This window comes from Dipodomys spectabilis, unplaced genomic scaffold (genome assembly GCF_019054845.1).
Source record: "Dipodomys spectabilis isolate Male_0828 unplaced genomic scaffold, ASM1905484v1 ptg000069l, whole genome shotgun sequence".
In the NCBI taxonomy this organism is placed as follows: domain Eukaryota; kingdom Metazoa; phylum Chordata; class Mammalia; order Rodentia; family Heteromyidae; genus Dipodomys; species Dipodomys spectabilis.
The window spans coordinates 8,617,763-8,689,052 of record NW_024870746.1 but is presented as its reverse complement, the minus strand read 5'-3'; the positions used below and the strand labels follow the sequence as shown (position 1 = coordinate 8,689,052).

Here is a 71,290-nt window from a genome sequence, read left to right as displayed (position 1 = left end):
TGCTAGAACTTAACCGGCTTATGGACTGGACTTGCAAGATGTTTGAGTACCTAACTTTGTTTTCATTCCTACAGATGGTGTGGAAGGTCGGGAGTGTATCAGGGATGGAAGCATTTCTCTCAGCTTTGGTTGTTTGCTCAGCCAAGGAGGTGGGGCAAAGGAGGCAGTGTTGTCTCTGCCCCACCCACCTAGCCGCACAGGCTGCTCAGAAGGCAGTTACTTGCCAGTGCAGACTTGCCTTCCCTCCTAGTCTTCTTCCTTGATTGCTGTCATCCAGGAATGCTTTTAGTGGTGACACAGAGAGATTTAGGAGATTAGAGACCAAAAACAAAGCAGAATTTATGGCAGGTGTGGCCCTCCCATCTCTGCCTGAATTCCCATTACATCTCTCACCAGCTTCCCGGACATATAATAGGGTCATTGTGAAATGGGTATGGTGAGTCACCCAGGTCTTCCTGGGGTGCAGTGGAGCTGGACCGGCTTCTTCCCTTTATCCCTGGAACGGGGCTAGTGATAACTGGGGGTAGAATAGCCAGCTTCAGGATCCTTTATAATTTTCATGATTATTTTATCAATAGAATCTCTTCGTTTTTTTTTTTTTTCATGTATATATATTTGCTTTTATTTTATGCATTAGATTTCTTATTTGGACTTTTAGTTATATTCATGGTAAGTCTTTTCTAATCTTTTTCTTCCTTTTTAAAAAAAAAAATCTTTTTCTTTCTTAAGGGTATGTGAAGTCTGTGGTTCGTTGTAGGTATACTTCATCCCTTATGCTGGGTAATGTTGGTCTCTGAGCCTCCTTCAGTGGGTCTTCTCACCTGTGGAAATTCTCTAACTGGCAGGAGGCATCTTCATGAGGTTGTTTTGCATTGTTTTGCATTATGCTACTTACTGCTCTAAAGGTGTTCTTAGTGGATTTCTTGGTCTGGGGATTTGGTAGGGATCAGTAGATATTTCTTTCTCCCTCCCAGGACTAATTTTGAGTCCTGTTTCTAGATGGTGGACTGAGTTTTCCAGGTTCCATCACTGACAGGGAAATCCTTTAGCAGAGATCTTCTTACAAGCTATGGCCCAGTGCTGGAGCATTGTGGCTTTTTTTTTCTGTCCTGGTGTTTGAACTCTGGGCCTCGGTTCTATCCCTAGGCTCCTTTTGCTCAAGGCTAGCACTATACCACTTGAAGCACTGTGTCACTTCTGGCTTTTTCTGTGATTAGTTGGAGGTAAGAGTCTCACTGTCTTTCCTGCCTGGGCTGACTTTGAACCACAATCCTCAGATCTCAGCATCCTGAGTAGGCGTGAGCCATCAGTGCCCAGTCAAGTTTATTATTTTATTTTAGCTCCTTTTACCTGATAAAGTGTTTTCATTTGGGGGGGGGTCTATTTTATGCAGTATTATCTGTAGTAGGAAAAGGGCTTTCTGACTCTGTTCCATCCTCAATGTTGACAGAAATCATACCATTATTGCCTAGATCTTCATCAAAAGGATAAATCTTTGTTTGACTTGTTCTTAAAAAAATCACATATTGGATTAGCAATTATTTCTTGGATGTCACACCAAAAGCACAGGTGATTAAAGAAAAAATAAACTGGTCTTCATCAAAGTTAAAAGCTTTTATGTTTCAAATGATAATATAAATAATTGAAAAAGTAACCCATAAAATGGACAAAATAGTTACAAGTCATATCTGTGATAAAGGCTTAAAACCTTGGGTGTATAAAAAACTCTTATAGTTCAATAAACAACAGAGACAAAAGCTGAATAAAAATTGGGTAATATATGGGGGCTGGGAAATTGGCTCAATGGTAGGGTGCTTGCCTCGCATGCATGAGGTCCTGGGTTTGATTCCTCAGCACCACATTAGCAGAAAAGGCCGGAAGTGGTGTTGTGGCTCAAGTGGTAGAACACTAGCATTGAGCTGAAGACCTGAGGGACAGCGCCCAGGCCCAGAGTTCAGGCCCCACGACCGACATAAATAAATAAATAAATAAACAATTGGGTAATGTGGGGCTGGAGATTTAACTTAGTGGTAAATCTATTACCTAATGTGTCTGGGTCCTGGGGTGCATACTCAACACTTGAAAAACAATGGATAAAGTCTTGAATCTATAGTTTTTCCTAAGAAACTATACAAGTGACCAATAAATACAAGAAATGATCCTTAAGAGCTTTAACCATCAGGAACATGCAAATCAAAACCACAATGAGCTATCCCTGCCTCCATTAAGATGACTTGTGCTTTTGTTTTGTTTTGCCTGTCTTGGGGCTTGAACTGTCCCTGAGCATTTTTTGCTCAAACCACTTGAACCACATCTCCACTTTTCTATCTTTGATGGTTAATTGTAGATAAGAGTCTTTGAGACTTAGCTTCCTGAGTAGCTATTAACAGGCGTGAGCCACCAGTGCTTTTAAAAATACAAGTAGTGGGGCTGGGAAGGTGGCTCAGTGGTAGAGCACTTGCCTTGCATGCCTGAGGCCCTGGGTTCGATTCCTCAGCACCACATAAGCAAAAAGAAAAAAGCCAGAAGTGGCTCTGTGGCTCAAGTGGTAGAGTGCTAGCCTTGAGCTGAAGAGATGAGGGACAGCGCCCAGGCCCAGAGTTCAGGACCCATGACGGGACCCTCCCCCCCCCAAAAAAATACAAGTAGTGTCAAGGATGGGAGGAATTGGAGCCTGATGCACTGCTGGTAATGTAAAATGGTATAGGCCCTGTGAAAAACAATATGCCTTCTTCAAAACTTGAAAACAGAATTGTGTGTGGTTTAGCAATTCCACTTTTGGGTTATACTCTTGAAGAAACTGAAAACAGGGATTGAGCAAATTTTTTTTATTTTTGGGTCTGGTCGTGGGGCCTGAACTCTGGGCCTGGCGCTGTCCCTCAGCTCTTCAGCTCAAGGCTAGCACTCTACCACTTGAGCCACAGAGCCACTTTCTGGCTTTTTTCTTTCTGCTTATGTGGTGCTGTGGACAAGCGCTCTACCATTGAGCCACCTTCCCAGCCCCAGTGTTGTAATTCATAATAACTAAAAAGTGGAGGCCATCCAAATGTTCAAGAATGTCAGATGAATGCATACAATGTGGTAGCTGCATACCATGTGTTCCAAAATCCATAGGTTAAAATGAATACCAGTGTAACAGTGTTGGGAGCTTGGGCCTAATGGGAGGTATTCAGGTCATGAGGATTTTGCCTTTATGAGTTAATGCCACTCTAAAAAAGTCTGTAGGTGATTTCCCTTCTTCTGTTCCCTACCATCTGAGAAACAATACACCTCAGCTTCAGAGAATGCAAGAATTCTAGGGACCATCTTGGGAAAAGATGACAGGTTCCTTTCTAGGCACTGAACCTGCTGGCACTTTGATCCTGGACTTCCTAGCCTCTACAACAGCAAGAAAGAAACTGCTGATCATTGTAAATTGCTCAGTCTAGGGTATTTTTAAAATATCTATACAAATGGACTTAGATGTAATGGAATATCATTCTACTTTAAAAAGGAAATCCGGGGCTGGGAAGGTGGCTCAGTGGTAGAGAGGTTGCCTTGTATGCATGAGGCCCTGGGTTCAATTCCTCAGCACCACATAAACAGAAAAAGCCAGAAGTGGTGCTATGGCTCAAGGGGTAAAGCGCTAGCCTTGAGCTGAAGAGCTGAGGGACAGCGCCCAAGCCCAGAGTTCAGGCCCCAATGACCGGCAAAAAAAAAAAAAAAAAAAAAGGAAATCCTGTTGCACACTATAACATGTTCACTCATCCAGGACTATGCTAAGTGAAATATGTAACAAAAGGAAAAACACTGATTCTACTTCTATTTAGATGAGTTATGAGTTATGTAGAACTATCAGTTTTGTAAAGGCAGAATGTAGGATGTTTTTCATAGGACAGGAAATGAGAGAATGGAAACTAACTTCCTTCTTTCCTTCCTATCTTCCTTCTCGCCTTCCTTCTTTTTTTTTTTTTTTTGGTACCAGTCCTGGGGCTTGAACTCAGAGCCTGGGTACTGTCCCTGAGCTTTTATGGAAAAGGCTAGATAGAGCTCTACCACTTGGGCCACAGCTCCATATCCACCTTTTTAGTGATTAATTGGAGATAAGATTCTCATGGACTTTCCTGCCTGGGTTGACTTCCATCTTTGATCCTCCGATCTCAGCTTCCTGAGTATCGAGGATTACAGGTGTGAGCCACTGGGCCCAGCTTAACTCTTACTTAGTCATGATTATGCACACAACCAAGCGTCATTTTTACTGTTTACTTGGCTACTTCTGGTAATGGCTTCCTTTGATCTAATTTACATCCCTCCTATATTCCACCCTTCCTTGCACAAATTTACTTACTCTCCAGTGTGTATGTTTAAAAGTATTATTTTATTACTGCCACCAGGAGTGGGCTGCACCGTGTGGCAGGTGTATGAGGCTCAGGGTAAATGTGGATTGGGAGAGGGAGATGACAAATGAATGGCTGGAGGGGAAGACCAAGGTTTGAGGCCAGGCGCATGGAGGCTCAGATACGCTTCTGAGGATGGGAACTGAGGAAGCTGTCATGGCAAGCTATGGCTAAGCCACCAATAAGATTAAGAAATTCTTGGAAATCTAGCTGACCATCAGAGTTGAGGTCCAGCTTCTTCATCATGCGGTCAAGGACGCCAGGGTCCTTCTGGTTCTGCAAAGATAATAATGAGAATGCTTATGTCACATTTTTCTAAACTGTTTTCCAGTATGCTGCCATATGGAGTATAAAGTATAAAGAAGGGAGATACCAATATTCCCATTTTTTTTACACACAGAAACAGACTCTTAGTTCATAGAAACATGATTGACCATTCCCCATTTCATGCAATTTACACACTGTGATCTTTAAACCATACGGTATTTCTAAGTTTTTTTTGGGGGGAGAGGTTGGTGGTGGGGCTTGAACTCTGGGCCTGGGCGCAGTCCCTGAGCTCTACAGCTCAAGGCTAGCGCTCTACCACTTGAGCCACTTCCAGTTTTCTGGTGGTTAATTGGAGATAAGAGTCTCATGGACTTTCCTGCCCAGGCTGGCTTTAAATCACTCAGATCTCAGCCTGCTGAGTAGTGAGGATTACAGGCATGAGCCACCAGTGCCTTGCTCTAAGACAAAGTTCTTTAATAGTCATTCAGAGCACCTCTGAGGCTCCTGGGGCTTTGCCTGGGCTGCTATACGGATCACCTGGTTTGGAGTGAATGAGGAGGCAGAAGTGTGGGAATTAAGCTGCTGACCCTTTATTCCTGGCCATGTTTCATATGGGGGATAGTGGACTGTCAAGGCTGGGACTAGTACCTTTGTGAAGGAAGCCAGTTCTGAATGCATGAACGTTAGGAACTCCGTCCTGGACAGAGTTGAGTTCTTCCCATCCTTTCCAGCATACTTCTGGAAAACAGCAATCAGGGACTCGATGCATCTCTCAGTCTCTGTAGGTTGAGACATTTTTTTTTCCTTTGAAGAAAAACAGTGCAGGGTTCAGACAAGGGAAGGATAACAAGGGCTAAATGCTGGAGGGCATGCCTTTTGAGTTGGAGCATTCATAAGAGACTGGGTCATTTTTCAGGGTGTTAATGGGTCCAAGACTGCCACGGTAAAATGAAGTGAGGGCACATAGACAGCACTGAGTGCTTGAAAGCAATAGATTGCCTGGATGAGGGTAATGATTACTGATGCTTTTAGAACGTGCGGGTAAATATAAATGTAGCTATACATATCCACACATCTACATACATACCAAGCATTAGCTGGAGATTAATTTGTCTCCAACTTTCTATGAATGTGTAGGATATTCTGTGATGCATGAAAATGCCAGTTCTTTTGAAAATAATACTAAACTGATATTCATATTCTTTCTAGAATAAAACTAGAAGCACAGCTGTAATTGTTTATGGGATGGAAGATGAGAACATTTTAGACATTCAAAGCAGATTTCAGCCAACCATGGTTGCATATGCCTATGATCCCAGCACTCAGGCGGCTGAGACAGGAGGATCTCAAATTCCTCCACTCCAGCTTGGGATACATAGGGAGTCTGGGTTTCCTAGTGAGACCTTATTGCAAAAGAACAGAAAGAATGAAAGTATGCTGCATGTTTGAGGCTTAAGAATCATTCATTTTACACATGCAGAAAGTGGAGCATGAGGAGAGATGTAGCATGGTAGAGCTACCTCTAGAATCTGGGCCTCCAGGCCTTTGCTCTTTCCACTTCCAAATGCCCCTGGATTCCCACTTGTGGGTGGCAGAGCCACAGGTACGGTTGCAACAGAATTGTGAAGTAGTTTCAGATCTTGTGCTGGGCTGATTTTTTTTTTTTTTTTTTTTGGGTCTGGTCGTGGGGCCTGGGCCTGGGCGCTGTCCCTCAGCTCTTCAGCTCAAGGCTAGCGCCCTACCACTAGAGTCACAGCACCATTTCCTGCTTTTTCTACTTATGTGGTGCTGAGGAATCAAACTCAGGTTCTCATGCATGCAAGACAAGCACTCTACCACTGAGCCACCTTCCCATGGGCTGCTTTTCTCCTAGCAAATTCCTTAAGAAAATTCTACTGGGCAGAGTGTGTGTGTGTGTGTGTGGGGGGGGGGGGGGGTGGAGGGGGTCCTGCCAGACAGGACCCAGGGCGGAAGTGAGGAGCCATTGGGAAGTGAGGAACCATTGCGCCCCCTCTGGTGGACAAGAGCAGCAAATGCAGGATTTCTGGGAACCTGCTGGGCCACACCCTTCCTCTAGAAGTTTTATCTTTTGACATTAACAATGATGTTTGGATGAAGACATAGGCAACCTAGCATTTAGGCTTTAATTTCTCCTTAGGATATACTTCCTGGATCCTCATTCGGGAGGTTTACACGTGCTAAGAACTGCCCTGTGCCCTCCGCTACACAGTGGCCTTTATAAGCAATTTATCAGCCTACTAAGCTTCATCTACTCATTGTATCCTGGAGCATTTAGAGCCCTTGTGCCTTCTGGAGTGGATCACTTTCTAACAGTCACAAGATTGGAGCATTTTTTTTCCCCCAAAGGGAATTTTTACTTAAGCAAACAAAAAGTGTTGGTAGGCAGGACTGGGAGAAAAAACAACAAAACACCACAGCCTAGAAACCAATGTGTTTGCACAACATGCCCTTCTTATCAGAACTAAAATCTCACTGTCTTAATAGTATGTCAGATGAAGGGAGGAAGGCTGGCTGTGGGGAGTACACCAGACTGGGGAGAAGGTTCCAGGCTAGTTCCAGCTTTGTGACCTTTTTCTTATACCTACAGCCTCTTCCCCTACCCCATTCCCCCCCCCCCCAAACCAGATAGACTTGATTTTTAAAGGTGCCATTTTGCTATATGGTTTTTGACTTTCAACATTAATATTGACTATAACCTAAATCATTTTTATTTCTTTTTCTCTTGAAAATGGTTGCTGTTAAGACACAAGGAGAAAATTTAAATTTCTGGCCTTGAAGGCCATTCTCCAAAGCAAAAGAAAGACAACGATCAAATTAATGAAATGAAACTGTGTAATTTGTAGAGCTTAAGGGAACTCTGGAGCCAGTTTCTGAGGAGGCCCAGAGATTGGGAGGTTTTGCCCATGGTGGACCAGTGGCAGAAGAAAAGGGGGCCAGAGTTTGCCACATCTCATTGCACCCTTGGAGTTTTACATGGTAGGAATGAAACAATATGATAAACTAATACCATGAAAGAATCTGAAAAAGTGCAAGCACACACCAACATCTGAGCAAAGCAATATATACTTACAACTCTCTATAGACATATATAGGTATATATACACACAGTATATACATGAAAATTAAGCTACAAAAAGAAAGCCCATCTATTGACAGTTCCTATCCTTAACTAGCACTTTCCTTTCCCCAGGAATTCATAGTCTCCTCCATCAGCCTCAGTCATTCCATGTCTTCACCATAGACTGGTGCTAGGGCTGCCTGCTCACCATTCCCACCACAAGACACGACAGAGATTTCCATTTTGCTTGGATAGAAGAGGGTAAGAAGGAGGGGATATAGATGAACACATTAAAGCAGGAATTGGCAAGTGTTTTATATTTTTTTTAAAAAGGACAGCTGTAAATATTTCAGACCTTTGTGGTTCATATGGTCTCTGTCAATCTGCTGTAGCCAGGCAGCAAGAAAGAGCAGATCATGCGTAGGCCAATGGGTGTGGCTGTGCCTGTAAAACTCTATGTATGGTTTGACTTTCATGAAAGTTTCATCTGCCACGAAGTATCATTCTTCAGCCATTAGAGTATGTAAAGTGCATTCTTAGCTTTTGGACTGTACAGAAACCTCATCTGGCAAAAGGGTCCAAGCGTGCTGATCCCTCCCTCCCGGCCCCGCCTTTCTCTGAGGTAGATCTAGGGGCGAATTAACAGGAAAGAGTTCAACATGGGGAGTGGCAGGAGCAGGGAAGCGAAAGGGTGGGGTGGGAGGCGAAAAAGAAGGAATAAAAGGAAGGGGGGGCAGGAGGGGGGGCCCAGGGGGGGAGGACTGGGCTGGGCGCGCCCCTCCCACATACTTGCTGGAGGAGGCGCAGGCTAGGCTTTCCTTTCCGGCCTGGCCTTTTGCCGGTTGCTCACCAAAACTTCGGTTTTCCCCCAGAACTTTAAGTTCTCCCAAGTTCCCTTTCCACTTTCCAGAAATACCTCTTGGCCGCCTCCCATAATCCAACTCCCGACCTCCCCCCCCCCCCCGGCTTCCTAGGCCCTGGGTCGGGGGTCGGGGGGGGGGTGAGGGTAGAGGGGCGGTGGCTCAGAAGGGGGGGGGCGGTCAACGAGGTCCCCGCCGCTCGCTCCTCTCCCGGGCCCAGGCGGGGAGTCCGTCGGGCCCCACCCGGCCGGGGCGCCCCGCTCGGGCCGGCCCCGCCCGCCCGCCCTGCCCCGGCCTCAGGCCTCCCCTTCGCAGGGCAGACCGCGAGGACCTCGGGTTACCACCCCCGAGGCTCGTTCTACTGCTGTGATTTCAGGGCTCGCCCTTCCAACCCCGGCCGTCTAATTACCTCCCGCAATTAGACGTTCCTGATCTGTCTTCTGCCACGTCTGCACTCACATCGAAGATAAAGCCGGGGGCGCGGCTAGATCGCTCCCCACCCTCCCACCCCCTGTTCCTTTGCATTGAAGAGGAAGAGAGCGAGTTAAAAGCGAGGCTTACCAAGTTGGAGTAGAGCGAGGTCCGGACGGCTGCGGCGGCGGCGGCTGGGAGCGGCGGAGTGCGGAGCTCCGGGCGGGCGGGTGGGGTCCCGCGGTCCACGCCGGCCGCCACGCCCCCCGGCCGCCCCGCCCCGCCCCGCCGGCCCGGGCTGCTCAGGCCTGACTCGGACCGCCCCCGTCCCGCCCGCCCCGGGCCTCCCCCCCCACCCCTGCCCCGCTGAAAGCGCGGCTGTGCCCCAAAACCAACACACACTCACACCCGTCGTCCTCTCCCAGACCCAACGAACCTCGCTTACTTCCTTATTCGCTCACCTAGAAGATGGTTGGCTTTTCAGACTGGAACGGTTCATAGGCATCTCAGGGAAGTCTGACCTTGTCGGTGCATCTTTTGCACGATTGAATTCACTATGCAGTTTAGATAAGTAGAAGGTTCCATACACACACACACACACACATACACACACATCTATATACCTCAGGAGTGTTATGACTGAGTGACTAGAGATATTCCCAGGGAGTCAGGACTATCTATGTATTTGGTCACACTGAAAATACCAAACAAGTGGAGATTATTGCCAAGTAAATGAGCAAGGGATTATTGGTGATTATAGCCAAGGTACTATTGCCAACCCTTCTTTCAAACTTTTTTTTTTTCTATTTTATTGGTCAGTTGTGGGGCTTGCGCATTCCCTGAGCTCTTTTGCTCAAGGCTACTGTTCTACCACATTGAGACACAGCTCCACTTCCCATTTTCTAGTGCTCAACTGGAGCAAAGAGTCTCACAAATTTTTCTGCCCAAGTTTTGTACCACGGTCTTCAGATCTCAGCTTCCTGAGTAGCTAGGATTACAGGTGTGAGCCACTAGCTCGGGGTTTCTTGACAGCAGTTAAAAGGAAAAACCCACCAAACTGAACTATTGCAATTAAAAAATTGCCCTGGGCAGTTGCCTGTGTGCAGTTGCAATAGAGTTTGGGGTTGTATTAAGAAGCAGAAACTTTTGGTTCTAACCCTAGGTCTATAACGTCATTGGGCAAGGCCTCCAGTCCCACCCCTCTGTGCTTCCATTTCCTTATCTATAAGCAGGTCATGTTGCCTTTTCTAGTTCTTAAGATTGTTATGAGGGGCTGGGAAGGTGGCTCAGTGGTAGAGTGCTTGCCTTGCATGCATGAAGCCCTGGGTTCAATTCCTCAGTACCACATAAGCAGAAAAAGCCGGAAGTGGTGCTGTGGCTCAAGTGGTAGAACCCAAGCCTTGAGCTGAAGAGCTGAGGGACAGCGCCCAGGCCCAGAGGTCAGGTCCCACGACCAGCCCACCCCCCCCCCCCCAAAAAAGGTTGTTATGAATGTCACATAAAATGATAGCTTTGGGGTTTCAAAAGCTGCAGAAGAGATGTGAACCAAAGATAATGGGCTGCTGAGCATTGGTACTGTACCTCTGTAACTCATTGTGCATAGAAGGCCAAATTTTTCTCTCTGCTTTCATCTGCTCCAGATCCACAATATCTGTTGCTTGCTTAGAAACCCATGAGATAGCCCCAATTGTGATTCAGACTCAGGAATTCAAGAAGCAATTCATTTTTCTACTTGTTTATATCCCAGCTTCTCCATTTTGGCCAGTGATGTGTCTGTTCTTCCATTTTCCCTACTTAGGAATGTTAGAACCATACCTGTCACTGAGACGCGTTTCTTACTGGAAATCTTATCATATTCCAAGTGATATTAGTTTTATTTGCTTTTTTTCTGTGTTCTTCCCTTTTCTTCCCTCTTTCCTTCCTCTTTCTTTGGTGTCTTCTCCTTCCTTTCTCTCTCTTCCTTTCTCCTTCTACCCTCCCTCTTTTTTCTTTCCCTCTCTTTTTCTTGAATCCATCCCTCATTATTCTATTCCCACTTGTACTGTTCTACTTTAGATCTTATTTCCTCTTCCTCCCAATTTTGTAAGTGCACCCTTGCCCTCCAGTCTGTTCTGTTGACTGTTGAAGACGTATTTATTTTCCTAACGTGCAGCTGTGATTATTGTCTACCTTAAAGAACTGCAAAAGAAACAAATAAAATGGCTCCCTTTATACCTTTATGATGTCAAATCCAAATTTGTTAGAATCTGTGTCACTTAATGACTTTAGTTAGTGCATGAATTAAATTTTATTTGATGAGTATTTCAAAACCCACTATGTGCCAATTGTAGTGCTTGGTGCTTTAGATACAAAGACAAATACAATATATTGCTTAACTTTAAGCCTGTGAGTGGACCAGTCCTATGTTGGTGGTAGTAGGGGTGGTACCCCAAAGTTATGTGAGAAATTTTCTGCATAAAAGATATTGTTCCCCTTAGGGAATGAGCTTAGCTTTTGTCTGATTATCAGGAAAATCTATGATAAAAATATTAAAGAACTGTTAGGTTAAGTGCTTCATACCTTAATCCTGGCATCTTCCACAATATAGTCCTTTTTAAGTGAAGCCATTTACAGCCTCTGCTGAAGGACCAATTAGCTAAGGCTTTTGTTTATTTTTTAAGCTCCTAATTCATTTATTGACATTCAGAGTTCAAACATTAAAACACCATTCCCTAGTAAGAGGAATTAATTAATAAAATTAATTACAACAAATTAAGTGCCCATACACCCGGTATGTGATGCTTCATTGAAACACAGATTATACACTCACAGAAGCCTATCAATTACACCTAATTAAGCTTATTAATTATTCAGGGACCTTAGAACTCAACACCCCCAGTTTCACATTATGAACTGCAGGTTTGAGATACATTTATAATCTTTGAAAAAGGATTATCTTTCAGTGTTTACTGATGACTGAAAAAATTGATTTATTATCCCACAACAAATATTATTGAAGACTCAAATTCTTCCTACTATATACTATACTACTATTCCTACTATATACTATACTACTATATATAACCTATACTACTATTTCAAACTATTCCCAATGCATCCATACTTCACTGGCAAGGCTAGGTTTTCTCCTTCATGAAACACTGCTCATAGGCATCCAAATGGCTAAGTTTGGATTAGGTGGCAGGAATAATGCCATGAAAAGAGATAAGTCAAATAATCATAAATTGTTTAGAATTGGTTGAGGGATCACATAGGGCTGTGGTGGCCACTCTCCAGGGTAAAGCGAAAGGAGTTCATTACTATGTGATCAATCAAAGGAGGGAGAGAGAGTTCAGGAAAGACAAAGAGATTAAGCAAAGGGGATAAACAATGAGGCAAGCTGAAGGGGTAACGCAAGCAAGGAGGTATGGGTGAGTAAGTGCTGGTAAATTGATAGCAAGAGAAAAATGAGGTATAGATGAGTGAAAGGGCTATTCGGGAAGTAAAGGTGGGAATTCCCATAGTTCAGGAATTCCCATAGTTCTTACGTGCAATATGATCTGTGTTAGAAGATTGGGTTTCTAAATGGGCATGAAAGAATGTAAGAAATGTAAGGACAGAGTTGTGACCAAGGTACAATGACAATGCTAGGAAAGAAATGAGGGGTTAACTCTAGGAGAGCAGAGAAAGTGTCATGTGAGGCTTGAGATGGGTATTGAAGGATGGCTAATAAATCACCAGGGGGACAGGAGCCATAGTGAAGCCAAGGGAAGAACAGTGCAGTGTATATAGCATGCCTCAGATCTGGATCTAGATCTATATCACTCTCTTTATGTAAATATATCTACATATATGTATAAAACATGTTCACACATATATATGAAGAAGGAGAGTAGAGTGGCAGAGAGGATCTGGGACTGAGAGATTTTAACAGTACAGGAGAAGCTCAGCACATTTACTGTCTGCAGAGAAATTATTAAGATGAGAAGTCAAATGCAAGGCATTAAAGGATATAAAGGATAAATGGTCATAGTGGCTGAATCACTTTTTCCTCCACAGAGAGACAGAGCAGGAGAGACAAGACTGTATAGATCTGGAAGGGCTGCTGAAGAGTGTTCTTCTTCACACTTCTGCTGGGGCCAGGAACTGTGAGCACCTGCCCTGAGTAGGGCAGAGTGGGCAGAGGTGGCAGAGGCATTGAGCAGGAACCTGCTGAGGATATGTTGTCTTTGAGGCAATGGGAAGGGGAGCTGACCCAGAATGGCTGAGTGTTGTAAATACTTAGGAAGCTGTAATTTTGTAGTCTTCGTGACTATGTATGTGGTTCTATGGATTTTTTTCTAGGTAGGTTTACAAGTCTAGCTATCAGATCAAAGAAATAAGCTAAAGGCTAGGGGTATAAAGAAGGGTGTAAACAAAGGATTGGGGGGGGGGTGAAGAAATTGAGTGGGTGAATGAGAAGGGAGTTCACCTTAGAGGCATGGAGGGCAGGACATAGAAGGAAGGAACAGGACCTGAAATGTGAGGTGAGTAGGCAGGAAGTCTTCATCAAATCAAAGAAAGTGGAATAAGGGACGGATGGAGAGAGTTGACTTTAGTATAGTGTAATTTTTCAGTGTGGTTATGATTTTGTAGGTCTATCCTTTATAAATACTACTAAATTCCAAGTATTGCTATTGGGATTAAGCTGACTCAGGTTAAGTGGTGGACATAGAAGAGATTATGCAGCTGTGAAGGCTGGTCAATGGGCAGCTCATCCAAACAGGTGTTGAACTGTGAATGTCAGAAGGGACCTGGTACGTGACACCGATAGGCAGGTACAAAGCGTGTCAAAACCTCACATCTCATTTTCTTTCATGTCGTTTTTCTTTAATCAAATGGTACCACTGATTATCACAGAAGAACTCTGTACTTTCCTTATCTCTGCCATTGCTCAAGTTTTCTCTTTTGGAGTCTTTAATTTCAGTTCCCTCTGATGAAATTCAGTGGCTTCTTCAGTGAAGCTTATCCTTTATGAAGCGTTGCTCATCTTCCCCTCTCCTTTGTACTACCAGTCTATTTTGAAAACAAACTTTTGGGGGAAACATTTAGAATATGTTTTTTCATAAGCTTACATTGATTTTTTTTTTTTTTTTTTTGGTCCGATCGTGGGGCCTGAACTCTGGGCCTGGGCGCTGTCCCTCAGCCCTTCAGCCCAAGGCTAGCACTCTACCACTTGAGCCACAGTACCACTTCCGGCTTTTTTTTTTTCTGCTTATGTGGTGCTGAGGAATTGAACCCAGGGCCTCATGCATGCAAGGCAAGCACTCTACCACTGAGCCACCTTCCCAGCCCTTACATTGACATTATGGATCTGTCTTGCTCACCTTTGTGTTATTTATAGCAGTCTGCACATAGGAAAATCCATCGGATGTTTATGGGATTGAATGAAACAGCAAGCTTTCAGAGTGGGGTTGATTTTGGAGATGGTGTCTAGCAGACTTTTCTGTCAGGGCAGGGTTTCAAATCAAGATCCCTTAGATTTCAGCCTTCTGAGCAGCTAGGATTATAAGCATGTGTCACTGGTGCTTGAAGTTTGATTCTTAATGAGAACTGTAAGGAGAGAATCTGAAGTTTTCTTTATTATCTAAGGCCACATTTGTAAGAATAAGGGATGATCTCCCGCTCCCTGAGGTCGCTCTGATGTAAATGGGAGTGCTGGGCAAGGAATTGAAAGACCTGAGTTTGAATTCTGGTTCTTTCCCTGACTAGATAAGCAGTTCTGTAATTCTGACTTTGAGTTTTCTCACGACTAAAATCAGGATAATAATTAAGAAGATAAAAAGTATAAAAGGACTGTTTAAATGGTATGGTGTTATGCAAATGTTAATTACCATTCACAATATTGTTGTGTAGATGAAAGTGTGCGTTGTAAACTGTACTTTGCAGTCTTGGAGTATTATTATTATTGTCCTACAAGCCCTCTCCTCCCCTCAGTTCCTACAGCCTCTGTCCAAATTGCTAGCACCCAACTACTCTCTCATTTGTCCTGTTGCCAGGGCATCTTCCAAGCTTCAGCAGAGTCTGTCTCTATTTACATTTACTTTTATATTTTCTAGCCCTTTCTTATGTGGATGGTCAGAAGCCACTAAAGTATTCCTGGAGAATTGATTTGAGGTCTTCAACTGTTAGGCAGAATTGAGTCATTTTTTAAAAAAAAAAAATTTCACAATAGCCCACAGGAAATTACAAGGTCTCACAGGAAAATTGTCTCATGTTAAATTTCTGCTTGGAGGAGGTTACACTGTGTCAGACATATGTTCAATCCATTGTAATCTGAATGAATCATCAGCATATCCTCAATGGTCCATCTTGCTTTTTTGGGGGGGGTCTAAATTCTTCACTTTAGAATTCAAAGTCTTTCTTTGTGGCTTACCCCTTCCTTCCTTCTTCCCTCCCTCCTTCCTTTCTTTTTTATTTCTTTCATTTCAGGTCATTCACTGTGAACTCAAGTTAAACCGAATTTTTCACTACTACCTATAGGCGGAGATGTCGGTTTTCCACTGATTGTTATTGGTTGGTAGGCATTTGGTTTGTTAAAATATTTGAATACTTCTCAAACAGTTGCAGTAAAGGCCTTTGAGCTTCTGAATCCTTATCCCTTCCACTCCCTCTCCTGGGCCATTCCATTTCCAGAGTTAAGTAACTTAAAGGTTGATGCATAGTTTGATAGCTCCAGCCCTGTGGCCTGGCGATTGCTCTGGTTGGTCAGTCCTAGGCTTTCTAGTCTATAAGAATCCCTAAGTTTTCCCCCAATTACTGATTTTTGTTCTTGTGATTTTTTCCTTCCATCTGGAATGTTCTCCCCATCTTCTCAGGTCAAAATTTTACCTGCTATATAGTTCAGATCTTAAATGTCCCCCAAAGGTCTGTGTGGTAAAGCCTTGGTCTCTTGTTTGGTGCTATTGGGCAGTGGTAGAAAAATTTAAGAGGCAAGACCTAGTGGGAGGTTTTAAGTCATTGGGAACATGTTGTTGAAGGGGATTGTGGATCCCAGTCTTTTTCCTCTTTCTTCTCTTTCTTAGTTTTTGCTTACTGGACATGATTGAGTGTCTCTGCTCTATCATGCTCTCTCTGCCACTATGCAGAGGTAATTGACCATGGTCTGAAAGCTCCAAAGCTGTTAAACAAAATAATCCTTCCGTCTTTGTAAGTTGATCATCTCAGTTATTTGTTATAGTAATGCAGAGCTTACTAACACATTACCTATATGAACACTCAACTCAAAAAGTACATTTTCCATGAAGCATTCACTTATTTCTTTCAACCAAGAATACCTGACTCTTCTTTGATATACCACTGCATTCTTTGTATGGCATGTGATTCAGTGTATATTGAATTACAGCTAATTATATGCCATTTCTCCCCTGGTTTGGCTCTTTGAGGACAGGCTCTAGCAATGTCCATAATACTTTGTGTTGGTGGCAAAATTCTTCTGTTTACTCATACTTTTTTTTTTTTTTTTTTTTTAGGATAAAGAGGTGATTGGTTAGTATTAGGTATGAGGACTTTTTGGTGACAAATGAAGAATGAGGGGCTGGGAAGGTGGCTCAGTGGTAGAGCGCTTGCCTTGCATGCCTGAGGCCCTGGGTTCGATTCCTCAGCACCACATAAGAAAAAAGAAAAAAGCCAGAAGTAGCACTGTGGCTCAAGTGGTAGAGCACTAGCCTTGAGCTGAAGAGCTGAGGGACAGTGCCCAGGCCCAGAGTTCAGGCCCCATGACTGGACCCCAAAAAAACAAAAACAAAACAAAACAAATGAAGAATGAAAGGTTCTTGAGATCTCTTTGATAATTTAGCATTTTTGTGCAACAGGACTTCCTCTGGTTTTTGCCTTTTCCTGACTTCTACCCCAACCCCGCTGTTAGATGGCTTAGGGATGGGCAGGTTAGCTAAGCAATGTTTTCAGTCTTTAGAAGAACTTGTGTAAGTTATAGTGCTTTGGGGGTGAACATAATAGAAACTTGACTCAAGTTGGCTTAAAACTTATTGAATTATTATTTATATATCCAAAAAAGGAAGTCCCAAAGCAAAGCAGGTGCAAAAGCTCTTCGATTCAGCAGTTTGGTGATGCCATCAGAGATGAGACTTCAATGTATTCTTACCCTTGTAATCATGGGACAGACACTAGCAGCAGGTGACACACAAGGTGCATACATTTCTTTGTTCAGACCCAATTGAAAGAGACTTCCCCAGAATCCCTGAGCAAGTATTCTCTTGAGTCTCTCTGCTCAAAATGGCTTAGAGCTGTCAATCACTAACCAGTATCAAGACAAAGGAACAGAATTACCTAAATTAGCTGAGACAAGTATTTTTTTGGTAGAATGCATATTGGGGAGCTGTGGTAGATTGTATTTTCCAAACATGGCCACAACATATCTGTTTCCCACATGTTATTTTATAATATGACCTTCATATTCTTTTTTACCAAGACCTGGGATCTATATTTCATCCCCTTGAATCTGGGCGGACTTGTGGCGATTTGGAAGTGAAGCTACATGATTAAAATGAAAATGAATATTAAAAGATGATGTGGCTTCTTCCTGGTTCTTTCTCAGGATACCCACTCATGGAACCTGCACTATGGAGTGAGGAAGCCATAGTGCGTATGGAGAGTACCAGGAGCTAGCATCAGATTGCTAGCCCTGTGAGCGAAGGGTCTGAAAAGCGGATGAGACCCAGTCTCATTGACCCCGGTGCTACCATGTGAAGCTGAGGACAACTATTTCATTAGCTACAGTTTAGGGTAATTTGTTATTCAGCAGTAGATTGCTATAATTGGAGACCACTGTAGGAATATTAGTGTTACTTCATCATTATCTCTTGTGTCTTATTCCTTTTGGATTAGATGGTGAGAGCAGGTCACGGGCAAGAGGCTTGAGGAAAGATTAAAAGCCAGAAGAAATCTGATTATTTAGCTCAAGTTGTTCACTGAGTTTGGAAATTCTTTATGGGGCTTTGGGGTTCAAGATTTATAATAATGATGTTACTCTGCATAATGTCTTTGCTTAGAAGTTGCAGTAGAAGCCACCTGATTGTAATTAGGCATTTGAGGTCCAAGGAAAACAGTCATGATTAATATGTACTTCTTTTTAACTTTCAAGTGTGGGCACTCTGAAGGAAGAAAACCTTGCTAAGACATTTCTCTCTCTCAGAAGAGTTCACTATCTGTTTACTTAACCTAAGATTCTGCTGTAGCTGTCAAAAATTTGCAGTTGATAGAAGTAAACATTCCTCAAAGGGATTTACTTATTTATTTTAGCTGGAGAACAACTGTGTTTGCACTTTAGAACAAATAGCTTGTGTTCTTATTAATGTAACCATAGAGTATAAGTAATAAAACAATACTATATGGTTTGATTTTGATAGGGACATAGGAATTGGGAAGAAATTCCTTAACTAAGTGTGGCTAAAGGAACTATTGCTATCTTGAACTTCTTGTTTTTCCATTCTGGGTTTGCTTTGTTTCTCTAAATTTTTATATTCTCTGTCTCTGCTCCCTGCCTTGCAGTTCCTCTATTTTATAATCCAGATTGGTCCTTTCCTTATATTCAAAACTCTCTTTTTGGTAAAGCAGTTTTTACAGAGACATCTCAGGGTCTCCCTAAAATTCTTAAAGTTCAAATCCTACAAGTCCTCTTGTTACCAGCTAACTTCCAGTTGCAGATTTGAATATTTTTGAAGCAGGAGATTTATCCCCTATGTCAAATATGTTTTGGCTGTGGTGGCCTATTCCTGAAAATGGTTCTTTCTCGGCACAGCCTTTGCCCTGCAACCTACCTATTGAACATCCAGGCCATTGTTATGAAGAAAACAACTTTCAGATTCAACATTATCCAAGAATCTTCATCCTTTGCTTATCAAGTGTGGAGGAACTTTAGTTGCATCAAAATTATAAGACCAGATATCACTATGGCTTTGCTTGATCCTATGTTTTTTTTATTATTGTTGTTTAAATTATTTCAAGGTTTTTTTCTATGTATCTCACCAAGACAATAAGTATGTGTTGGGTGAATTAATGATTTTATACGGGTTGGAATATTGTCTCCATTTGAGATACAGAAGATGAAGTCAGGTGGGTTGCAGGACTTGTGAGAATCAAAGGCAGGCCCAGAACTGGACCGCCTCGCTTTAGGAAAATACTTACTCATCTTAAGACAGTGGAGCAACCCTTCCTTTCTAGAGGCTTTCCTACACAGCTTCTGTGTTCCTCTCTCCATCTTGTCAAGCTGACTACTGACCTGGTATGTGAGGTTACCTTTCCAGTCCCTTCCTATATATTTTTATATTATGATGGGAACTACCAAGAACCTCAGCTACTCTATGACCTAGCCAGCTGCATGCCTTTCCAGGCAAGCTTGAGCCCAAGCTGCAACCTTGAGTTATTTCCACGCACTGATCAAATAAATATGTCCCTATGGATATCCCAGACACTGAAAGAACTGGCCCAGGCCCTAAGCCAAATCTTTAAACTTTATTCTTGACATCTGTATTCCTGTATGTCTAGAGAGAGCAACTTTATTGTTGATTGCCTTCTCTCTCCTTCCCTCCCTTCCTTCTTTCTCTCTTTCCTTTTTTCTTTTTCCCTTTCTTTCTCTCTTTCCTTTTTTTCTTTCTCTCTCTCTTTCTCTCTTTCTTTCTTGCAGGTCATGGGCCTGAACTCTGGGCCTGGGCACTGTCCCTCAGCTCTTCAGCTCAAGGCTAGTGCTCTACCATTGAGCCACAGCGCCACTTCCAGCTTTTTCTGTTTATGTGGTGCTGAGGAATCAAACCCAGGGCCTCATGCATGCAAGGCAAGCACTCTACCACTGAGCCACCTTCCCAGCCCCTCTCCTTTTTCTTGAGACAGGGTTTTTCAATGTTTCCCAGGATTTCCCTGGGCTTGAGAAGTCCTTCTGCCCCTGCTTCTCAAGTAGCTGGGACTACAATTGTGTGTCAGCATGCCCTGGAAGTAGTGCGTACTTTCTTTCTCTCTTTCTTTCTTTCTTTCTTTCTTTCTTTCTTTCTTTCTTTCTTTCTTTCTTTCTTTCTTTCTTTCTTTCTTTCTTTCTTTCTTCCTTCCTTCTTTCCTTCCTTCCTTCCTTTCTTCCTTCCTTCCTTCCTTCCTTTCTTTCTTTTCTTTCATGTCAATTCTCAAATGGTCAATCTTAGGAAGGTTTAGGGTATTGTCTTGTGGGAAATGCCCTGCCAACCCTTTTGGGGCAGCTTTGGCATTGGGATAGGCCAAAGGGAAACACCACAGTGTTCACAGATGCCTTGGCAATTTCTAGCACATCTTTCTCTCTCTATCCTCTGTAACCAGTATCTTGGGCTCTTTCGGTGCTTGACAGAGCCAGTGAGAGGCCATTGGTTTGGACTAGGTTAGGCATCAAGCACAAACAGATCAAATCACATACCGACTGTATGTAGTCAGTTGTAGGAGGGCCTGTTACCAATTAACTAGTGAAGCCCTAACCAATCAAATTGGCTCTGCACTGAACTTCTATTTCTTATAAGTGGTATCAGAGTATGTTATGGTTGGATCTGTGAAACTGCCTTGTAGGTGGGAGGACTTTTTAAAATTTTTGTTTTATTTGTTTATAATTCTCAAACTACTTGATTTTCAGATAGAACTTCATACTGTACACACACATTTGCCATTTGCTTTGTTTTTAATGAATAATTATTTTGGATATCACTTTCATATCAATGCAGCTTCCTACTGTATTCTTCTTAATGACTACATAGTATTCTTTTATACAGATATTGTAAGCCCAATAAGCTCCCTTCTGATGGCTTAGCATGCTCCTTCCACTTTCTAGAGCTTAGCATGCTCCTTTCCCAGGCAACACTAGGCCCATTTAGCAAAGGCAGTAAATAATTAGCCTCCGACCCCCCGTTACCTTGAAATGGCACTCCTCTGGGGTACCACCGTCATATAAGGCAGCAAGAGCCCCTTAGAGTGACCTTCAGGTCTGAGCAGCTGCAGCCACTTATCTACTATTTGGGTAGCAGCCATCAATCCTAGTCTGCCATGATGAAGCCCTTGGTCCACACGTTTACACCAGGGTCTCCACCTCCTAGCCCCTTCTAATCAATAGCCAGCACTACTTCTCAATTCTTCTCTCTTGTGAGAAGGGGTCTTGCTGGTCCCTTTACTTGCAATAAACCTTTTCTTTGTTCTTTGTACCTGGATGTCTGCATGGTTTTCTGGAAAAGTCTAATATACTCTAACAGATAGAATAGCCTATGTCTTTTAATAGGTTTTTATTGAAAGAGAACTAGGTGTTTTTATTTTATTCCCTTAAGAAATGTTCCAGAAATCCTGTGTATGCACAAGAGTATTTGAGGAAAAACTGGTAACTGTATTAATAGTTTCCAGGATATGAGTATTGACAGCCATTGCCAAATAATTCCTCAAGGGTTTTTGCTTTTTGAGAAAGAAAACAAGTTTTTCCTTAGGCTTGTAAGTGTTAAAAATGCCTGGGGATATTGGTGTGTCTGGTAGAAAAGAAGGAAACAATTCAAAAGACACTTGGGAAGGCAAGACAGTTTACTTCTGCGGAAGGGTGCACCACCAACCAAAATCTGGCAAGTAAGCACAGGGAGCAGGCTGTCTGCTTCCCTTTTATCCCCAACCTAGCAGGCCCCGGCTCCTCTACTCACCAACTTCAGGTCCTGGAGACTGGCTCGAGATTGGCTAGAATCGAAGAGGAGGAGAGGAACTAACACTTACATATTGACAGGCAAGCTTCCCCTAGCAAGTGGGGCTTAACAAGAATCCAGAAGAGCTTGGAACTGAAAATAGTTAAGATGGCGACACCCTTTGATAGAAAAGACTGTTTTCATTAGGTAAGTCACATGTGTTCACTTGAGACAGTGAACATGGAAGGACAGGGCTCCATGCTGTGCTGCTTGCTGCTATCTTGTGTTTCAGCCCCAGTGAGACACTTCTTGGGGGAGAGGGGGCAATCCTTCCCTGGAGTGCTGCTTTGGTACTTGCTGCCTCCTTCATCTCCCCCTCCTCATTTCTGGATTGGTCCCCTGAAGATCCTTGGGCTCCACTCAGCACCCTTAGCCCTTGGTAGTATCCTGCTGTTTTTAGTCACCCCTTGATACAGAGCCAAAACAAAACAGCAAACCACAACAGGAAAAAACCAGTCAGCCCATGAACAGGAATTACCTGTTTCTCAATCTGTTACTTTTCGGTTATTTTTTTTAAAGTTGCATTTCAATATTTATTAACACATAGTCCTAGCCAGCGCCTCACTCAGTGTATTCTTGTGGTTTGTTGGGCGTCATCTCCAGGAAATGAGAAAAGAAAATGCCCTCCTGAGCAAGGTGGTTTGAATTTTAAAAGGCAAACAAGACACAGAAGAAAGCAGATGAAAGAGTGTTTGCATCACAGTATTTGCATGGGAAGATGATTTATTCAGGAAATATCCATTGTGTGCTTACTGGGTTCCAATTCAGTGGGCCAAGGAACAAAATGTGTGCATGTGGTTGCTGAGGCCTGGGCTTCCAGTAAATGTATCAGGACTGGTTAGGACTTCTGACCTTACCCCAACTCCCAACTTTATTCTCCTCAGAGAAAGGTCTGCTGCTATGTGCCTCCTGGGAGCCACTGTCAGCAGGGAGATCTAGTTGTGAGCAGGAAGCTGCAGGGGTTTTGATGACATAGCAGGAAAAAAATGTACTTGTTCCTGTAGGGTTTGGGGCCTGCAGCAGAGCTGGGGCTCAGGGCCACTCCCAGGAAATGACTCAGGGACCCACTGAGGGTGCTCAGGGGCTCAGTCTCCTGATGGGGGAGGAGTGTGTGGGTGGGTACTGGGATGTGGCTTGCAGGCCACGGTACTGTAGGCTGGTCTGTCCTGAGATTGACTTTTACAGCCTGATCTCTGACAGATATTTGGAGGCTATAAAAATGCCAAGAAACCCCCATTCCAGAAACTGGTGGAGTTATGATCCCCACATTCATGGCTTTTGATTCTAGAAGCTGTTGCATGGTCTCATCTGCAGAGCAGAAATGAGGAACTAAGCTTCCCTGCCCTGGCTGGGCAAGGGGGGGCATGTCTTATACCACATAGAGTTTCTGGTTTTCTTCACAAATGAGGAACTTGGCAAGTTACAGGAATCTTGAGAGGTCTTAATCCTCAATATACAAGTACTATTTAGCCTTCCTCCCAACCCTCCCCCTCTTCCTCCTCCTCCTCCTCCTTTTCTCTCTCTTTCTCATAATTTCTATGAATAATTCTAAAAGAACAATAAAAAGTAACAACTTAAAAATTTTTGATGGTGGTGGGACTTGAATTCAGGGCCTGGACATTGTTTCTGAGCTCTTTTGCTTAAGGCTAACACTACTATTTTGAGCCACAGCTCCACTTTTCATTTTCTGGTGGTTAATTGGAAGTAAGAGTCTCATGGACTTTCTTGCCTGGGCTGGCTTTGAACCTTGATCTTTAGATCTCAGCCTCCTGAGTTGCTAGGATTACAGGCACGTGCCACTACCACCTGGCAAAAATGACTTTTAAGTTATGGCTTACAACTATAAACCTAGCCACTTTAGGAGGCTGAGATTGGAAGATGGAGTTTCAAAGTCAGCCCATGCAGGAAAGTCTATGATATCCTTATCTTCTGTTAACCAGCAAAAAGCCAGAAGTGAAGTTGTGACTCAAGCGGTAGAGTGCTAGCCTTGAACAAAAACACAAAAGGAACTCAGGCCAAGATTCAAGCTCTAGTGCCTGTACAAAAAGAAAAAAGAAAAAGCTAGGGCATGTCTCCAGTCTATCTAGCAAATGTATGTCTGAGTTCAAATCCCAGTACTTGTCCCATCCACCTTGACCAGCAAGGAAGACACGACCCGGGATTCTTCTCAAAGCAGTTTATTCAGGAACCTTGATTATTAGCTTCTTCTTTGCCCCGCACCCGCACTCCAGTTATAAGCCTCCTGGATGGCCAATCCCAAGGTGCCACGTGGCATATACCAATAGGGTCGCAAACACGGAAGCAAGCCAGCAGCCAAGCCATAGCCATATAAGGAGTTGTTTTTCACAGAGAGCACTTGCCATCGGGAAGGCGGAAGGCGGAAGCCAGCGCCATCTTTGGCTTGGCCGTGCCATGCGGCCGCGCCATCTTTGGTCGGCTCCTGCAGCTCTCCACAGCTCCCCCTTTTTGTTTTATTAAGCGACAGGTAAGAGTAGAGGTTGGGCCTCTGTCTAAAACATTAATGAGAGGACCTTGCACTGGTCTTCGCCTGAGGGGCGCCTTCCCCAGTGATGACCAGGCCCGTCCGATGCCTTTTTTGCAGAGGTGGGACCTTGGGCATCAACCCACTTGCAACCCAACATGCTCTTCTTGGGCTCACGCCAGGAAGTGATTCCCATGTGCAGTGCGTTTGTCCAAGTGCAGTGCGTTTGCCTTACACCCTGTGCTATTCCGTTAACGTGGCAAGCCACGCGTGGGGGGACTGTCCTGCCTCAATGGCAGTGAAGGCCTGGACCACCATAGCCATACTCCTGCGCTGCGAGCTCCTAATCTGGCATATGCACCACAGGCACAGCAAGGTCACCAATGTCAGGATACCGATAAGGGAGCCTATTCCCGCCCACTCCTTTAACTGATCCACAGCTGTCAAAATCCAGGAGGAAACATCTTGTAATAGGGCATCATCCATCTGGGTGGAGTTTACCACGACAATGGCCGATCGTAGCTGCAACATCAATTGGTCGAATTCTCCCGTCCAGTTGCCTAAAAGATAACTTGACAGTTGTTTAGACAAATTTGCTGCCTGAGTATAGTTATAGTACTGAATAGCAGTAATACAAAGCCCTTCATATTTTTGAATACATCCCAGCTGAGCCAACTGCCACATGATATCAACCTGTTCCTGCACAAGATCAATCCTTTGATTTAACAGCATCAGTCCTCCTTTTAATTGTGCAAAGGCCACTTGTTGTAAATCCAGAGCTCTGGCTGTAGTAGCCGACAGGTTATTTAAAGTCTGAGCCGTCTGCACAGTATGTGACATCGCGACAGCGGCAGCCGTCGCACCTGCAGCAGCCACAGCTATAGCAGTTACAATGGCCACAGTGATGCCAAAATCTCTCTTATGTCTAAACAAGGTTACAGCTTGAGAAGCATCTACTGGCACAGGCACCCAACGCGGAATGCGTGTAACTATGGCTAACGGATACTGAGAACTCCAGCAGGTAGCATAATAGCAGGTTTCATTAGTGCAAGCACACACATCATCTGAGCATATAGAGATGTTGTTAATTACCAAAAACACAAAAGGGGAAACCTTGTTTTATAAGAGGCATGGCCATGTCAGGGTCCCCAAAAATTCTGCCTGCTGCTTCCACCATTCTGGCCACAAAATCTGAAAAAGGCTCAGTAGCCCCCTGCAGGATCTTGGTGAGATTGCCACTAACTTCCCCTTTATTTGGTAGTGATTTCCACGTCCTAATGCAAACATCATTTATCTGTTGATACACTTCAGGGGGATATCCTGTCTGAGCATTAGCAAAGCGACCTTGTCCTAAGAGCATATCTCTGTCCCAAGCCGGGTTTCCGTTTACTTGATTGATGGCTGCCTGTTCACTACAAAATTCCAGCATAAATGCCCTCCAATCCAAGTACTGGCCTGGACTCAAACATGCCCGTGCTAGGCTTGCCCAATCAGAGGGAGTCATGCAGTTATAGCCTCCACTTGAGCTACGGTAAAAGAGGCTGTAATCCCATACGTCCGAACAGACTCAACCAGGGACTTAATTGCTTTAAATTCTAGAGGCTCATGAAATCTCTGTTGATTACCGTCTTGAAAAACTGGGAAGGCGAGTTCTGCTCGGGCAGTCCGCCAAGTATCCGGGCAAAACGTATGCCCATTGGCTCCATGTTGATATGGAGGAGGACCTAAGGGGACTTGACCGGAAGTTCCTTTTACGTCATCTAAAGGGGCCTGACCAAAAGTTCTTTCCACATCCTCATTAAGCACAGGTTGGCTTAGCTTATGTTTTCCCTTTTTTATACGGCTCCTTTTCATCTGTTGAATAAGTGCTCTCACTTCTTCCTCCTCTAGCTCGCTGGAACTTCCTCTTTCCGATTTCAGCTCAGACAGATCTGGGTATAGTTGTCCCCTTTTGCCCTGTCTACTGTCTCCCTTTTCACTGATCGCCTTCTCTGACCTCTCCTCCTGTAACTGCTCCAGTGCTGACTGTCCATTTTCTATAACCTCACAGCAGCGCTGGTCCTCCAGGCAGCCCCTTATCAGTTTCCAAATGGTGCAGACTCCTGCCTTTAATGTGCCCTGTTCATAGGCAAAGTCCAAATCCCTCCCTAATTTTTCCCACGAGGCTACTGTAAGGCTCCCGGACACTATGAACCAAGGAGCTACAATGTTGCATTCTTCAAGGAAACTCTGTAAAACACCCTTCTTAAACTTTAGTCCTTTTGAGCGTAGGAGCTCATTCAGGGCCAGAAAAATTGGATGAGACGTCGCGGCGCCCATCTCAGTTATAAAAATTTTATCTTCTTTTTTCCTCCCTTTTTTATTTTTTATATTTATTCTTACTTTCACTTTAGGCCTTTATTTTTTCCCGGGTTTCTGCTCTCTCTTTATCTACAGAGAAGAGCCCCGTATTATGCCCGCTTTAATCGCGGATTCCCACTTACCTGGGAACTTACCGGTGCACCACCCTGACTGCCAGGAGTTCTGGATCCCTTGTGGAGTTAGTTCCCCGTACGGGCCACCACTTGTCACATCCACCTCGACCAGCAAGGAAGACATGACCCGGGATTCTTCTCAAAGCAGTTTATTCAGGAACCTTGATTATTAGCTTCTTCTTTGCCCCGTACCCGCACTCCAGTTATAAGCCTCCTGGGTGGCCAATCCCAAGGTGCCACGTGGCATATACCAATAGGGTCGCAAACACGGAAGCAAGCCAGCAGCCAAGCCATAGCCATATAAGGAGTTGTTTTTCACAGAGAGCACTCGCCATCGGGAAGGCGGAAGGCGGAAGCCAGCGCCATCTTTGGCTTGGCCGTGCCATGCGGCCGCGCCATCTTTGGTCGGCTCCCGCAGCTCTCCACAAGTACTATTTTCCCTTCCCAAAAGAGAGCACACAATTGATTGTTACCAAATAAATGTATATGTAACAGGTGGAGGACATGGCTCAAGTGATAAGAGTACTTGTTTATCAAGTACAAGATCCTTAATTCAAACCCCTTGCATTCTGTCATTGCCAGCAGTGAGAAAGGTTCAAGTCTCCAGTTGGTATGTTCCTGACAGTATAATATTCACCATTTCCCAGTCCAGTTTGAAGAGAATAAATCAACCCTGCGTAAGGAAGAAATGCAGTGGAATAAAAACAGAGATAGCAAAACAAAACTGGTACCATTGGAAGGGAGGAAAGGAAGGAAGGGATATAGTTGAATCTGCTGTGCTCAAAGCTTGTCTGATACAAAATATTTGGTCATGAATTCATCATTTGCTCACCATATTTCTTGCCAAGCTAATCTGGAGACAATTCCAGGATTCCTTAAAAACCCTGATTTTAGGATCAAAAACCCCAGAGAGATGAATCTAGTCTCATGGAATTTGCTGTCCCTGCTGGCTTCAAATGTTGGTCTTCAGAGCTCAGCCTCTTGAGTAGCCGGGATTACAGGAACCTCAGCATCTTGTGTACAAAAGCATTTTTTCCTCTATTACTAAATAGCAGAAAGAAATGTCTGGAGTCAGAGGACATATTGGGGGAGGGGGGAACTTAAGCCAAAAGCCCTGATCTCAAATCTCTAGAACCCTCCTCCCCCTGTAAGACCCAAATCAAAGACCCAATGAAGAGGGACTGGCCAAATTTCATCTCATTTCAGGAAGAGGATGGGATTGGTCAGATTTCATTTTAGAGAAGAGGAAGTTGAGTGTTTCAACTCCTTTTTCACCAAGCTCATAAAAGCCATAGAAACTTCTGGGTGACCTGGACCCTGGGGTGCCTCTCAGGCCCAGGTGTGGGGGTAGGGGACCCTGTACTCGGCCTTGTTTTTTTTTTGTCAAGGTCATGTACAGAGGGGTTACAGTTACATAAGTAAGGTAGTAAGTAGATTTCTTGTCAAACTTGTTACCCCTTCCCTCATTTTTCTTCAACTTTCCCTCCCCTTCCCTTCCCTAATTCAAATAAATGTATATACAATACCAGGGTACCAGAATCAAAGGGGATATAGCTAAAAGTGAACATTACTGTGTAAACTTGTTTAACCACTCTGGAAAGCAGCATGGAGGTTCCTCAAACAGCCAGGTGCCAGTGGCTCATGCCTGTAATCCTAGCTATTCAAGAGTCTAAGATTTGACGATCATGTTTCAAAGCCAAGTTGGACAGGAAAGTCTGTGAGACTCTTATTCCCAATACACCACTCAGGAAACCATAAGTGGCACTGTGGTTCAAGTGGTAGAGTGCTTGCCTTGAGCTGAATAGCTGAGGGACAGTGCCCAGGCCCAGAGTTCAAGTCCCATGACAAAAAAAAAAAAGACTACACATAGAGCTTCCTATGACCCCAGCAATCCCACTTCTGGGCATTTACCCAAACGATCATAAACAAGGTCATACTAAAGCTACCAGCACAACTATGTTTATCACAGCATTATTCACCATAGCTAAGATATGGAGCCAACCCAGATGCCCATCAGTAGATGAATGGATCAAGAAAATGTGATATATGTATACAATGGAATTCTATGCTTCCATCGGAAAGAATGACACCACCCCATTTGTAAGGAAATGAAAAGACCTGGAAAAAATCATATCAAGTGAAGTAAGCCAGACCCAAAGAAACATAGGTCCCATGGTTTCCCTTATTTGAAATAAGTAGTACATGTCTAGGAGAATCTTAGCATATGAGCAGAAAAGCTCAATAGCTATGTAGATATGACCATATAAGATGATGCTAAGCAAAATGAACTCTAAGACACGGACACAAGAGGTTTTTCTTTGTTGTTGTTTTTAATGTACTATGTGATTTTTTGTTTCGGCTTTGTTTTTTATTTTTAATTTCTCAATGGACATCTCACAACCCAAGCTTCACAATGGCATGAGAGGGGTGAGGAGAGGCTAGCTCAAGTTTACAACTCAGCATCAAGTCACCCTGCTTCTAGCAGCTTTTTCTACTCCCATCTAACACCTATTTATTATTAATAAGCATCACAACACCAGGAAAGAAACTTGCACAAACAATTGAGCAACTTAATCACCCCCTCTTCCCCCTCCCCAATCTCTTTCCCTGCTTGCTCCCTTTCTCTCCCTCTGTATTTGGTCCGATACATTTTTACAAACAGAAAAAGAAGCCACAGTAGCAGTTCTTTTGTTGGTAGTGGGAAATGCCTCCACCCAACCAAGAGTAAGTGTCTACCAGGACCAGTAAATATTTAAACCTCTTTACTGGGAGTATGTGAGTAAAAGGGACCTGCCGGTCTGCAGTGGGGAGGAAAGCTCTGGCCTGGTGAGTGGGGAAGGAAGGAGGTTTTAGATGGAATTAGCGTGAGATCTTTGACACACAAAGCAAGATTTAGTTCCTGCAACACTGTATTATCCATAGGGCTCAGATGGACCTGAGTTTTTAGGAAGGAAGTTAAAGAATGTAGGTTAGGCTGAAATAGGCAGTGTAAATATTTGGGGATAGAGGATGAGGATTGAGAGAACTAGGTGATCCTGCAGATACCACCAATTATTCTCCTTAGTTCCCTGTTGGGAAAGGAGATCCTCCTCTTCCTCCCAGGTATAGGAGGGCCCAAGGGGAGGGGGGTATTGGACTAGAAAGAGTTATTGGGGTATAGAGAGTCCCTGGACTGCCTTCTTAGCTATTTACAGGCTTGATGATTGGCTTAAGAAATGTGGAGGCCACCCTGCTCCCTTTGCAGCGGATTATAGTCACTTCAGATGGCCTTGTACTCTTAATTAGAGAGGAACATGCATGTTTCCTGTGTAGCTCAAGAAAAGAACTGAAGATGTAGTTCTTCACATTTAACTCAGGCAGGGCTAGGGAAGAAAATGAGGTTCTTTCTCCGTTCCCTCCTGCCAAATGGAGTCTGCTTATAACATTGCACTCATTTACCACAAGGTGGCAGAGAAACCCTATCTATGAAGACACACAGGTGTCCCAGGCCCACCAAGTGCCCAGAGCAGGTCCTCTCTGGATGATGATTAGTCAGCAGCTGAATGGCTGTGGGCTGGCTCAGTTTGGTAGAGACTCCAGAAAGAGGCTGGAAGGGGAGTGGGGGTTGTGCAGCATGAAGAAATAGGGAGAGAAGTCAGGACTCATTTGTTAAAGTAACAGTGGTTCTTGAATATATATGTATAAATATATGTATATATACATATATAACATGTATATGTGTATACACACATATATAAGTATATATGTATATATGCATGCACATATACATATATGTATATATACATATTTATAAACTGGATTGATCTGTATATGTATTTATATATTGATATATATTTATATATGGGATTGATCTGTGTTTTACAGGAATTTTTTTTTTTTTATGTCCTGAAGCTTGAACTCGGGCTTGAGTGTTGCCTGAGGTCCTTTTGCTCAAGGCTAGCACTCTGCTACTTGAGCCACTACTACTCCAGCCAGTACTACTTCTGGATTTTTCTGTGATTAATTGAAGATAGGAGTCTCATGGACTTTCCTGCCTGGGCTGGCTTTGAATCCCAGTCCTTAGATCTCAGCCTCCTGAGTAGCTAAGATCACAGGCATGAGCCACTGGTGCTCTCCCTGAGTTTGGGATATTTATATTAGGGTTCTGATGTCTTTGAAAAGAAACTATTTTTATATTCTCTGATCTAAATAGCATAGAAGTGATTCATTCTATGAATGTTTGAAAATATTCACTGTGAAACACACTTGCATAATGCTTTTGGAATGATAGCTATTTGGTGACCTTCTTGATTTTATTAATGGCTATAGTCCTATCTTCTTTAGCATCAGTTTTTCTAGAAAAATCACCTTTTAAAAAGTTATTATAGGGCTGGGAAGGTGGCTTAGTGGTAGAGCGCTTGCCTTGCATGCCTGAGGCACTGGGTTCGATTCCTCAGCACCACATAAGCAAAAAGAAAAAAGCCGAAAGTGGTGCTGTGGCTCAAGTGATAGAGTGCTAGCCTTGAGCTGAAGAGCTGAGGGACAGCGCCCAGGCCCCAGAGTTCAGGCCCCACGACCAGACCCCCCCCCAAAAAAAAAGTTATTATAATTGTATTCTCCTATATTTGTATTTATGGTCTGTCTGTCTGTCTAGTATTTTTCTTGCTTATTTTAATTATTTACCAAATGTTTAAGTTCTTTTTTTTTTTTTTTTTTTTTTTACTAAATTTCATTACTATTCATTTTTCTAGACCATAAATGTCTACTTTGAAATATATATTTCTCTTTCCTGATTTTCCTTTTTATTGTTGTTGTTGTTGGTATGGGGCTTAAATTCAGGGTCTGGGCGCTGTCCCTGAGCTCTTTTGCTCAAGGCTAGTGCTCTACCACTTTGAGCCACAGCACCACTTCCAGTTTTCTGGTGGCTAATTGGTGATAAGAGTTTCACAGACTTTCCTGCTTCAGCTGATTTGGAATTGCAATCTGCAGATCTCAGCCTCCTGAATAGCTACGATTGCAGGTGGTGACTTTCTTTTAAAAACTGCTAATACATAAGACAACACAGATTTAATATATACATCTCAATGAGTTTGGATATTTTCACAAACTGTGATGCCATTGTCATAAATAAGACATTAAACATATCAGCTACTTCCAAAATTTTGTGTGTTCTTCTGCGATTCAGTTTTGCTATTAACACTTAACATGAGATCTATCATTTTAGTACATTTTGAAGTATACAATACCATATTGATAACTATAGGTATGACATTGTTTCTAGATCTCTATAACTTATTCATCTTCTTATTAATGTATTTTAATTATACAGAGGGATTTGATTGCTATTTCTATATATGAATTTATTGTACTTTGACCAGATTAACCCCTTATATCATGTTCTTTTTCCCCCTTCCCTATTTTAAACAATTTCTAATGTGTTTTATTCGCTGTCTTCATACACAGACATAATGTAATAATATTGTTCAACCCACATCATTTTCTTTTCCTCTCTCCCTCCTGTTTGCCCCCTACAAATAGTCCTACTCATAAGTGTCATATATGTATGTGTGTATGTCTAGATTTTGTATATGGCAGAAAACATATGATATTTGAACTTGGAGGAGGAGGAAGAAGCGGTGGGAAGAAATGAAAAAGAGAAAGAGTAGGGAGAGGAGGAGGGAAGAAGGGAGGGAGGAACAGAGGTAGACATAAAGAAAAGGACTATGAGAAGCAGGTTAAAATGCTGAAAGGAGAGGAATACAGAAAGAAAATCGATAGTAGCAATAAGAGAATGGGAAAGCGACTGCGAGAGAAACAGCAAGAGGATACTAGGTATTAGATATTCAAACTTAAAAGAGCAAGTCAGCAGTCCACAGCGTCACCAACAGCTACCGCCCGTGACTGTATGAAAAAACCCAGAAGCAGCAGGTCTTGTTGCCAGAGACTGATTTACCTAAAAGGTGGGGAGATGTTTATACAAGGATAATTCCTTTCAAAGGAACATTTTTCAAAGCAAAAACTATAATTGTATTACTGCCATTCATTAGCTCCAACAATTCAGTCATAACCACAGAGGCCCTTCCCTTTCGACACCCATCTCTGTGGTCACACAGTAAGCACCCAATATCCCTTCTCTTCCTTCAGTAGCAAGAATATTTGAGCCCATGCCTGGAACCCTCTCATTATGGGCAGGAAAAAGTTCTCTACACAAACTCAGAAATAATGAAATATTATTGGGTCAATACCTCCTTTTGTTTTTGTATTCTTTTGAGTAAATAACATACTTTGTGAATTCTTTTAAATTGCCTGGTACAATGGAGATATTCAGAGGAGAAACTACATAAAATAAACATCAAAATGTTCATGACAAACATCATGGGAAAACTCAAGACATTACCTTGATTATTTTGTTTAACATCATGATTTCTACTTTTGGCCATTTCCCTCTAAATTATGTAATTTCATTCATCTTGATTGCTGAGTAGTACACTATTGTATATCAAAAGACCACATTTTCTTTATCCATTCATTTGTTGGTAGGAACTTAGGCTGAGTCCATATTTTGGCTATTGTAAATTGTGCTGCTGTAAACATGGTATGTGGATGTCCTGACTGCAGGATTATTGACTTAGATTCCTTCAGATATATTCCCAGGAGTGGTATAGGGATCAGATAGTAGTTCTATTTTTAGTGTTTTAAGGAACCTTCATACTAGTTTCCATAGTGGCTGCACTACTTTACATTTACACTTTTACAAAGGGTCGATTTTCCCCACATTTTCACTGGTATTTGTTAGTTTGTCTTGATGATAGCCACTGAGGGAGATGGAATCTCAATTATGTTTTGATTTTCATTTCTTTAGTGGATAAAGATGTTGAACATTTGTTCATGTATTTCTTAATCATTTGTATATCTTCTGGAAACCGTTCAATTCTTTTGTCCACTTATCAATTGGGTTGTTTATTTTTGGAACTCTATTTTTTTTAACTCTTTGATGGATTACTGGCAATTTTTTTTCTCATTCTATAGGCTTTCTTTTGATTCTAGTGATTATTTTCTTTGTTGTACCAAAGCTAGAGGACTCTTTTTTAAAATATGTTTTTTATTGTAAAAATACTGTACAGAGGAGAGGACTCTTAATTGAAGTTTTATCTGTGTTATTGAGCTTTTCTTTTTTCTTTTTTTTTTGGTCCAGTCGTGGGCCTGAACTCTGGGCCTGGACGCTGTCCCTCAGCTCTTCAGCTCAAGGCTAGTGCTCTACCACTTGAGCCAAAGCGCCACTTTCGGCTTTTTTCTTTTTGCTTATGTGGTGCTGAGGAATCGAACCCAGGGCCTCATGCATGCAAGGCATGCGCTCTACCACTAAGCCACCTTCCCAGCCCCATTATTGAGCTTTTCATTTTCAGGATTTCAATATGATTTTTTTCCAGGATCTTTATTGAATTCTTTTTTTCATATCCTACTATGTTTCTTCATTTCATTTGAATTTCCTAAATTCATTCACATGTTTATTTATGCCTCTTTGAATTCACTCAGTTTCTTATACACGTTCATTTTATTTTATTTATTCTTGGTACTGGGGATTGAACTCAGGGCATGTCTATTTCTTTTAGTTTACACAAAATGGGGAGTTTTGTTGAGCATATGACTTTAACATGTAACTGAAACATAGATAAATATGGTTCCTCTTCTGGCTGCCTCAAGACTGAAACTCAAACAAGGATAGAAAATTAGCGTAGTGAGAAGTGAAGGGATTTAGATGTCATGTACAAGTTTCCATAAACACCATTCTCCATAGGAGGGCCCAGGATTGTCATCTTTGATGTGTTTGTTCTTTTGATGCTGTCCTGGAAACTGGACTTTATACATTAAGAAACAGAATAAATGTCTGACATGATTTATGTGAAAATCAAGGCACTGGATAAAAGAGCCACATTTCTGCACGGAGATGGGCTATAAGGGTGATTTTCTCTCATTAGTAGAGTCCTTGATTTCCTGCATTCAATGAGTAATCAGCATCAGAAATGACTTAAAGCAGTGTGGGTTTTTTTGTGTGTAGATCAGCAGGGCATGTAGAACAGGTATTAGATGTAATTATGAGGTGGTTCTGATTGGCTTTGGGAAACTGGCCTCCACCTACTCTCTTTGAAGGCTTTGTTAGGGGGCACTATTCAGGCCACTGGTATCTTCTGTAGGGCTGTCAGCATCCTGGGCAGCATCCTGGTACAGCCAGTGACTCAGCTCGATGCCTCTAGAGGAAGTTGGTTTGGAAAAAAAAGGTGGATTTGTAGGGCTACTTCCTTTACACTACTCCTGGGCTTTTGGGTTGTGTTTGATTTAAACATGTGGATCCAGAAACTGAATGCCCTCCCACCCTCCAAAGATGGAACAATGAAGTAATAGACTGAGGTATTTTGTGCCCAGATACCAAACTAAAGATCTAGAAGAAGCTGGCGCTGGGAATTCAGGAAGACTGGACTCATCTTTGCTCTGCGGCTCAAGAGGAATGTGCATGTCACTTCTCTTCTCTGGACCATCCTCACCCAGTCTTCCTGAAGACTGTGAACTGAAATTCAGGAATCTTTTTTTTTGCCGGTCTTGGGGCTTGAACGCTGTCCCTGAGTTCTTCAGTTCAAGGCAAGAGCTCTACTACTTGAGCCATAACACCACTTCTGGTTTCCTGATAGTTTATTGGAGATAAGAATCTCATGGACTTTCCTGGCCGGACTGGCTTTGAACCTTGATCCTCAGATCTTAGCCTCCTGAGTACCTAGGAGTACAGGCGTGAGCCATGAGCTCCCGGCTTGAAATTCAGGAATCTTAAGATAGGGATTTCTAACTTATTTTCAGGGATAGTTTGTAAACTTGAGATTTTGTGTAACATTTATAACAGATACACAAAAATGAAGCACAAAGAGGTTAAAGGACTTGCCTATGGATATACTCTATCTAGTCAGTAGACGTGGTACTGAGTCTACTCTGAACACAGTATGACTCTGAGTTTGTGGTCTTAATCACTACTCCATTCTGCCATTATTTCTCATTTTCTCTCTGCCTAGATACTCGTCTTCTGATACTTTGAGGAGTAATTATGAATGGCTATTCATCATTGTCAAACTAGGAGTAGGAGGAATAAGTAGGTAGTAGTAATATACCTTGAATTGGTATAGACATGCCTTCAAGTGCTCTCTGATTCCTTGATCTCCAAGGGTTGATCTTTTCAACCTTGCTATTCTGGGATTTAGTAATCATCATGGCAACATGCCATTTTCTCAGAAAGGTCTTTTGTGAACCTTATTTTTTGTCTTCTTATTTCTTTTGCTGTGCTTTTCAAAGATTGAAATAATATTTTGTTTTTGTTTTGTGTGTGTGTGTGTGTGTGTGTGTGTGCGTGCGCGTGCTATTTTGTCAGTTGTGAGGCTTGAACTTTGGGCCTGGGCGCTGTCCCTCAGCTCTTCAGCTCAAGGCTAGCGCTTTATCACTTGAGCTACAGCGCCACTTCCCGTTTTCTGGTGGTTTATTGGAGATAAGAGTCTCAGAGACTTTCCTGCCCCTTCTGGCTTTGATCTGAGATCCTCAGATCTCAGCCTTCTGAGTAGCTCGGATTACGGGCGTGAGCCACTGGCACCTGGCTTGTGCTGTCATAACTATATAAGTTCATAACTATATAACTTGTATATGTAGTTCAATAGATGATCAGTTGTTTAATGAATAAGCAAATAAGTTCCTCCCATGTTTGATACCACTCTAAGTCCAATGTCAAATAGATAACACATGTATATTGAACACTGACTTATGCCTGGCAGTTTGCTGGATAATTACATATTCCCTTGGTTCTTTTTAAATTAAACTTTTTTTTTTTGGATAGTACTAGGGTTTGAACTCAGTGCCTCATAATTGCTTGACTGGCCCTCTACCACTGGAGCCATACCTACAGCCTTGCTTTTTTTCTGGCTATTTTGGAGATGTAGTCTAGCAAACTTTTCTGCCCAGGCTAGCCTTGAACTGCAACCCTCAGCCTCTTAAGTAGTTAAAATTACGGGTATGAGCCACCAGCACTTGGCTTAAACAAACTTTCTTACTGATATATAATAAATTGTAATTGTACAACTTAAAAATTGTAATAAAGTGGTCAGTTCTATGAAATCACCACTCAAGTCAAGAAATTGAGTATTAACTGGTACCCCAGTATCCGCTGTATTCCATCCATGTTCTCTTCTCCAGTGATAGCCATCATCACGACTTCTGATTACACACATCAGTTTTTCTCTTTTTGAGTATTTTGTAAATGCAATCATTTACTATAAAGGCTTTTGATCTGGCCTTATTTTGTTCAACATCATTCTTGTGAAGTTCTATGTTGTTATATGTACTTCAGTTCTTTTGTTTTCATAGCTGTGCAATAGTCCATTGTACAAATCAGCACCATATATTGTTTCTTTTCAGTCAGTGGACTTTGGATTCTCTTCTTTTCTGAGCAGCTGTAAACCATGATGGTATGAGTATTTTAGAACATGTCTTATTTATTTGCATAGCAAGAAAAAAGGTTTAGACTGGCCTTGAACTCCTGATCCTCCAATCTCAGCCTCTTGAGTGCTGGGATGAATATCTCAGCATTCTGAGATGTGAGTACATTTTTTTGGTGAGTTAAATATGTGGGGCAGAGACTGGGCATTGGTGGCCAATGCCTGTAATCTTAACTACTCAGGAGACTGAGATCTGAGGATCACAGTTCCAAGCAAGCCCGGGCAGAAAAGTCCCCGTGAGACTCTTATCCCAATTAATTACTAAAAACCCGGAAGTGGAGCTGTGGCTCAAAAGTGCTAAAGTGCTAGCCTTGAACAAAAGAACTCAGAGACAGTGCCCAGGCTCTGAGTTCAAGTCCTATAACTGACAAAAAACAACAACCGTGTGTGCGCGTTATGTGTGTGTGTGTGTGTGTGTGTGTGTATCTGTATCTGCGGCAGAATTACCTAATCATAGTTTTGTATATGTTCAGTTATTGCCCTACATTTTCTCAAAGTGTTTATTATATCAATTTATTATTTTATCACCAATATGAGATTTCTAATTGCTCTTCATTTATATACATGTTTGGTGTAATCACTTTTTAATTTCAGACATTTGATAGGTTTAAATGATTATCACTGAAACTTAATCTGCGTCTAGCTGTTACATCCTGAAACTGAATCCCTTTGACTGGATTTTTGATAACCTCTTTTAAGTTTTTTACTTTTTTCCATTTGGAAACTAAAAAATTGATTTATAGACATTCTTTGCATATTCTGGGTAGTAACTCTTCACATAGACCAGTAAGTTAGATGACATTATATACAGGCTGATGCTGAGATCAGAGATGTTAAGCATGGATACTTGGGGTATTAGAGCATTGGAACTATTCCTTTTCTCAAGTGGCTTTTAATCTATGTAGTTGGGGAAATAACAATCAAATAACAACTTGTAAGTAATATTAGCCGGTCAATATTAATTTGGGTGGTGTGGCTATAAGTGGTTAAAGGATTAGTGTGAGTTTTCTAGAGGAGGAAGGACTTAACCTAGGACTTTAAGGACAGGCATAATTGAGGAAGTGTAAAAGCATTTCACAGAGGGAGAGCCACAGAGCAGAAGGAAGGGGATAGAAGTAATAATACTGTTAGGCTCAGAGTATTCTTTGCAGGACTTTTCAGTTGTCTTATATGGGAGGGTATACTTCATGAGGGTGGAAAACATGGCTGTTCTATTCACTAGGGCATGTCCAGTGTTCACAAAAGTACCTAGAGTATAACCAGTGCTTGATAAATATGCTTAAATGAAGTAAATGAATTTAATACCAATAGTGCCCTTATAAACTTAGTAGGATAGGACCAAAGTTAGAGCTAGAGATAGTTAGATGACCATTCTGATACCTCAGAAAGATTTCTACAGAAACTAGTTGTAAATTGTAATAAGAAGGACAGGATAGAGAGTTGATCAGTTTAGACTTACTGTGATGTCAAGGAAAGCCATTGAGAGGGACAATGGGAAGTCGAGAGATTAAAACAACAACAAAACCCCTAGTGTTTTGCCAGGTATAATTCTAGCTACTCAAGAGGCTGAGATTTGAGAATTACGGTTCAAAGCTAGTCAGGCAGGAAAGTCTGTGAATCCCTTTATCTACAATAAATGACCCCCCCCCCCCCCAAATAAAAAGCCAGAAGTGGAGCTGTGATACAAGTAGTAGTGCTAGTCTTCAGCAAACAAAACTCAGGGACTATGCCTAGGCCCTGAGTTTAAGCCTCTAGACTAGGAAAAAACTGCCCACAAAACAGTGTTTTGCAAAATTTAAAGGGTGGTTTCATGGGAAATGAACTAGAAGTAGGGGAGACTGGCTGAGAGGGTATTGCAATGAGATGGTCCTTCATTTCCTTATTCAACAAATACTTATTGGGACCATAGGATCTATCTGGTCTAAATTCCATGCTAATGAAGGATAGCAAGACGTGTAAGTTGTGAACCTTGCCATCAAGTTTATAGTTAAAGAGGAGAGCTAAGGCAAGCACATAAATAATTATGATTCAAAGGACAAAGGTAAAAACAGAAGACACAAGTACAGATTATGGACTTTGGGGGAGGTTAAGGTCTGTTGGGATGGGGCATTCTGATGGGTTAATATTCTGGAGCAGCACTTTTTCTTGGTTCTGTCTGCACTCTGCCTCCTCTCTTTTTGTGTTAATGACCTGGAATTCTCTTGTTCATTTCTTGTTATTCTGGTTTGCTGTTGTTCTCTTCTTTCTCTTATTAGAATACAGTCTCCAAGACCAAGAGTACTTATTCAGTCACTATTGTATCCGTAATGCCACACACAGTATCTGGCACCATGGATTTTTTTCAATAAACACTTTGGAATGAATCAATGAAGTGTTATTGCGTTGGATCCCCTCCGATCAGCAGTCTTTAAACATAGAGTAAAAGTAAGAGAGATATTATTTTAGGTGGAGGGTACAGAAAGTTCTATAGGGAGTAGAGAGTCAAAGATATGTCTGTAAAATGGACTTAAGGAAAACCTTATCAAGAAACTAGGGTGGATTTGATGTGAAGACGAAGAAAGAAGCAAAGCAAATGATGATTTCAAAGTTTATGCCTTGAAAGTTTGACAAAACGGGAATTGAGGGACTGACAGAAGAAAGGAAGTTCAGAGGATGAGTTTATAAGGCTGTGATTGAAAAATCTCACTGGTGATACCTGTATTTTTAGAGTTTCGATTGGAGTGCATAGTGAGGTTTGAACAATGTTGATGGAAACTCATCAGTGTACAAGAGATGCTAGAACACGGACGAAGGACAGGTTCTTAAAGGAAAAAGCCAAGAACAAAAGAACCCTTGGTTTGAGTCCACAACCTTGGGTACTGGATGGGGTGGGCTCACAGCGAGATGGGGAAAGACCAGCAGAGGGAGCTCTTTGGGAGAAGTGGCCATCAATGTCTGCTGCCTTAAGGTTATCCCAAAACAGAGGCTAGGTTTTAGGTTTGTCAGATGGAGGACAATGTAACCTTCAATAAAAGAATTTTCATAGGATGGTGGAAAAATACATATTGTATATATTCATTTCATGGCATAGTCTCCTGAGGATATGTAGGAATATGTGTGTGTATACATACATATACATATATATATATATATATATATACACACACATATAACATAATCCTTCCTCTTTTAGCTTAACAAAATCTAATTTCATAATTTTGAATCATTGTTGTCATTTCACAATATCTAAGAATAAAAAAGAGGTTAAGTTCTCTATAAATATGGATTTTATTTATTATTTTAAATACGCTTTATTTAAATATATGTTAAAATATATTTAAATATATTGAATTAAATATAAATATATAGTTCTTTAAATATATATACTTAATATATTATTTAATAATATATATTTAACACAGCATTTTTCACACACCAGACAAGTGTTCTACCACTGAGCTACATGCTTAGCCCTTGGAGTGTTGAGATAGGGTTTCACTATGTAACTCAGGCTAGCCTTGGAATTGTGATCTTCCTGCCTCTGCCTTCTGGGTGCTGAAATTACAGATGTGTACCACCATGCCTGGGTTGCTCTATCTATGTAGATAAACCTTAATAAGGATTATTGCCTTATAATGTTATCCGAAAAATATTTTAAATATTTTTGATGTATATTATCAGATTGCTTTTCCAGAAGATTGCAGTGATTTATATCCTGGCCAAGTAATTTTAGAGTTCATTTCCCAACACTCTGAATCTTATCATGTGGATATTAAAAACAAACAAAACTAAATTGATAAGTGAACAAAAGAGTAGTTTTGATTTGTATTTCCCAGAAGCCTAGTAAAGATCTCACATGTATGCAGGTCAGCTTTCTGTTTCTGCAACAAATACCTGAGATAACTGGAGGTATGGCTCAAGTGGTAGAGTGCCAGGCTTGAGTGAAAAAGCCACATGATAGAATGAGGCCCTGAATTTGAGGCCCTGAGTTCAAGCCCCAGTACTGGCACAGACCCCTCCTCCAAAAAAAAACCCAACTTATGAAGATGAAATATTTATTTTGGCTCACAATTTTGTTAATTTTAGTCCATGACTGGTTGGCCCTGTTGCTTCTGGACTTTGATCAAAGCAGTATATAAAGGCAGGCGCAGATAGCAAAACCATATGCTCACTTAATGGCATTGGGAAAGCAAAAAAAAGAAGAGATCAGGACTGGGAAGGTGGCTCAGTGGTAGAGTGCTTGCCTTGTATGCATGAGGCCCTGGGTTCGATTCCTCAGCACCACATAAGCAGAAAAAGCCAGAAGGGGGGCTGAAGCTCAAGTGGTAGAGCGCTGGTCTGCAGCTGAAGAGCTGGTGGCCAGCGCCTAGGCCCAGAGTTGAGGCCCCACAACCGACAAAAATAAAAAAAAAATAAAAAAAAATAAAAAAAATAAAAAAGGACAAATATCCGGATTTTTAGGTTCTGAAAAAAGAGAAAATTGAAATGGATGCATATTGAGCCTTAAGAACATGATGAAAAGGCAGTGGGCATTGGACTGCTTTTTGCTTTTGCAAATATTATATAACTATTCCTGGGATATTACTAAGCTCTGAGACCATTTTGCTTTACTGTCTTTTGAAGAAATACAGAAAACTAAGATTGTTTTTGTTTCTGCTCAGTGCTTCTAAGGCAAAATGAAGAATGAAGGATAAGAAAAGAAACACATTAAACACATTAAATTGATCATCAAGTTATTTAATTATCAATTTTAATTCAATGCTCCCAGAAAACTGTATGGGTAAACATTTAGTAGATGTACTGGTTGATTGCTTACAAGAGCTTCTTATGGAATCAGACATACTTTAAATTGGTTATTCTGATTGCTTATTTGAGTTAAAAGCTATGAAATGGTGTGTAAGGAGCAGGATTCAATGAAAATTGGTTGAATGAATCTATGGTGTGTTTTCAGCTGTAGGATATTAGCAAAGAGTCATGAATTTACCTTAATTAAATGCTAGATAAATCATCATTATTTTAATTTGTGGTCATATGTGAAGTTATTTTAGGGATGGAATTTTAGCATAATCTTGAAATCCCTGAAGGAGATTTTATGAAGCAGAATACTCTGCATGAGTTAATATTTTATGTTAACTTTCTATTGCTACATTAAAAAAGATATTGATACCTACTAAAAATGTAGAAGAATTGTTTTTTGGAAATCATTTTGCATGGTAGAATTTTTTTAACTGGTTATATTTGGTTGGTCACATTTTCTTTGTTGGTGACTTCCACTGATGAATATTTTATTATTTGCTTTTATAGGAATTTAGGGAGAAAATTTAAAGGGTAACTAATCTGTATCTGCATATGTTTACATGGGTGTTGTGGGTAATCAGGAGGGAAGAAGTCTGGGGCATGTTGATGTGCATGAAGTTCCTCATAACTTCTCTTGTAATAATGAAAATGATTTGTTGCTTTGCCAGTTATCACCTTCTCCTACTGGTTCTTGGGGACCTTCATCCTCTTCCTCCAATGTCGCAGGTTCCTCTGTTTTAAGATGTGTCTTGGAGAAGGCTGACTTGTCTTCATCCAGGCTTTTAAATAAAGTCTCCTGGGTCACTGGCGTTCCACCTTCCTCTTCTTCAGTCTCTGGGCCTTGGACCTTTAACTCTTTTCTGTCGCTTTCTTTTCCAGGGATTTTTGGTACAGAAACATGGCCAGGGGAGTGTGCATCCAGACCACCTGCGATCCCTGCCTCCAGAGACCTTCTGTTTTGGCCTCCTGCTGTGAATTTCTGTGACTCTGTGTATTGGTCAGGCTCTACAGTTACACCTGGACTTTCAGTCCCTGAGCGTAGACTCTTGTGGCCCTCTCTGGTAGGCTGTCTCTGTTCCTCTGGGAGCTGCACATCCTCTCTGGCAGATAACACCCCTGTGTTGTCTACTCTGCTGTCCTCATCTGGTACTCTTTGTTTCTGGAGATCTGAGTTATTGGGGTGACCTTCTTGCAAAGTCCTTCTGCATGAATCTACCTGACCCCTAGAATCCTGTTGCACATGTAGTTCTCCTGTCTTTGAGCTATTGTTAACTTCCTCTGGAGTCAGGTTTTTGGGCATTTCACAAGACTCCTCATCAACCTGTGTAACTGACAACTTGTTACATTTCCTGTCATAGTCATCCTCCTCCTTGATTGGTGTGTCATGAGTCTTGGTGGACTTGCCCCGCTTTCCTTCAAATTGCTTCCTAAGTGGTGCCAACTCTTGTGTTGTTTCTCTGGTTCCTGGTATTTTTTCAGTTGCAGGATCATCTTTGCTGGGCACAAATCCTTCTGCTATGCCTTCCTCAGCATGTCTTAAGTCTTCTTCTGAGACTGATGCTCCTTCAAGTTCGGGATGATCCTGGTTTTCTTCTTCTGAGCTCAGATCCTGTATAGCAGAACCTTTTTCAGTGTCTTTTTGTTTTGATGATCCTTGGAATTCTTGATCCTTCCCATCTTGTATTTGGGCTTTCACGATTGGGGCCTGAGTTTTTCTTTCAGTTTCCGTCTGCTCTGCTGTTTCATGTGCCTCAGGGTTTTGCCTCTTGTTTGTTTCAGCTCTCATATCAATTGTGTCTGAAACCTTTCTGTGACTAACTTGGGCTGGCCAGCCCTTGGTTTCATGTTCGCAGTCTTGGCTCTCAGATGTTCTACTCTCTATTTCAGGTTCACCTAAATTTGTGGTCTCAGGTAGTCTTCTATCAGCATCTTTTCCTGGTTCCTGAGTTTCAGGTATTCTGCCATCATCCTCAGGATCAGTTGATTTCTGTATATGAAATGGTTTCCTGGTAGCAGCTTGTCCTGGCAGGACAGTAGTTTCCAACCTGATTCTATCTTTTCTTTGTAGGAATGGTTCTTGTGTTTTAGAGTGGCTTTTAATACCCTTTTCTGCAGCAACTTCCTGGTCTTCCAATAGCTTTTGTGTAGTTTCTTGGATTTTCAAGTATTCTTTCTGTTCTCTACTCCAGTCCCTTATCTTGGTATCACTTTGCCTCCGGACTGGTCTATCTTCTTCCCTAGGGATATCCTTTGTACTGCTGGTGTGTTTTGATTCTTCTGTTAGCTTACTTATCTTGAGTGGGGTTCTATTGTGTCCCAATGCTGGTGTATCTTGGCTCTGTTCCTGGTCCTGTTCATCTCCTTCCAGATGTTGGTTCTTAGGGTCATTGGGCTCATATGCTTCCCATGGCAGGTTATAAGTCTTAATGTCTTCCTGTGGATCTGTCCTATTGTGTTCAACTGCCTCATCTTCTTCATGGCTGAATTGAGCTGCTGCTGACATTTCTGCAGGAAGGTCCATCTTTTCTTGAGATGGCAGAGTTCTTGCTGTCTGGTGACCATTTTGGGAGGCTGCCTGAAGATCTACGTCATCTGGCTTCTCTGATTTAGATACTTGGCTTGATCCTAAATGTAGTAATGCTTGTATTTCATGATAACAAAGGTTCAGTAAGCTGAACAATGCAGTAACAAATTCATCAAAATAGATGGTGCCATCACTGTCAATATCTAGATGATTCAGATTTCTCTCCACAGCATGAATGATATGTGGCTGCATGAAAACACAATGACAAATCAGCTTATTATACATGCCAGATATCTAGCTCCCCAAATCTCTTCTATTGATCCTGTTTCTAAGAGTTAGTGAAGTTTCCTCCCCACAATGAGAATTATTGCTTCTAATGCCATTTTCCATCAGAGAGTTCGGGCTAAGGAACATTTATATGATGCATAATAGTTTGTGACTCAACTCAGAAGTCTACTTTGATGAAGTAATAGTTTCAGTAATGGAGACCTTTTCTTTGTAGGACTGACTATGCAATTGTACAGGAGAGGTAACTAGATGGCAAAAATTGGCCAGAAGTTAGTGAGAGTTGAGAGCTGGTAGACAAGTGTACAATGGGCTGAAATCTCTTATGCCTATCTTGCTTGGATTATAAGGTGGTAGTAGGAAGGAATTTCCACAGCTCTATAAGCACCTCACCTGAAGCAAGTCCCCAAACTCGCCCTGAAGGAGCTGTTTCAACTCTCTGCAGGTCAGCGTGGCTTTGTCACCATCCTCTCTGGCATACTTGTGGAATGTCTCAATCACACAGAGGACATTTCTCAGAAGGTGAGGCATCTTTACAAATTCAACGCAGTCTGTGAGAAAGAACAAAGCTTATATCCCAGGATAAACACTCCAGGAAATGCTCCTCCTCCAACTCTCCTTACATCACCTGTTCTATTCACTATCTTAAAATACTGTGCTGAAATTCCAAGAGTGCTTTAGTTTTGTACAAGACATTGTGGTGGGATCTGATCTAGCACAGGTTGGCATTAGAATAGACACTTCTCCTTCCTCTGAGGGGATAAACAATATTTGTGTATCCTGAGAATACTTTATTTCAAGAAGAGATTAAAAAAAAGAACTCAAGCAAAAGTATAAATGTACAAATGAAATCAACAGTGGGGACCAGTCCTCTGAACCTTATCTGTGAGGGTCTGCCTGCTTTCTTTTCTCTACTCAGTCCAATCTCCTCTGCTTAGGAAAGAAAGTATATAGCTTTCTTGTTTTGTCAGTCATGGGTTTTGAACTCTGGGCCTGGGTGCTGTCCCTCAGCTCTTCAGCTCAAGGCTAGTGTTTTACCACTTGAACCACAGCACCACTTCCAGTTTTCTGGTGGTTTATTCGAGATAAGAATCTCATGGACTTTCCTGCCTGGGCTGGCTTTGAACCTCAGTCCTCAGATCTCAGCTTCCTGAGTAGCTAGGATTGCAGGTGTGAGCCACTGCCTCCCGGCAAAAGTACAGCTTTTAAAGTTAGTAAAGCTTCTAGAGGGCAGAAAAGCAATGCCAAGAAAGTCAATCCCCATGTGGCAGGTGGAAAGAACACATTTTTAGAGAAATTATGGTTCCATGTGAACTCACTGGTTAAATAGAGATTGGACCCCTTAGATACTACCAATCATTTAACTTAATGACTCTACATTTTCATTTTCTTTTTTGTTGTTGTTGTTGTTGGTCATGGGACCGGAATTCTGGGCCTAGGCGCTGTTCCTCGCTCCTCAGCTCAAGGCTAGTGCTTTACCATTTGAGCCACAGTGCCACTTTCAGCCTTTTCTGCTGATGTGGTGCTGAGGAATCGAACCCAGGGCCTCATGCATGCAAGGAAAGTACTCTACCACTGAGCCACCTTTCCAACCCTTACATTTTCATTTTAACATAGATCTGAGTCTTATGCCTTATAAAAGAGAATCCATGTCCATGTCATACAAACTGTTTATATTTTTCCAACAAAGGAAATGCTAAAAAGTAACAATGCATTTTGGATGTCTAGCTTTCCAGTCTAATATTATTAACAGGAGTTGATTTAGAACATGTTTTCTTTGAACGACTAATAAAAATCTCACATACAAGCAATGCAATAGCTGAGACTCTAAGCATGCTCAAGCAAATAGTCTGTGAGACTTACCTCGACCACAGGTGAGAGCAAGCGGAATGTGGGGCAGCGGGCTTTGAGCTGACAACAGGCACTGGCACCTTTTATTGAGTCTCTAATTGCACAGTTAGGAGGAGACACCCTCTGGGTGTAATGATCTGATTCATCACCATCAAGCTTAGTCTCCCCTCCTTTTCTGCTCTTAGATGCATATAATATTTTCCTTTAATTCTTGGGCAGCTTCAGTTAAGTCTTGGCTTCAGATGCATCCATAGGAGGGGGGAAAGATCTTCATTATTGGCTTTTTGCACTGTTTATTTGAAAGAATCTTCAGGATGTCAAGGTGGTATTTCTTTGTTTTTCTTTTCTTTCTTTCTTTTTTTTAACCTGAGGATACAATTATCTTTCTGTTTGATAAATCATAGAGCTGACAGGGATCTCCAAAGTCACTTGATTCCTGACTTTGCCCTCAGGATGGCCTGTACTTGACCTAACCCTGAAAGATGGGTATCAATTATGTATTTAAAAATAAAGGCCCTACTTAGTCATGTGACAGAAGTGGAGGTTCCAGTTGATTCAGCCGTTTTAATGCTCTGCTCTTCTTGCTCAGAGCCAGTCAGACCAAAAAAAAAAAATTCTTGCTGGATATGCAGAACCTTGCTTATTACTAAGTTGATGTTATTTAAAAAATGTGATTGACATCTGCTTTTATAAAGGTATTTTTTAAAAAATAATTTCAGCAGCTTAGAAATGAGCCTCCACATTACTGTGTTCTTTCTGTAATGTGGATGCTGAGGTGAGAACAGAAAAGGAATCTGAGATGCAGAATAGGAAAATTCTTTTATTGTCTTTCAGAGTTGCTCTAGCGGATATTTAATTAATGGGAGATTTACATTTAGCTTTTCAGTAGATATTTAAAATGAGGGTTACCTATGTTTATAAGCACCCCTAAGCCAGGCGCTGGTGGTTTGCACCTGTAATCCTAGCTACTCAGGAGGCTGAGATCTGAGGATCACAGCTCAAAGCCAACATGGAAAAGTCCATGAGACTCTTATCTCCAAATAAAATCAGCAGAAAACCAGAAGTGGTGTTGTGGCTCAAGTGGTAAAGCACATGCCTTGAGCTGAAAAATGGAGAGACAGTACTCAGGCCCACAGATCAAGCCCCACGACCAACAAAAAAACAAAATAAAACAAAATAAAACCACCCCAACACCTTTTCAAAGGCTGTAAGAATAGACAACAGACCCATGAAAACAAGTGTAAAAGACAAAGACCAAATCATTGAAAATGTGAAAATAGAGATAATTAATGAGAAAATAGGCTAACAGCTGCATTACTATTCAGAAAGAAACTTAAAAAAAATTCAAAGTAATCAAACCAAGTGTAAGCTAACTGAATGTTGGGGGAAAATCTACTCTGATGGTTAATATCTATAGTTTCTAAGCAGACCCTCCCCACCAAAAAGAAGACTTCTTTTGAGAGTATGGATTGGCATATGAAGTTCATCTTAATTTTGATTAGTTAGCATCTTTTGAATACAAACTGTTTCCCAAACCTTTGCGAGGTGCTCTAGTAGCATAAATCATGTCTCCATGCCCTGGAGCTCACAGGCCAGTCTTATGAGATGCAGCTGAAGGAAATTAGGGATGTTTAGGCTGAGTTGGAGAGACATATTAACTGTCTTCTCATATCTGAAGAGCTTTCTTGGGTGTGGAAGAGAAAGGAACTAATGTTCATTGGGCACTCATGACATGTCAGATGCTTTACACAGGCTATTTTAACCCTCATAGCCCTTATAGGTACTTATTATCCTCTTTGAGCAGATAAAAAAGTTAGGGCTCTTAGCTGTTGAGCAACTTTCCTATGGATGTGTACTTAGAATTGAACATTTCAGAACTGAAATGTTGCAAGACTGTATGTCTCTGAGACCGCAATCTTGCCATTATTTTGAGTTCCTTATTTTGCATAAGGCAGCGGATTCAACAATATAGCTCGAATTAGTTAAGACTTTCCAGAAAGAAGACTAAATTTTGTTAAGAACTTTCTAGTGAATACAACTGTCTTACAGGGATATGTGCTATTTCTAATGCAATAAAGATCTCTATCACTTGAACTATTCACATAGAAGCCGAATAATTATTGACTGGTTAAATTTTAGGAGTCTTGCCATTGGAAGAGGTAAGATACAAATGGTTCACTGAAGAGCACAGAACTCTTCCAACTTCAAGTATCTACAGTTTTATGTTATAGACTCTATTTAGAAAGTCTCTAAACAGTGTGAGGACTGACTCCTGAGCCCTTCTACAGGCACTCCTACTTTTCTAGTGCTTACTCAAGATCATTTAATTAATACTTGTACTCTAGGTGGTTAGTGAGTCAGAGGGATGGCAGAGGGAAGAAGAGTGCTCTTTATCTAGCATTTGATAAAAGCATTTAGACTATAGTACAGTAAGCCACTAACAACTCTATCACTACCAATGAGAAGACCCTGACTGCATTTTCTTTTAAACAGGTTTCCTCTGTGATGTTCTCTTCCCTCTAATTTTGTATAGGGATGATATAGAAAAAGAAGAGAGAAAGAGAAAGAGAGAGACAGGAGAGAAGAGAGAGAGGGAGGGTGAGAGGGGGAGGCAGGCAAACAGTACAATGAAAAGGTAATTAATATAAAATTATCTTTAAGAGACTATTATTCTTCAAAGTTCACAAGTCTTGAATGAATGTTTCAAGTAAAATCCATATGATAGCTTCTCTAGGAAAAAAAGGCCAATAAAACAACTTTCAATGACTACACTACAAAATTTGGTAATAAAAGATGTTTTAATTTATATTTATGTGTTTATTATCTTTGTTACTTACCATAAATGAATTAGGAGTTTGTTCAAGATGGTAGTGGACTGACCCAATATCTTTTCTATTATTATTATACTTAAGTAGTTGTACAAAGCAATGCATATTATTATGTCCCTCTTTGGATCTCTCTTAAAATAAAAGTTCAATGTACAAAAAGAGGAAAAAAACTAGATTTATGAATAAAACTGCTGGGGAATGATACCGAGTCAGAGATTTTCTGTACTGGTATGGAATGTCAGAAGTAGATAGATGATCAAATATTCATGAGTGAAGCAGATGGAAAAAAGGCACAGCCAGAATGTGTTTGAGGTGCAGACCTGACCATCAGAACCTGGAGAAATGCTGGACTCAGCACTTACCAGGTATGATAGAGGTGAAGGAGAAGTAGGGCTGTAACCAGGAACAGTGACTTAAGGTTTGTACTTAGGACATGGCTTCTTTCATTGGTCATTCCCATATCCTTCCTCCACTTTAAAGCACAGAGCATAGACACAAGTTACCTCCCTTGCAAAATCCCAGTGGCTCTTACCTAAAGAAATTAAACAATCTTCTCAGTAAGGCTAAATGTAAGAAATACAAATGTGCACCCAGTTAATTATAGTTGGATTATAGTTGGTGCTCTATGAAAATTCATTGACTAACTAAAGGACTGATCAAGAGCTAAGGCATGTAGTTTAGATCTTGGTGCTCCAAGGAGAAAATGTGCTCCATTATAGCATTTGGGATATAGTGGGAGCCTATTGGCCTGCCAGTCACTTCCTTACAAATGGACAGACTTAACCCCAATTCAGCCACAAATTCTTCACTTACTGTGAAAAAGCCTATTATGGAAATAAGGAGAAACTAAACTCGTTTTACTGATCTAAATGAGAAAGTAAGAGTATCTGTATATATGGATGTCAGCAACAGGGAAGATAAAGAACATCATATCCAAAAAATTGACCCTAGAAAAATAGATCAAATGTAGAAAACAGAAATTTGAAAGCTCTAATATTTTTCAAATTTTTATTAGTGAATATTAATTATACAAAAGGGTTCCATTATGATATATCTTTTTTTCTTTTTTTTTGCTTGTCATGAGGCCTGAAGTCTGGTCCTGGGGCCTGTCCCTCAGCTCTTCAGCTCAAGGCTAGTATTCTACCACTTGAGCCACTGTACCACTTTCAGCTTTTTCTGCTTACGTGGTGCTGAGGAATAGAACCCAGGGCCTCATGCATGCAAGGCAAGAACTCTACCACTGAGCCACCTTCCCAGCCCCCTCCATTATGATATATTTATACATGCATATAATATGCTTTGATCAAATTAACCCCATCTAATCTCTTATACTTTCTCCCTTTTCCTCTCTCCCTCTTTTCCTCCCTCCCTCCCTTCCTTCCTTCTCTCATTCTCTTTTTTCTTTCTTTATCTCAGCCTCCCTCTCTTTGTCCCCTGTTCCCTTCTTTTCTTCCTTTCTTCCATTTTAAAAGCTTTAATTCTTTTAATATTTTTAAGTTTTTTAGGAACTTCCATAATATCTTCCATAATAGTTAGACTAATTTCTATATCCTCTCATCAATACTGTACAGGATTTCTTTTTCTTTACATCCTTACCAACACCTGCAATCTTTTGTATTTTTCAGTGTTTTTTATTGTGAAAATACTGTACAGAGGGGTTACAGTTACATGAGTAAGGTAATGAGTATGTTTCTTATCAAGCATTGTTGCCTCCTCATTTGTTTTTCCCCTACCATCCCTTTCCTCCCACGTGTATTTTTTTTTTTTTTTTTTTTTTTGGGTTCGGTCGTGGGGCCTGAACTCTGGGCCTGGGCGCTGTCCCTCAGCTCTTCAGCTCAAGGCTAGCGCTCTACCACTTGAGCCACAGCGCCACTTCCGGCTTTTTTCTTTTTGCTTATGTGGTGCTGAGGAATCGAACCCAGGGCCTCAAGCATGCAAGGCAAGCACTCTACCACTGAGCCACCTTCCCAGCCCCTCCCACATATATTTTTGATAATAGCTATTCTGATAGGTGTAAGGTGGTCATTGGGTTTTAACTTGCTTTTCTATGGTGATTAGTAATGTTGAGCATTTTTTTCATATACCTGTTGGCCATTAATGTCTTTTTTTAACATTGAATGCTGTAAAAATCTATCTTCCTAATATTTGACAAAAAATTAAAACAATAACCAATTAACATACTCCAAAAATTAAATTAGATAAGAACAGGATGCTCTAGAAATGGGCAGTTGGAAAAAAATGTGTTTCTATAGTAAAAGTAACTTATGAGGCAAGAGAACTAAAGAGAGACTTCTCAGAAGAAGAGATAAAAATGGCAAAGAAACACCTGAGGAACTGTTTATCATCCCTGGCTATAAAGGAAATGTAAATTAAAACAACCCTGAGAGGGCTGGGAAGGTGGCTCAGTGGTAGAGTGCTTGCCTTGCATGCATGAGGCCCTGGGTTCCATTCCTCGCACCACATAAGCAAAAAGAAAAAAGCCGAAGTGGCGCTGTGGCTCAAGTGGTAGAGCGCTAGCCTTGAGCTGAAGAGCTGAGGGACAGTGCCAGGGTCCAGAGTTCAGGCCTCACGACTGGACCCAAAAAAACAAAAACAAAAACAAAAAACAACCCTGAGATACCACCTTACCCCAGTCAGAACGGCCTGCATTCTAAATTCAGCAATGGCAAGTGCTGGAGGGGATGCGGAGAAAGAGGAACCCTATTGCACTGCTGGTGGGAATGTACATTAATACAATCACTTTGGAAAGAAGTCTGGAGGGTCCTCAGAAAGCTAAATATAGACCTCCTCTATGACCCAGCCATACCACTCCTAGGCATCTACCCTTAGCAACAGGAACCAGGATATAAGGACACATACACCTCCATGTTCATTGCAGCACTGCTCACAATAGCCAAGATATGGAAACAAACCAGATGCTCCACTACAGATGAGTGGATCCAAAAATTGTGGTACCTATATACAATGGAATATTATGCAGCCATTAGAAAGGACAAAATATTGACATTCTCAGGGAAATAGATGGAACTAGAAAAACTCATTTTGAGTGAGGTAAGCCAAGAGCAAAGAGACGAACGGCACATGGTGTCCCTGATATGTGGATGTTAAATACAAAATGTAAGGAGTAAACAGAACTTGAGAAACAAAGGACCTTCACTCATCTTGTATCATTACTAAACGACTCCATGCTGTTGACCACATATATGGTATATATATTGTGCACTGAGGGAAACTAAGAGGAGGACACAAAATCCAAGGGAAATGGGAAAACATACAATAGAGGGGCCCGTCAGCTGCGCTGGACACTGATGGAAACAAACTAAGCAACTCAAGGGCAGTGATGGGAGAGAGGGAATGAGAGGGAAAGAAGGAACAGCTAACACTAAGGAAAAGGAAAGAAATGTGGGAGCAATAGCTGTATTGTCAAAGCTCACAAACTATAGACCACGATAATGACAATTTGCCTTATGAAGGTTAGAATCTGTTTGTGACTTTACCTATCTCCAATACTGTGAAATTTGTGAAATGTATGTAATCATTTAATCACAATAAAAATTATATAAAAAAGTAACTTTCATAAGTGGCTCACACTTGTAATCCTGGCTATTCAGAAGGTTGAAATCTGAGGATTGTGATTCAAAGTCAGCCTGGGCAGAAAAGTCCATGAGACTTTTATCTCCACCGAACCACCAAAAAGCTAAGAGTGGAGTTGTGGCTTAAGTGGTAAAGCTTAAGCCTTCAGTAAAAAAGCTCAAAGACAGCATCAAGGCCCTGAGTTCAAGTTCCAAGATCAGCACATGCACACACACACACACACACACACACACACACACACACACACACACACACACACACACACACACACACACAGACCTGTGAACTGAACAAAACAAAAACCTACTAGCGGAACACCCCAAGTTTTAACAAATCTTCTAGGATAGTGTTAACCACCAACATTTTGATATTTACACTGTCTAATGTGTAGTCACTAGGAATATATATTTATTAAACACATGAAATATGATCAATGTGACCAAAGAACTAAAATATGAATTTTATTTAATATTTATTAGTTTCAAAGTAAATGTAAATAGCCACATGTAACTAGTAATTACCTCATTGGCAACACTTTTATAATACAAGGGACATTTAGAAGGTAGAAGAAAGAATAGAAAACATACGTTTCTCACTTAAAAGGTCCTGCTTTCAATTAATGAGAAACTCAGGAAGAAAAAAGGAAAAAAAATGAAAGGTTCATTAATCAAAGAATTAATGATTTCTTAGAGACTTCATATTTCAAAATGTTCACCTAGATATATCTTTAGAAGTCTTGAACACCAAATATGAGGAAAAGAAAAACCAAGTATCTTGTCTTAAAACACAAAGTTAATAAGTGCTGAATCCACTTTTGACTCACTGGAAATCTATTTCTATGACTATGTGTCTAGTATAATAACACAGAAAAGTTTTCACCTCTAACTCTAGATGACTCTGTGGACAAAACATGATCTATTTGGTTGGTGTTAGACATGTAAAAGTTAGGAGATATTGTCAAAAGTTTAATAAAATTAAAACAACATGGAAAGAAGAGGAAAGTAGTGTTAATATAAATTACTTGAGTCTTCTTTTGTCAAATTTAGTATTTGTAATTTTTGTTGTTAGTGGTTATTGCTTAAAAATTATTTTTCTCTGAGGGATGGGATTGGAGATAAAGAGATGTGGGACAGAACATGGCTTTATTTACTTTATTTTAAGCTTTTCTGTTCTAGTTTCTATGGTTTTCTATGGTAGTATATGGTATTATATTCTGAATTACTTTAATTTCTGGTATTATGAATATTAATTGTAGAATATGCAGAGAAGAGAGTAAAATTTATTAACTAATTTTTCTTAGTGTTTTATTTACATAAAGTATCTTCCTGACTACTTTTTAGTTAACTGAAAGGAAAGATTGAATCATAGATTTTTTTATAGATTTTTTTTTTGTTGGGGCAGTTTGAATTTAGGATGCTGTTTGCTAGGCAAGAGCCCTAAGCAACATACACAGCATGTTTATGCTTTGGTCACAGGGTCATTTCAGGTGACCAAGAAATAACTACAGAATAAACAAATGAGTCAAACACACAACTTCAGTAATTATCTGGCACTAGACAAGTTCATAAACATTTCTGAACTTAATTTCCTTATCTAGAAATGAGGAAAGGACAGTGAAATATCTAGGATTCTAGAACTCTAGTGGCAAGTAAATGAAGTAACATAAATAAAGACAGTTAGCAAAAATGTTTGGCTTATGATGTTTTCTGCTGAATTAATTGTGAGAAGGCTACCTCAACCACTGGAATAGTACCAGGCCCACACATGCCTGGAACATAATACATGTTCAGTAAGTATTAAACTGAAAGAAAAAAGATAGATAGGAGTATAATAAGATGAAGTAAGACCAGAATGAAAAGAACCAAATTTATCCTCATCTGTTACTCTGTTACTTTGCTCTGCTTTGTGTAGATCTAGTATCTTTATGAAAATAGAAGTCATTTCTTTTATTGTTGACTTCTCATTTTACACTTTGCACAGATTATTTCTACTTTTCATCCTCCCCAAGCTATTATAAGGAATCTTGATATAGCTGGTAATATCGGCTATGTGGGAGGCAGAGATCAGAAGGAGTATGGTTTGAGGCCAGATCAGGCTGAAAAAAAGTTAGACCCTGTCTCAAAAACATTTGGTGGATCACTCCTGAAATCCTGACTATGTGGGAGGTATAGGAAAGAAGATTGTGATTCAAGGCTAGCCCTAAGCAAACCACAACAGTCTTTGTTAAACATAAAGTAATGCAAAAAGGACTGGGGGCATGGCTCAAGTGGTAGAGCTTCTGCTTAGCAAGGATGAGGTCCTGAGTTCCCCAGTATGGCCGAGAGAGAGAGAGAGAGAGAGAGAGAGAGAGAGAGAGAGAGAGAGAGAGAGAGAGAGAGAGAGAGAGGAGAGGGAGAGGGAGAGGGAGAGATAGACACATAGAGAGACAAAGAGAGATATTTTATAATGGCCTATGAAGACTGCTAAACCTTAAGTTCATTCTGTATACTTCCTGCTAAGGTTAACAATCCTAGCTTAATCAGATCAGGCTCTATGTACCTGCTTTATAAATGAGGTTGGTTCTATTTTCTCTGGAGAACCTTGAGTAATACAGATTTTATGGTCTATTATTTCAACAACTCCATTTCTTTTTTTCAATGTGAGACAGGAAAGTTTTCAAAAGGAAAATACTCCTAATGGTTACAATGAAGCATTCTTATCATGCTAAAATACTGGGCTCAAGAGTTGTAGAAATTAGATGCATAATTCAAATCTCTATAAGGAAACCAGACACAGTCTGGGATTGAAATCTCTTTTGCTTCTCACTGCACTCATCCTTCTCCCAACAATATATATCCAGAAATCATCATTTCTTTGATCTACTCCTGTAAAAAGCTATATTAGTTCACTTCTTTATACCTATCTACTGAATGCCTACTTTTATGCATCTTAATTCTTACAACTCCTTGAGACAGTAGCATGAAGTTAAGAAGGCTTGTTAGAAAACTAAGAACCTCCAAATGTACTTTTTTTTTTGTCGGTCCTGGGGCCTGAACTCTGGCCTGGGTACTGTCCCTTAGCTCTTCAGCTCAAGGCAAGCACTCTACCACTGAGCCACCCTCCCCCCATCCCCAACACGTTTTTGAATGTATGTTTTTCTAGTGAGAAAATCCTTTTATTTCCTCAGGATTTCCTAGAGCTATGTTGCTTATTGTTGAACATAGAAAGAATGGACAAAAGAAAAGCCATTCAAGTTGTAGTTTCTTATTTACAAGGTATTTACATCTAGCTAAGAAGAGGAAGCAGGTGTAACATCAACGAAGGCAGACTATTGTAATCACATGAGTAGCAAAGAGTATAGATGCCTTAGAATCTCAGTGAAGAGAAATATCTTTGTGTGTCAATGTGATTAGGAAAGATTTTTAGAAAGTAGTTGGGACTGAACCTAGGTCTTATAAACTGAGTAGAGTGGATCTGGTAGAGAAGAAAGAGGTATTCCAGCAGATAAAACTATACCAACCTGTCTTTGAAGTAAGGAAAATGATATTGTTTCCAAATGAAAATACATACGGTTGGTTCAGAGATAGCGTGGGATCCAAAGTCTAAAAGATAGATTGACACTAGAATGTGGCAGGCCTTCCATTCCAATCAAAAGGAATTGGACATTATCTTGTAAAAAATGCCACATCTTTCTTTCCTTTCTTTCTTTCTTTCTCTTTCTTTCTTGCTTTTTGTTGGTTGTGGGGCTTGAACTATGGGCTTGGGCGCTGTCCTTGCGCTCTTCAGCTCAAGGTTGAGTGCTCTACCGCTTGAGCCACAGCACCACTTTCAGCTTTCTAGTGGTTTATTGGAGATAAGAATCTCAGGGACTTTCCTGCCTGGGCTGGCTTTGAACTGCGATCCTCAGATCTCAGCCTCCTGAGTAGCTAGGATTACAGGCGTGAGCCACCGGTGCCCGGCAAATATGCCACATATTTAAGGAGAGTAGTGGTAAATCAAATTTCTAAAAGTTTTTGTAATTGCTTGCTTGCCGTGCACATCCTGAAGGTCCAGAAAATAAAAACCAGCTCAGAAATGTAACTTTGGTTTCAGATTATTGCATGCAGCTCTCAACTCTACTAACAAGGGGAATGTGCTTATATCATATTACATAGATTAAAATCTTCAGAATATTACAGTAAATGCTGAAAAACATAATAAAAGTGACTGAATTCAAATATTAACAATGTGTAGTTAGTGCAAAAGATGGAGGAGAGTTAGGGTCATGTAACACTAATAGCCGCTGAATTTTAGTTGCAGTGGAACTAAATTAGAAAATAATGGGGAAAACAAATGCATTTGTGAAGTTAATAGATCAGAAAGGCAATGATCTTTGGTAGTATTGGGGTAAAGAAAATGGAATCAGTTTAGAGTTCTCTGCCTTGATAAAAGTAAAAAGAAGAGCTTGGGGGAGATAGAGGGAATTTCAGCACTAGTTGGCTGCAAAGGAGATAGTTATGAAATTGAAGCAGGCCCATGGTTGCATATTGGCTAATTTGTTTTCCTGTTTTGTATTAGTTAAAGGTAGACATTGGGGCAAAGATTCTTTGAGTTACTTTCAGAGTTTCAGTTGAACAAATTGAATGTCAGAATTTGAATGTTAGAATTGAATGTCCCCCCCACAGCCCAATCTTGGCAATCGCCTATGTGATACAACAATGGAGTTCAGAAAACTCACATAGCTTACATGAGGTCACACACAGTAAACCAAAGGAAAAAGCCAAAATTGTCTTGCCACTGAATGTACATTGCTTGAAACAATGTCTGGCACATAACAGGAGTACAATATTATGTACAATAAATATTTGTAGAGTGAACAGATAACTGAACTCCAGGGATTTAATTTTTTCCCTTACACCATAGAAATGATAGATTTAATGAGTATCTTTAAGCAACCAGACCTGCTTTGCAATGTCAAAGGATTATCATAATACATGTAGGCTTACCTATCAACATAGTTCCACCTTTATTTGCTAGGGTTGTCATACAAAGTACCATTACTAATGGATTAAACAAAAGACATTCATTTTCTCATAGTCCTGGAGCTTGAAATCCAAGATCAAGGTGTCAGTAGACTCAGTTTCTTGAGCGCCATAAAGAAAGGATCTGTTCCAGGCTTCTATATTAGTCACGAATGACCATCCTCTCCCTATGACTTTGCATCATCTCCCCTCAGTTTCCTTCTTATTCTTATTTAACCATAGCAGTCATATCAGATCAGAACCCAACCTAACAAATACATTTTAATTATATCTTTAAATATATGATCTCCAGGTATGGGTACATTCTGAGTTACTGAGAGTTAGGATATCAACATATAAATCTCTGTGAGGACACAATTCTGCTCATAACACAGAGACCCAATATTTCATTATAGCATATTAAACCCTTCACCTAACTTCCAGTAGCAGCTAATGTGTTGTTACTAGAGATCCCAGTTTATAGTTAAATAATTACCCAACACCCTCAAGGTCGTGCCCATACATGCATATTATTCACCTGGAACAGGAGGATTGACCTGCTCAGTATGTGCTAACAGCTAGAGGCTAGGGGTTAGCTGATACACTTAAACAACAACAACAAATCATAGTATCAAACTATGATGTAACAGTACTTTCTTTGGAAACTACTACAACAACAACAAATCATAGTATCAAACTATGATGTAACAGTACTTTCTTTGGAAACTAATGTTTTCCTTATCTTGTAAAATACTATAAGAAGTCTAAAGGGCTTTTATTTTCTTTTTACTATAATTACTATTGTTAACTATGAATTAGCCGATAATTATAGTTTCAGTAGTATCCTAGGACTGGTCATTTATAAGGAGACTGCCAAAAAAGTGCCCTTTGAGTGGGACTCAGAGAAAGCCAGTGAGGCTCTTCTAGGTTCTCCTTCAGTAAGAGAAACATGCTATTAGAAGAAAAAAAAAGTTAGAAATTATTTGAAGGAAGCAAAATTCTAAGATATTGTCAGATTCTTTAGCTCTGTCTTTGGTGGGCATCTTCTATTTGTATTAAAATGAGAGAGCGAGAGAGTGAGAGCGTGAGAGAGAGAGAGAGTGCAAGAGACAGAGAGAGACAGAGAGACAGACTCACTGCAGGAAGTCCCACTTTACTCAATCAGAATTATACTCAAGAGATGTAGGCTTAGCTTTCTTGTCCCCATCACTGGGCAAAAATATTGAGAGACTGTAACTTTAGGTATTTTTCTTATTCATGATCTTCACAATTGGAAATAGTGATGTTCCATTTATAATGGAAGAGATCTAGTTAAAATGTTCTAATTACTAAACTGAATAATGCATACAGACTCTAGCTATTAGCAAAGAGAGCATTTGGATCATGAGATGAAAATTTAATCCTTCAGCCTTATTATTAACATTTTCTGATTCAGTCATCCCATGGATTATGTTGCTTAAATCAGATCACCTACAATGTCTATAGTGCTGAACATTTTCTACCATTAATTGGTCAAGCATCAGTGATCAAGAAGCTGCTTCAATATCAGAAGGAAATATTAGCAAACATTGGGAGTAACAGAATTTACCATGACTAGTGAGTCACTGCCAAAAAGGCCACAGAAGGCTGTGAGATCAAGGATAGAAAACATTTGGAAAGAACTCATGAGGGGATGGAGATAATTCAAGATTCACCTCAACTGGGAAAATGGGTGAGGAAACTAGAAAGTGTTCATCTCCCCTCTTCATATTTACATGTAGATGATAGTAACAAAATACCTTAAGTGAACAGGAATGTATTTCCATTTCCAGAGTATTAGATATTGATTACTGAGTTATGATTGATACACAATTAAAACAGACAAGAAAGTAATTTGCCAAACATTTATTAAATTTTCACAAAGACAATCATTTCAACAAGAATGTCTCCAAGGTAGTATCAGGCCTCAAAGGATTATGGGGCTGATGAGTCTTATCAAAGGATTTCTAGAAACCTTACATTTCCCCCTCTCCCAAACATGCTGTGGTCTCTTTTGTCCCTAGAGCAAGACAGATGTTTATAAGATCTTGATTAGGCTCCTTCTCAGCTAAACAAAAGCAGCAATAGTCTCAAACTCATCAGAACTTGAGGGAATAGAACTGAGTACTACAAACTACAGACACAGTTTTAAAACTTGAGTTTGGAAGTATGAGAAACACCCTGATTTTGCTTCATGAGATTTAAAATGTTTCAAGTGGAGTTAAGTATAAAAATATCTAATCCCAAATTTGAAAATTTCAAGTTAAAACGTATTCACAACAGCTATTTCTTCCAGGTATTGCCTAAATTCACAAGGGATTTTTCTGCAGATGGAATTGGGAGTTGTAAAATATTAGCTACTTGGTAGAATCTATGCTAATTATGACAAAATAGAGAAACTATTTGAAGATAAAGACGAACAAAATTTAGGTCCAAGTAAAAATACTAACTTAAAAAATATGTGAATTCTCCACAAGATGATCAGCCATTAAAATCATCGACCAAAGTTTCGAGTCTCAAATTGTATTATTTTTGTTATTTTTAAAGCAATAAATCAATGTGTTTCTCAAACAAAACTCCCAATACAAATGAATGACAAGTATTTTTTTTTAATGGACACATGTGGCCCAATGAGCAGACATCTTGCCATAAAGAACTACCCGAGGAAGAATGAAAGGCAGGAGTACAAAGTAATGGAGTAAGTGTAATAGGAGATTTTGGAAGAAAAGACGCATTCTAACACCAGAGATTTTCCCCACAACCAGAAACTTGTAAGTTATAACTTGGTACGCTGTGTTTCTCATTTTCTTTGGCTTGAAGCTTCGGCAGGTGTCAGGATGTTGGCAGCATCTCTTAGGAGCGGTACTGAGACCTTTGCTCTTGGATGTATTCATAGAGAGGGCTGGAGCGCACGGGAACGTGGGCAAACTGGCTTCGGCCAGGCTCCAGGACCTGCCCACGATGCTTGTCTTCTTGGAACTGTCTCTCCCGGACTTGGCGGCGCCTCTGCTCCTCCTGCTGGCGACGGATCTGCTCTTCTTGGACTTTCCTCTCCTGCTCCTGACGACGGATCTGCTCTTCACGCCGCAGTTCCCGTTCCGGACGGCCGCTGTCCTCCCGGACAAACCGCTCCTCCCGGCGGTACTGGCGCTCGCGCTCCTGCCGGCGCAGCTGCTCCTCCCTTTCCTGGCGCAGCTCCTGCTCCTCCTGGAATTTGCGGTCACCACCGCGGCGTAGCTGCTGCTCCTCCCGTTCCTGGCGGAACTCTCGGTCCCGTTCCTGGCGGCGTAGCTGCTGCTCCTCCCGTTCCTGGCGGAACTCTCGGTCCCGTTCCTGGCGGCGCAGCTGCTGCTCCCGTTCCTGACGGAGCTGTTCCTCCTGGCGGAACTCTCGGTCCCGTTCCTGGCGGAGCAGCTGCTCCTCCCGTTCCTGGCGGAGCTGTTCTTCTCGGCGGAACTCTCGGTCCCGTTCCTGGCGGAGCTGTTCCTCCCGGCGGAACTCTCGGTCCCGTTCCTGGCGGAGCTGTTCCTCCTGGCGGAACTCTCGGTCCCGTTCCTGGCTGCGCAGCTCTTGCTCCTCCCTTTCCTGACGAAGCTCTTGCTCCCCACGGAACTCTTGGTCCCGTTCCTGGCGGCGGAGCTGTTCCTCCCGGCGGAACTCTCGGTCCCGTTCCTGGCGGAGCTGTTCCTCCCGGCGGAACTCTCGGTCCCGTTCCTGGCGGCGCAGCTCTTGCTCCTCTTGGAATTTTCTGTCACGACCACGACGCAGCTGTTGCTCGAGCTCCCGGCTGCGAAGCTGCTGCTCCTCCCTTTCCCGGCGCAGCTGCTCCTCCTGTCGGAATTTCCGGTCTCGTTCCTGGCGCAGCTGCTGCTCCCGTTCCCGCCGGGGCTCCCGCTCCCCGCGGAACTCTCGGTCCCGTTCCTGGCGGCGCGGCTGCTCACGTTCCTGACGGAGGAGTTCCTCCTCACGGAACTCCCCGTCACGCTCCTGGCGCCGCCGCCGTTCCTCTTCCCTCTGCGGGCGCAGGTCCTGCTCTCGGCGGAATTTCCTCTCGCGTTCCCGGCGCAGCTGTTCCTCCTCCCTTTCCTGGCGCAGTTCTTCTTGGAATCTTCGGTCGCGATCTCGGCGCAGCTGCTGCTCACGTTCCTGTCGGAGCTCTGGCTCCTCACGGAACTTCCTGTCGCGCTCCTGGCGGCGCTGCTGCTCTTCCTCCCTCTCCTGGCGCAGCTCTTGTTCCCTGCGGAACTTCCTGTCCTCTTCCTGGCGGCGCTGCTGTTCTTCCTCCCTCTCCTGGCGCAGGTCTTGTTCCCTGCGGAACTTCCTGTCCTGTTCCTGGCGGCGCAGCTGCTCTTCCCTCTCCCGAGGGAACTGTTCCTCCTGTCGGAATTCCCTGTCGCGCTCCTGGCGGCGCTGCTGCTCTTCCTCCCTCTCCTGGCGCAGCTCTTGTTCCCTGCGGAACTTCCTGTCGCGCTCCTGGCGGCGCTGCTGTTCTTCCTCCCTCTCCTGGCGCAGGTCTTGTTCCCTGCGGAACTTCCTGTCCTCTTCCTGGCGGCGCAGCTGCTCTTCCTCCCTCTCCTGGCGCAGCTCTTGTTCCCTGCGGAACTTCCTGTCCTGCTCCTGGCGGCGCAGCTGCTCTTCCTCCCTCTCCTGGCGCAGCTCTTGTTCCCTGCGGAACTTCCTGTCCTCTTCCTGGCGGCGCAGCTGCTCTTCCTCCCTCTCCTGGCGCAGCTCTTGTTCCCTGCGGAACTTCCTGTCCTGCTCCTGGCGGCGCAGCTGCTCTTCCTCCCGCTCCTGGCGCAGCTCTTGTTCCCTGCGGAACTTCCTGTCCTCTTCCTGGCGGCGCAGCTGCTCTTCCCTCTCCCGAGGGAACTGTTCCTCCCGTCGGAACTTCCTGTCCTCTTCCTGGCGGCGCTGCTGTTCTTCCTCCCGCTCCTGGCGCAGGTCTTGTTCCCTGCGGAATTCCCTGTCGCGCTCCTGGCGACGCTGCTGCTCTTCCTCCCGCTCCTGGCGCAGCTCTTGTTCCCTGCGGAACTTCCTGTCCTGCTCCTGGCGGCGCTGCTGTTCTTCCTCCCTCTCCTGGCGCAGCTCTTGTTCCCTGCGGAACTTCCTGTCCTCTTCCTGGCGGCGCAGCTGCTCTTCCTCCCGCTCCTGGCGCAGCTCTTGTTCTCTGCGGAACTTCCTGTCCTGCTCCTGGCGGCGCAGCTGCTCTTCCTCCCTCTCCTGGCGCAGCTCTTGTTCCCTGCGGAACTTCCTGTCCTGCTCCTGGCGGCGCAGCTGCTCTTCCTCCCTCTCCTGGCGCAGCTCTTGTTCCCTGCGGAACTTCCTGTCGCGCTCCTGGCGGCGCAGCTGCTCTTCCTCCCGCTCCTGGCGCAGCTCTTGTTCCTCCCGTCGGAACTTCCTGTCGCGCTCCTGGCGGCGCAGCTGCTCTTCCTCCTGGAGTTCTCGGTCTTGTTCTTGGCGACGCAGCTGCTGTCGTTCCAGCTCCTCCTCTCGGGCCTCTCTCTCCTGCGGGCGTCTTCGGTCTCTTCCCAGTTCCCGCAGCGGCTCTTCCCGCCCGAACTGCCTGTCCGGCTCCCCGCGCCTCAGCTCCTGCTCCCCGCGTGGCAGCCGCTCTTCCTCGCGCTGCTGCTCCCGCCGGCCGGGCTGGGCGTAGAGCACCTGCCGGCGCCCCCGGCTTTCGTCCTCAAGTTGCCACCTCCAGCCTCGGTCGCGGCGGGGCTCCTCCTCGTCGCCGTCGCCGTAGAACCGTTGTTGCGGCTCCAGGCGCTCCTCCTGGAAGCGCCTCTCGCGCTCCTCCTCCGCCTGCCGCTGCCAGGTGAAGTCGCGGCGCCGCTCCTCCTCCTGCTCCAGCCGCCGCCTGCTCTCTTCCTGCTGTTCCTGGCGGAACCTCTGCTCCTCCTGCCTGCGGGGCCGGGCGTAGACCTTGCTCTGACGGGCTTCTGCCTCGCTCTCTAGCTGCCGCTGCCACCTCTGGGCGCGGGTCTCGTCCCGCCGCGCCTCGCCCCCCTGCCTCTCCCGCTCCAGCCTCTCCTCCTCCTGCTCGCGCCGCTGCAGCTGCCTCGCCTCCGGCTCCCGCCGCAGCTCCGCTTGCTGCTCGCGTCTGGGCTCTTCGCGCCGGTACGGTTCCCTTTCCCCGGCGTACTCTAAGGCGTCGCGACCCTTGCGCCTCAGCTGCTCTTCCTCGGCCCGGCGCTCTTCCCGCACTTGCCTCTCTCGTCCCTGCAGGCGCTGGCTGCCGAGCTGCTCCAGCCTCTCCTGCTTGTTCCTCTGCTCCTCTTCCTCAGCGCGCTCCCTCTCCCGTTCTTGACTCTTCTGCCAGCTTCGGCGGCTGGGTTGTTCTTCGTCGACTTGTCTGTCGCGCGTCTCGAATCTTCTTTGGTCTTCTTGCCTGCGATCTTGTAACAGGTCTCCTTTCCCCTCGCGCTGGACTCGCTTCTCCTCCTCTAGCCCCACAACCTGGCCGAGGGCGTAATAACAGGCTTGAGCCGCCTTGAAAAGGAACAGGAGGAATTCATTGAAATCCACACGGTTGTTGGCATCGCGATCCAGAAGTTCCAGAATCAGATCTACTGTCTCGGGGTCATGTGGTCTCTGTGAAAAGATTAAAACAACAGCAAAGATTTTACATTATACCACTGGCAGGTAGTAAAATTTCACCCTCATATTATTTTAAGCTATGCTGACACTTGAGACATTCAGAACAATTACAAAAATGCCCAGTATGGGTGCTTTTGTTCCCCTTGTAATATGTGAACTTCACTTCAAAGCATACATTTGTTGGGAAGGTTTGCATATTGTAATTTAGTATTGGGAGATTAAGAATAAACTCATCCTTAAGAGATAAAACCGAAACTTTATGAAGATTTTCAGCAGTTATTTCTACCCAAAATAGCCTGAACTCCAGATTTGATTTCTATTCCATGTTTGAAAAGGAGATTTTGGTGTTTTTTTGGGGGGGGGGGAAGAGCAGCATTATTTTAGTATAGAACAGGCTGATTTCAATTCTTGAAATTTAGAAGCAAATTTAAGTCCCTTGAATTTAATTTGATTTAACATCTTTGATGGTAACGGCTCATGAACAGTTCATTCCCATGGCAGTTCCATCAAACACATGAAATAGTTGCTAGCAACTTCTTTAATAGTCAGACTGCAATGCCAATGAAGTACCTTCAGATTCAGAAATGAAGGAATCTGTAGTGTACACCTGCCATATTGTAAAATGAGAACAGGTCCCCATTCCTTGCTCTAGTCTCTCATGAGAAGAAAATTCATATTTCTAAATTCATAGAGATTTCTTTGCTAGTTTTTTTACCTGAAGGACAGCTCCAAATTCCTGTTCAAGGAGGTTCTTTAGGTCTTTCTTGCTTAGTGATGCCCCATCATATTCATGTGAGGCATATTGATAGAAAACTTCAGTGATGTCACAGATGCTTTTCAGAAGTGGAGACATTTTTTTTTCTTTTCTTCAAGTTCAAGTAAACCTAGAACAATAAAATATGATCCTGAAAAAAGTTCTGCTTTTGAAAAGGTTTCATTTGTATATATTAGGTAGATCTGTAAATATATTGGATTTTTCAGCAGCATTTTCAGCCTGAGATCTTCGAGCATTTTATTTTTAAATGCTATATTCAGGAAGGGAAGAGAGATCCTGAAATTTTTAATCAGGAAGTCATCTTCAGACTTCCCCTGTTCCCTGTAGTCAGCTGTTCATCATCTAACCTGGTTTATCTATTCTTTCATTTTCTGTTTCCAGCTCTTCAGTGCATTGACATTGAGAAAGAGAGAGAGAGAGAGAGAGAGAGAAGGAATTTAAGTTGGATACATTGCTACTCAGAAGCAGTTTCTTCTAGACTTAACCAAAGAAGGTAGGTGAGGGCCAAAAGGTGAAGGAAGTCTTGAGAACAGCTTAAAGTAGATAGCTAATGGTGCCAGCAAAACATGTGGCAACAATTAGAACACTGAAAAGGGAACATGAATTATTCCCCAAATCTATAGCCATAGGAGATCTAGGAATATAATTCATAAGTCACAAATTGTAAGATTGTATATTTCTTTTTTAACTATTTTTTCTGTCTTTTCTTTTTTGGTACTGGGGATCGAACCCAGGACACTGCATTTGCTAGCCAAATACTTTGCCACTGAGCTACATCCCAGCCCGATTGTATATTTCTTTCTGGTCAAAAGATAGCATTGTAGGGGCTGGGAAGGTGGCTCAGTGGTAGAGCGCTTGCCTTGCATGCTCGAGGCCCTGGGTTCGATTCCTCAGCACCACATAAGCAAAAAGAAAAAAGCCGGAAGTGGTGCTGTGGCTCAAGTGATAGAGCGCTAGCCTTGAGCTGAAGAGCTGAGGGACAGTGCCCAGGCCCAGAGTTCAGGCCCCACGACCGGACCCAAAAAAAAAAAAAAAAAAAAGATAGCATTGTAACATTCAGACACAATATAGAAAGCATAGTACATATTACCTGTTCTAACTCAGATGTATTATAGATACTCACATATTTAACTATTGAAAGATAGAGAGAGAGATCCTCCCTGATTGGCTACCAGAATCAATGGGCCAAATTGAACCTGGAGAACTGTAAATGATAGTGGGCTTATGGCTCATCTTTGTTAAACCTAAATAAACCATTTGAATCTGGCATATTAAAAACATGAGGGCTAGGAATATATAGCTTGTCTAGCATGTGTAAGGCTCTGGGTTCAATCTCCAGCATGGCAAAAAAATTACACAAAAAGTTATCTAGGAGCAGATCAGTGTTAAGAGACGACATGGATGACTTTGCTGGTTGGATGTGAATAGATGTCTCATCAAAGTGACATCTTTTCCAAATGTCAACTTTAGCACTTTAGATGCCATAACTGTATGAAGATGTCAAAATTAGGTAGAACATATGAAAAGAGACCAGAGACCAGTTTTTAGAAAGCTGAATCCCATCATCTCTTAATGTGCAAGAGTATTGGTTCAGAGAGAAAGACCATGTCCTCACTCAAGCAGTGGCTCCAGCCATAAGAAGATGAGCTAGAATAAATGAGAGCTAGCTAACACTGTAGGATATAGATCCCTTTGGCACATGGAACCAGGCCCCACAGACAGAGAAGGGAAGACTGATACCGAAGAATGTGATCCTGTAGAATGGGACTTACCCACTTCACCAGAGGAAGAAGTCGAGTGCTCGCTGACACTGCTGGCAAGTGTACTGGGTAACTGGGAGCTGGGCCTTTTATAGGAGTTTTAATTGTGCCCTGGAGAGCAACTTGGGAAGGAGACACCCACTCTGTGGGATGTCCTGATTCATTCCAACCCCAGCTCCACCTCAGTCTCCACAAATGGCTTGTTTATCTGACTATTTGCTCACGTAGCTATTTGGCACGAGGTTCACAGTCCTTGCCTCTTGACAGTTAGGGTGCTGACCCCACCTAACATGAAAGGGTAGAATATTTGGCTGAGTTTCTAATTTTCTTTAATTGTTAAAATTAAACAATAAAACAAAAGTTAAATATTCAAAATCTTGATTGATTATTACTTTATTACAAAGGAATAACTTCTAAGCCATTTAGTTTATGAAAGATAGAAACTCTTTAAGTTGGGATTAAACAGGAACTTTGACAAAAAGTGATGAGAGCCAATTAATTTCTCCACACTATGTTCCATCTATGAGGAAACCCTGCCTGAAACAATTCTAGGACAATGAGAGAGGTGTAAGGAACTGTTGTTTCTTCTCTAGAAATGTGAGTGTGGAAAAATTTCACATTTATTTTCATAGATTTTATGCTGATGGTTTTCCTCTAGATTGGGAGCTACCTCCTAATAATTTTGAAGGATACCTTAAAATACATTTTTATTAAACTGTTCATAAGAAAACATCTTAGATACTAGATCTAACTGAAGTTTGCCCATTTATTTCCTCATTAACATATTGAAGCCCCTGGAGAAAAAGAGCTAGTGTAATGCATTATTGTAGATATAATCATCTTGCTCAGCCTAAGTTACTAATGATTATGACATCTAAACACTTGAGTCTGCTTCTCTGAGAAGCACATTAGAGTAATCGGTTTTCTAAGCCCATTATAACCATCATGACTTTCTCAACTCTGACCATCATTTGCAAAGCTCAGTGCTGTTTTATGGAAAGGAATTGAGTTTTATCCCTCTTTGTCAGTGACTCCTGTCCTTCAAGACTATATGAAACTTTGGTTCATTATAGGTTTATGGAGACAGTTAAATGATTCAGTGGCTTCTCTGCATTTCTGTCTCCATTGTCTAACAAAGGCAAGTATGGGTCTTCTAAATTTTGAGAATTTAGGATTCTTCAGTGGCATAAAGAAAATATGGAACTTAAATCGTGAGGGCTATTTCTTTATGTGAAGCTCCATCCAAATGATCCTGGAGTTGAATTCTTTAGCCCTGTCCACTTGCTGCCATCCCAGTAGGAGGGTAAGAAGATGGAAGCAACAGGGTACAGGAAGATAGTCATAAATCTGGATCATTTCTGCCTCCTAATGGCTTTAGTAGTGAAGTCTATGATTTTGAATTTGTCCTAAAACAACTCACTATTTCTCAGGCTCTGAGTTGATGTGGCTTCTCCTTAGTGAAAAATGAAGGCTTCTATTTTTCCTTTAGTTTAGAGTCTAATTCTCTAAATCTTTGGACTATCTTGAACAATCTATACACCATACCCACCATCACTGCAGAACTCCTTAGCCTGTGTGTGTTTGTTCTGAACCCAGGGCCTTGTACTTGCTAGTCAATGCTCTACCATTTGAGCCATAGCCTCATCCCTTTTTGCTTTAGTTATCTTTTGGACACTGTCTCATCTTTTGCCCAGGCCAGTGTGTATTTTGATCCTCCTACTTACACCTCCAATACAGCTAGGATTATAGATATGAACCACCACATTCAGCTTTTGGTTAAGATGGGAATCTCTCTCTCTTTCTCTCTCTCTCTCTCTCTTTTTTTTTGCTGAGGCTAACATTGAACCTTGATTCTATTGATCTCTGCATCCCAAGTAGCTAAGAGTATAGGCATGAGCCATCATACCTGGTCTTGGCTTTAGCCTTCTGTCTGTTCCTTTAAAAGGATTCTCCAGACAAACACTGGAGGAATTTTCCTTCTCCTTCCCTTCCCCCTTTCTTCCTCTTCTCCTTCCCTCCCTTCCCCTCCCTCCCCTCTGCTCCCCTCCTCTTCCCCTTCCCCCTCCCCCCCTGTCTTTTTTTTTTTTTTTTTTTTTAAGGCAGAACCTCACTTATGTAGTCCAGGTTGGTTTTAAATTTGTGGTCCTTCTGGTTGTACATTGCTTCTGTTTTTTATCCACTTATGTGTAATATTTTGGGGTTCTCAATCTGAATTGTTTGGTCTTGAATTTACTAATCTTATATTCTCTCTTGCTAAAATCAGTATAGCATAGATAACAGTATTCATAAACCCCCTACAAACCTCAGAGAATTTGACCTCTCTTTTTTCCTGAAAATAAGTCCATCTTTAAGAGTCAAATATTAAATTCTAAAATCAGGTTGCCAAACATCTTTTAATGAAATGGCCCTTACTGTTAAATAGTGATCCTTTATTTTTATAGTAGATCATTATTTAAAGATTATTTTAGTAGGCATCCATGATAGAAACAATTGTTTTCTAGTTTCTTAGTAGGTAGGAAAATGCCAGATATCATAGAAAATTATTAATTCCTCATGAATATTTGCAGTCTATTTTTATTTAAGATTAACTGGAAATGTTTGAAAGTAATAATGTTTTGGTTGAGGGTAAAGCTCAGTGGTAGAGCATTTGTCCAATATTTGCAAGGCCCTGAATTTGATTCCTACTACTGCACATACACACAAAGGAAAAGGCCTATGGAGGTATATATGACATGTAATATACACCTGTACTTATAGCACTAAGGAGGCCAAGTCTGGAGAATCATACATTAGGAACTAGACTAGGATATAGAATAAATTCCAGACCAACCTCAGATACATGGGAGAACTTGGTTCAGAAAAGGAAAAAAAACCCAGAAAAGATGGTGTTTTTATAAGTTGAAGATCTCCATTTTCATATAGACAAAGTTTAATTATCTTTATTTTTTAAAGACTGGAGACAGAGATTCTAGGAGGTCAAAGGAGAATATTGTTGACTTGTCCAGGAAGAACCAGGTGCCCTTCTCTATTTCTACACTAATGTCTTCTTCCTCTTCCTCTTCCTCCTCCTCTTCTTTCCTCCTCCTCCTCCTTTTCTTCTTCTTCCCACTCCTCTTCTTTTCTTCTCTCTTTCTCTCTCTCTTTCTTTCTTTCTTCTTCTCCTCCTTCTTCTTCTCTTCCTCCCTCCCTCCCTCCCTCCCTCCCACCCTCTCTCTCTTTCCTTTCTCTTTCTTTTCTTTCTTTCTTCCTTTCTTCCTTTCTCTCTCTCTTCTTTCTTTCTTTCTTTTGTTCTTTCTCTCTTCTCTCTTTCTTTCTTTCTTTCTTTCTTTCTTTCTTTCTTTCTTTCTTTCTTTCTTTCTTTCTTTCTTTCTCTCTTTCTCTCTTTCTTTCTCTTTCTTTCTTTCTCTCTCTCTCTCTTTCTTTCTTTCTTTCTCTCTCTCCCTCTTTCTTTCTTTCTTTCTCTTTCTCTTTCTTTCTTTCTTGGTGATACTAGAATTTGAATGTTTCTTCCCTTAGCTTGTTTGCTTGGTAGCCAATCTATCACTTGAGCCATGCCTCCAGTTTACCCTTTTCGTTTTAGTCTGGCTTTTTTGCTGGTTATTTTTGAGACAGTTTCACAGCTTTTTCTGCCTGGGATGACTTAAATTTCATTCCTTTGGATCTTAGCCTTTTGCATAGCTAGGATTACAGGTATGAGCCACCAGTTCCCACCTACATATTCTTTATCAGTGACTCCAGAATATATCTATGTTATACTGGTAACTTGCTATGAGATTCTGATTCTTTTATGACAGAGAAACTGAAAAAAAAATAAAATTTTAATTATTCAGCTAATTTAACATCTTTAACTACTTAACATCACATGATTGACCTCTCAGTGCTGAAATCCTTGGAGGTGGGATTCTGATAGATTAATAAATAAAGAACTAAGGAAGTATTAAGTTCTTTTGGCTTTTACTTCATTCAAGAGCTTGTTTTCCATTTTTCTCTGTTAGAATTCAGAAGAAAAGCCAGGCACGTGACATACCTATAATCTTAGCTACTTGGAAGACAGAAGAGGGAACATTGTGAGTTTGATGCTAGCCTGGTGAGACTCTGTCTCAAATAAAAAATAAAACCAGGGCTGGGAAGGTGGCTCAGTGGTAGAG

General features: G+C 41.9%; 3 protein-coding genes across 4 annotated transcripts; all 3 read right to left on the bottom strand.

Annotated features, from left to right (window-relative positions):
• Positions 1-4,338: 4,338 nt before the first annotated feature.
• S100a11 (S100 calcium binding protein A11) lies at positions 4,339-9,220 on the bottom strand. 2 transcript variants are annotated; one of them, XM_042681911.1, is made up of 3 exons: positions 9,144-9,220; positions 5,292-5,447; positions 4,339-4,652 (listed from the first exon to the last, which is right to left on the bottom strand). In XM_042681911.1, the coding sequence occupies exons 2-3, from the start codon at positions 5,436-5,438 to the stop codon at positions 4,494-4,496; spliced, it is 306 nt and encodes a 101-aa protein (XP_042537845.1). In that variant the 5' UTR covers positions 5,439-5,447; positions 9,144-9,220; the 3' UTR covers positions 4,339-4,493. The 2 variants fall into 2 exon arrangements, with proteins under 2 accessions (XP_042537845.1, XP_042537846.1); XM_042681912.1 differs by having other exon boundaries at positions 5,292-5,444; positions 9,143-9,192.
• Positions 9,221-42,553: 33,333 nt separating this feature from the next.
• Positions 42,554-45,271, bottom strand: Tchhl1 (trichohyalin like 1). The gene is made up of 2 exons (XM_042681510.1): positions 45,134-45,271; positions 42,554-44,701 (listed from the first exon to the last, which is right to left on the bottom strand). The coding sequence occupies exons 1-2, from the start codon at positions 45,269-45,271 to the stop codon at positions 42,554-42,556; spliced, it is 2,286 nt and encodes a 761-aa protein (XP_042537444.1).
• A 15,510-nt stretch (positions 45,272-60,781) lies between these two features.
• Positions 60,782-65,460, bottom strand: Tchh (trichohyalin). Its single transcript, XM_042681509.1, has 2 exons — positions 65,323-65,460; positions 60,782-64,601 (listed from the first exon to the last, which is right to left on the bottom strand). Exons 1-2 carry the CDS (start codon positions 65,458-65,460, stop codon positions 60,864-60,866), a joined length of 3,876 nt encoding a protein of 1,291 aa, XP_042537443.1. The 3' UTR covers positions 60,782-60,863.
• Between the last annotated feature and the right edge of the window lie 5,830 nt (positions 65,461-71,290).

Bases quoted from the DNA above. Each gene is read 5' to 3' on its own strand.
- Tchhl1 (XM_042681510.1), bottom strand. From the start codon at position 45,271: ATGCCTCACCTTCTGAGAAATGTCCTCTGTGTGATTGAGACATTCCAC. The intron at 44,702-45,133 runs GTGAGGTGCTTA...GTTTTCATGCAG, and splicing joins AGTTTGGGGACTTGCTTCAG to CCACATATCATTCATGCTGT.
- Tchh (XM_042681509.1), bottom strand. From the start codon at position 65,460: ATGTCTCCACTTCTGAAAAGCATCTGTGACATCACTGAAGTTTTCTAT. The intron at 64,602-65,322 runs GTAAAAAAACTA...ATCTTTTCACAG, and splicing joins AATTTGGAGCTGTCCTTCAG to AGACCACATGACCCCGAGAC.
- S100a11 (XM_042681911.1), bottom strand. From the start codon at position 5,438: ATGTCTCAACCTACAGAGACTGAGAGATGCATCGAGTCCCTGATTGCT. The intron at 4,653-5,291 runs GTACTAGTCCCA...TTATCTTTGCAG, and splicing joins AACTGGCTTCCTTCACAAAG to AACCAGAAGGACCCTGGCGT.